At 41.8% G+C, this 72089-nt stretch overlaps 3 protein-coding genes across 3 annotated transcripts in view; all 3 read right to left on the bottom strand.

The window, feature by feature from the left end:
• The window catches only part of LOC308370435 (olfactory receptor 6E1-like), a gene marked incomplete at both ends in the record, with an annotated part of 13317 nt that extends 4754 nt beyond the window's left edge, over positions 1 to 8563 (bottom strand). Inside the window, one exon of the mRNA XM_080845085.1 lies at positions 7940 to 8563. Within this exon, the coding sequence (XP_080701211.1) occupies positions 7940 to 8563 (624 nt within the window). The remainder of the gene's footprint in view (positions 1 to 7939) is intronic.
• A 41922-nt stretch (positions 8564 to 50485) lies between these two features.
• LOC308370434 (olfactory receptor 11A1-like) lies at positions 50486 to 51251 on the bottom strand (the record flags this gene model as incomplete). The annotated part of the gene is made up of 2 exons (XM_080845084.1): positions 50486 to 50503; positions 50628 to 51251. The coding sequence occupies 2 exons, from the start codon at positions 51249 to 51251 to the stop codon at positions 50486 to 50488; spliced, it is 642 nt and encodes a 213-aa protein (XP_080701210.1).
• A 15057-nt stretch (positions 51252 to 66308) lies between these two features.
• On the bottom strand, positions 66309 to 71889 carry LOC308370433 (olfactory receptor 10J5-like; the record flags this gene model as incomplete). The annotated part of the gene is made up of 2 exons (XM_080845083.1): positions 66309 to 66397; positions 70992 to 71889. 2 exons carry the CDS (start codon positions 71887 to 71889, stop codon positions 66309 to 66311), a joined length of 987 nt encoding a protein of 328 aa, XP_080701209.1.
• Between the last annotated feature and the right edge of the window lie 200 nt (positions 71890 to 72089).

The following is a 72089-nucleotide window of genomic DNA, read 5'->3' as shown; positions in this document are numbered from 1 at the left end:
AATCTTCACGTTAGCTATACATTGCTAAACTACCAGCTTTATCTTACCACTACGTAAAATAAATAATCAAGCTACAATCGTGTTATTTTGATGCTATTGCTGTATGTCAACATGTATTTTGCTAGATAACAGTATACAATCATGTCAGTAACCGCATACGATATGCAAAAGTCATAGACATTAACTTAGCATAGCAAGAACTCTGCATAACTCGACCTGTTTCTCCAAATTTGAAGGCGAATTTTTGAAGGCAACAACTCCTATTTTAAGGTAAACAGGAAACGCACTGAAACCTCCACGAGTTATTCTTGGGGCCTCTGAACTTGAACATGTCCTCAGATGAGGCTGACTCTGAATCCATGCTGAAAAGTTGTTTGTTAGTCAGGCTGTTTGTCGAATGTTTAAACAAAACTGGCAAGGCTACCGTATTGCTGCTGCCAAATACACACTCGGCTGTCATTGGAGCAGATAGAGCCACCTGATTGGTTGAAACGTCCTAAAGCAACGCAATCCATATTTTTGTGTAGGCAACATTTTGGCGAAACTGTGTTTATAAAATGTAACAAAAAACGACACATATTGTAGAAATGTAGCGGAGTAAAAGTACAAATAATAGCTGCAAAATGTAACGAAGTAAAAGTAAAAAGTATGCACTATTATTTTTACTTAAGTAAAGTACAGATACCTAAAAATGTAACGAAGTACAGTAACGAAGTAAAAATACTTCGTTACATTCCACCATTGGAGTGAGTTCCGGGGTGTGCTTTAATCAGAGATATAGTAACTGTACGACCTGTTTACATTTACCTGAGCGTTCCATATCAGTGCGCTCTCAAAAAAAAAATCGAACCAAGATGGCGGCGTGTTGGGAACCTGTTAGTTAGTTGTTTATGTGCTACACGAATGTTGCAGAGTATTGTATGTCTTAACTTAAGCTCTCCAAAATTAATTGTAGGTTGATGCTAATGCTTAGACCAAAAATCAATTGAAATATATAGTAGCTAGCTAGCCTCGCTGCTAAGTATAACGTTGCTCTCACACGCGTCCCTCAGGCAGAGTTAAACAAATATTAACAAAGTTGACAGTGTCCCATTGTCGTTTTTGTTATTTTAATGGCAAATTTATAAAATGAGCAATGTGAATGAATAAAATGGTGCGAGATCAATGTCGATCTCCTAGCTAATCATCAACAAACTGTTGGTTCTAGGCTAACAGACGTGAAGTTCCCAATGCTGTTTGTCTGTTGCATAGCAACAGCCACACAAAGGGGGACTATTTTCTCTAGGCTACTGAAATGCGATACACAATGTTTGGTGGCTACAACTTTTTTGTGCTGAAAGGCAGCTTTCTATTTATAATTAAATTGTACTTAATATTTATAATGTCGCTGGCAACCGTGTTATAAAAGCAATAAGGTACTCGAGTCAGTACTGTATCGTCAATAATGTACTTGTTCGAGGGTTTGCTAACAACACCCTCGAACAAGTACATTATTGACGATACAGTACTGCCTCTCAAACCTTATTGCTTAAATACAGCTCCTGAGAATGTTGCAAAAAGTTCCATTGATTTGAATAGGCCACCCCAACGTTTACCGCTGCCATTGGCAATGGGTTTTGTGCTTCTAATTGACATCTTTCATATCATTCTGCAAGTAGTCCAGTCATTTAACGTAATGGAAGTTTAATTGAAGTCTGCAAGTAATGGATTACATTTACATTTAGTCAAATGTTTCCAGTGTTGTCCAAAGCAACGTACAAGGGAGAGAACAGTCAAGCTAAGAGCAATGAAACCTGGTGTAACAATAAATACTGCTTTTTTTTCTCAAGAAATAGAAAACGAGAAAGAAAAAGAAGTGCGGGACTGTCACTGTTTAAGTGCAAATGAAGCCAATGTGCCAGTTAGGAAGGGAGGTGCTCTCTGAAGAGTTGGTTGAAGAGTTGCTCTGGTAGTGCTAGGCAGGTCGTTCCACCAACGTGGAACTACAACTGAAAATAGTCTGGATTGCCGTGCTTGCACAGGCGGCAGTGCCAGACGATGCTTACTGGATGAGCGCAGCGTCCTGGGTGTAACATTTGCCCTTACAAGAGCATTTAGGTAGGTGGGAGAAGAACCAGTAAGCACTTTGTAGGCAAGCATAAGTGACTTGAACTTAATGCAAGCAGATCTGGTTGGACACCAGACGCGCTGCCGCGTTCTGGATCATATGTAGTGGTTTCACCACGCAAGCCGGCAGGCCCGTTAGGAGGGCGTTGCAGTAGTCGAGGCGGGAACTCACCAAGGTTTGCACCAGCAGCTGGGTTGCTACACAACACCTGAAACTTTAAAGTCGTATTTCTTGTGAGGAAAAGGTTTTTCTTAGCAGAAGTCACGAAATGAAAACTAAATTATTAAAAAGAGGTATTTTGGAGGAATGTCTTCTATCGTTTTGACAAGTAACTGAATAGTAAGCGGAGAATAGTCTGGCTGACATTATCGGAAAATAAGTCTAACTGGGTGCCAAAGGCAAAAGTTTTAGTGCGTATTCTGTGGCTCTGGACGATAGCACTGACATAAATGGTAATGCTCAGCTCGCAACTTTTGTGTTAACAACCAGTTTGAAGTGACAGCATAATTATTTTGTGTTGACAATGCAAGTTTGTACCACAGCTAAGGATGTATTTGAGCAACTGTGTGACGCAATTGAGCATGCTGGTCTGTCATGGAAGTCGCTTTGAGTTTGAGACCCCTGCTCTAATAAAATCAACAAAGTGCAATAACTAAATTCCAAGAGTCCTTTAAAGGAGGTGATGCTAAAGGAGACTATAATGATTGATACCTCTTTACTAATACATGGGATCAAATGAACTGTGAGATTTGTCAATCAAAGGAAGCCTGCATGAAAGTAAACATTAATCAGCAATCAAAGAGATATTTTCACGGTTTGTATTACACAGATATTATGTTATAGCAGTCAGACAAAAAGGAGGACTGGACAGGGATAGACAAGAGAACCAGATCAAGATAATGGAACAAAATTGAATAATTCCCTGCACCCAGTGACTATTTGCTTTACAAACTAAGCTTGGGATTTTCTCCATACAGAACCGAATATGTAACTGGACATGGTTAGATTATTAGTTTATTTCATAGAAGAATATAGGAACATAATTCAGGGATAGTTATAATTTATTATAGCACACAGACAATGTAAGTATATATTGTATAGCTGTACGAATAATAAACTAGAAGAGATATCTATTTCTGCCAATATTTTTGTTATATTCCAATATATTTGCAGACAAATAGAACACATGACAAGCATAAACCACCATGAACACATCAATATATAATACATCTTTATCCAGTTGGCATAGTTATGCAGAAGCCATGACAAAGGGCTGCCTGAAATCTGCATAGCTTGACTAACATAATACCCAACAGATTTGCAAACACAGCACACACATCTCATGCAAAAAAGCCTCATATTTCACAATGACTCCCTGGCACACTAAGGGCCTGATTTATTAATATGCGACCGCTGCTTAATCTGCGTTAATCTGTGCAATCATTATTTAGCGCACTGTTAAAAGACTGGAGAACTTGCCAGCAAGTTACTGCCACCATGGAGATTCGAGGAAGAAAAAACTAAGGTTCAGCGAATAGATATAGCGAGATAGATATATTGGTCCACGTTCCCTCAATCACTGAACCTGATTCAATGGGTTATATTGTTGTTTTGCCCGCCATCACCTACAGCGAGATGTTTAAAAGAACACGATTATAAATAATATGCTATTGGTGGCATTAATGCATAAACTGTCTATTATAACAATATAGATGTGTACATGGCGAGATTAATACGTTCTACAAGGGACATGGGTTCACTACAATATATCCCCACTGAAACAAATACATTTACCAAGTAGCCAAAATCACTGTTGCTCAATCATGGATGGATGGCACTATTCCGGAAGATAAAACTGTCATGGACAGACCACTACCACATAAGTAATGGTCATGTTGGCATCACATATGACCTGGACATTCATTGAATATGTTTGCTTTCTGTTTCGGTAAACGTGTTCGTGGATTGAAGGTGGGACTGTTTGCATGTGGGTGCGATCAATTTCTCCAATTACGTTCGGAAAGTTTAATTTCATATATATGAATATATGAATTATACGAGTTGAAAAAAATATTTCTGTTCGCTGTCTCTGTCTCTGTCGTCGCATTGCTGCTGCCATATCAACGTTTTCAGACTCAGTGGAAATCCGCTTCCTGGTTAAGACGTGCTTTTATGAGGCGGAGAATTACCCTGCAAATCAGAGATGTGCGCTCGCCAGGCAGTTTAGTAAATACGACGCAATACATCATTAGGCGCACTCCTCCCATTAAATAGCGCTACACGCCTACGTTACCACCCACGTTTCGGAACCATCCCACCTGTTTGCAGGTACACACCTTCAAAGCGTTAATATGTGCTCTACTCAAATGCGCCCCCTTAGTAAATACCGTTTTATGTTTACGACCGCTATTTTACGCCAGAAATGGGCGCAATCCTGTTAGTAAATCAGGCCCTAAGTATTGTAAGTGAATGTCCCACCATAGACTCCATTACCCCCAATTCCCTTATCACATTTCATTCCTTATCTACATTTCAGTGACCCAGCATTGGTCACAGCAAAGTCATACAAAGGGTGACGCAGTTTGCCTTTTAAAACCGCGATAAACCCAAAAATCTCTCTCTCTGGCGGTGGGTTTACAACAAGTGAACTTCATTCAATTAAGAGATACCCTCTCTGCAGAACAAAGGACAACCCACAACAGTCGTATTTGAACTTTTGGCCGAAGTTAAGAAAATACTTTGACTTGTTTAGTTGCAATCTAAGTTTACCGGTAGAATTATACTGCAGCCCAGCAGTGTTCTGAGTAGGATGAGGCGACCGGCTTCCCTTATTCGTTTCTCTACGTTGACACAGAATTTCTACATCCTTCTAAACCGATCGGACCTCCAACAAGACCTCCGCGAGTTCACCTGACGAGGTGCATGAAAGAAAGGATACCCGGACATCTCACTCAGATCTGCGTGCCGCGCTGTCCTTGGAATTCCGTAAAACATCGTTGAATGTTAAGCAAGAGCGTTCTTCAAGTAAGGCTGACATCTGGGCAGAGATTAGTCTTAAATGTGTGTTATATACAGTATGTGTGAAAGTATTGTTGTTTTATTTCATTTATGATTTAAATGCTTACTTTTGCTATTCACAGTTCAAGGTCTGTAACCGTGACATATCTTGTTTTGTTCTTTTACTTTACTAATTTGTTAGAACGTGCATGCACCGTCTCCCTCAATCACCATCTGAACATATACACACACATCGTGATTTCAGTGTTGTTGAATATCTTGTTTTGAATTAAGGCAGCTTAAGACAAGAACCCTTTGTTCAGGCATTCTTTACTCTGCGCCCCTTCCCCCAACCAGGTTGGCGCCTAAGAAACAAACAAGCTCAGTCTCGGACCCACAGCCGACTATATCCTAAATCTAGTCTGGGCCTGCGCACTCTTCACTTCACGCTCACAGCCTTTACGCCCGACTCACATTGTTGCGTTGGAAGGCGTTGATGCGTTAGGGTTAACGCATCCCCATTCACTTTGCATGTCGTCATCCTTTGCCGAACTGAATTGTGGCTCCGTTTGGTTCGCGTGCGTTGCGTTTCATGCTTTGCTTGCGGCAAGAGTTGAAGAAGGTTGAACTTTTCGAGAGGCAATGCATGCGTCAGCCAATCATATTGCCTTTCATGCATAACGGACAGCACAGGCGCTAGCCAATCATATCCCGTATATGCTCACGTCTACAGAGCGGCAAACTCAAAAAAAAAAGATGGCTGCCAAACTCCGTAGATGGTCGTATTTGTACCTACAAGTTGGTTGTTTGACTTTTTTTTGGTTAGATTTGTTAAAAGTTACCGAGAAATAGACACTGTACAATGTAAAAACCCCTTTATTGTAACTGAAAAATACGTATCATAGGATTTGCGAGGTCTCTGAGCACCCTGTCTAATGATAGCATGCAACTACTCAAAGGGGATAGGCTTGATGTCAATCTCACTATAACGTCTCCGGTATCAACAGAACCCCATGCGCCAGACTCCTCCTCTGCCTTCCGTTGGATCAACGCATCAATGTGAGTCGGGCGTTATCACCTATGTGCTTGCACATAGCTCCTCTCCCACTTCCCCTCTCTCCACTTAGCGCGTTACCGCGCATACCTGCGCACCCACACACACACACGCAAACACACACAGACGAGCAGGCTCTCATGCCCCCTCCTCTGTAATCCCAACTCCACCTTGTCCCTTGTTTCAGTGTTATACTCAGTTGTTAGTATTAGCTATTAATTACTGTCTGTTACTTTTAATAAATTGTTTATTTAAACTTAAACAATTTTCTTGTCTGTTGTTGTTCCAATATTCCACTGAAAGCCATTTTCCGCCAATCAAGAACTCCAAATGCCTTCACATCTCTGGTTGTCCTATGTAGTGTTATAGACTTTGTAGTTATATTGTAGTATGATAGTATTGTGATACCATACTCAGACTGGAACATAGTGGTACAACTAGAGCTTTCCATTATTTTAGTAATGGAATTATAAAATATTAAAAACTAAATGTAATGATTATTACATTTTATGAGACTGATTTAATTAAACTAATGTACAACCCCGGTTTCACCTACAGTTTACATGTGCTTATTGTCAGTAAATAAACAATAACTACTTTCTATATGGAATATCAACCATTTATTTTATATCAAGTATTTATGTTAATCTTTTATCTTTTATTTATGTTAATTCTTTGCAAATTATTCTTACATTAGTCGTACACAATTGGTCATGAAGTGTACTGAACCAGCAGGCCCACACTGAATAATTAAGATTTGATTTTAGTCATATAATTTCATGTTTCTGTCAGAAAACAGCCAATGGCATTGGAATGACTTTAAATTGAGGTTAAATTTAGATAGAAAGATACTTTATTTATCCCAAGGGAAATGTAAGACGTCCAGTAGCTTACAACTCACAAAACGTGACAAAACATAAATACACACAAATAGTTATGAGACACACTAAACAATAATTTAAAAAATAAGTTGCAAAAGCCAGACAAAAATTAGATATTAAGTCAGTGCAATGGGCTAATATAACAAGTACATGTATGGTCAGTGGGATGGCAAACTGAGGTAGACTCATGCAGAGAAGTCCATCTCCCCATCCCCTTCTGTGTGGAGTTGTACAGCTGAATGGTCCTGGGGACAAAGGACCTCCTCAGCCTGTCCGTTGTGCATGACAGTGACAGGAGTCTGTAACTGAATATGCTCATCTGTCTGCTGAAGGTACTGTGAGAAGATGGTGGTCATCTAGTGCAAATCTTTAATTTGATGAGTCAGTTGGAATGTTACTCATACTGCCTTTTGCAATAAAGGACTGGTTCATAAAAGACAATCAGGATTCTGACTGGTAAGGTTACCATAGAAATTGCCAAAACAAGAATAAAGTTTCAACACTGAACTGACTCATGATGACATTACTTTACCATTATAAGATACATGTAGAGCTAGTAAAAAAATGAGTCTGTTTCCCTAGTTCTGAATTTTTAAATAACTAATTTCTTGGCCAGACTTTTCTACAAGCATCTCTGATTTTAGTCATCTTTAGTCCATACATGATTGGATTGACTAGTGGTGGGATCATTAAAAAATATACTGAAATAATTATGCTCAAAGTGGCTGGCATACTTGTCTTGGCTAGTCGGCTTTGAATCATTGCAAAAGAGCTACCTATGGAATAATTTAGCAGTGAAACAATATGAGGAACACATGTATTCAAGGATTTCTTTTTTGTGTCAATACTGGCCCTAAAAGTAATTTTGATGATCCGAATGTAAGAGTATAACATGAGTACCGTTGGAGGACAAATAACTAAAACAGTCATGCAAAGGCCATATATGTTATTTAAAGTTGGGTTTGAACAGGATAGTCGGACCAGCAAATAGTTGTCACACCACACTTTCTCCATGACATTACCACACAACTGTAAACGCACATTCATGGAGAAGGTAACAGTAAATATGCAAAAGGAAAGCAACCATGCCATCAGAATTAAGAGACAGACTCTCTTTGGTGTCATAATGGTGTGGTACTGTAAAGGATAACAGATTGACATGTACCTGTCATAAGACATGACTGCTATATTACTAAATTCCGTTACTCCATAAGTATACAAACAGTAAATTTGTATGTAGCAATATGTAAGAGAAATTTCATGGGTGTCTGAGATTAAATTTACAAAAAGACAAGGAAATAGACCTGTGCTGCCATATAGTTCATTCACACACATACTGCACAAAAACAGGTACATGGGCTCATGCAGAGCCCTATCCAGGTAAATAACACTGATTACAAGCACATTGGCAAAAATTATGCAAACATATAATGCCAACAAAATAGTGAAGTAAAGGTATTTAACATGTCCAACATCAGTGTATGCAGTCAGGATAATAAATGAAATCTTAGTTAAGTTCTGCATGGTTAAGCCTAGGGATGCACCGATACCGATACCAGTATCGGGTATCGGGTCGATACTTCGTTAAAATACTTGTACTCGTACTCGTTTTAAATTACCGATACCAAAAACCGATACCCAGTGTTGCGTCTTAAAGGCCCCCAGTGCAACTTTATGTAAACATTCAATGAAAAATAAACATTCAATTTCTAGTCTTTTTTACACGTAGTAAGTTTCAATAACTCCATACCATTACATATCGACATTCAAGGAGCAAAGATGAGACGTCGTTGTGTGGTGAGAACTGATAGAAAATCGTAAACAACAACAATCGCTGGTGGGGAGAAGCCATTTTTCCATTGACTGGAAGCCTGCTTTATTTATTGTAGGTTACAAAAAATAAAGAAAATGGCGGCGATTGTTGTTTTTATCGATTTTCTATCAGTTCTCACCACACAACGACGTCTCATCTTTGCTGCTTGAATGTCGGTATGTAATGGTATGGAGTTATTGAAACTTACTATGTGTAAAAAAGACTAGAAATTGAATGTTTATTTTTAAGCCTCGAAAGTTGCACTGGGTGCCTTTAACGCGTGTGTTTTCTTCTCTACTGTCTATGCCTGCCAGGTGTGAGAGCGGCGAGTTGCATAGAGGCCGAGAGCGGTATTGCAGACAGATAAGTTGAGGTTGAACTTGCAGTTTAAATACATTCAATAACAGCTTGGATACGATGTGTGGAGGTGGCTTGCGTAAGCTAACGGTTTCGCTAGAGATTTTAAACTTAACACGTACGACCTCCAGTAAAGGTAAGTGCTATCTTCGGTTATTTTATGTTTTGCAGTTAACTTAGAACTGCTGTTACATAGGCAAAGTGTAGGGGCTAGCCTACTGTCTTTAGCGACGCTGCGCCTATAACATATTATTGCCATTTGCTACGGTTGATTGACGGGGACGGGAATGTATTTGTTTTCCCCTCTTTTACCCGGACGCATTTAGGTCTCGAAAGGAGGACATGTGAGTGTAAAAGAGGACGTCTGTCTTGTTTTGTGTTTCAGGAATGTTGTTGAGTTGCTAGTTTGTCATAAACACCCGCTAGCAAGTAGCCGCTAGCAAGACATCCCGTTAGCGATGTTAGCAAGGTTGTTTTAACACTCTTGGACATTGATGCTAGTATTACGTTTTTCCGCCTGATGCTAATATTAAGTGCTTTTGCGTTTACTTCTTTGCAATGTTATTGTGATAGCTATGTTGGCTAGGTTGCAAACAACTTCCCTAACACAGTCAAACTTCAGGCAAGTGTCAATTTGGCTGCAAGAACGTAGCCCAGTTCATTGTCAACATTAAACTCTAGTAAGAAATCGCTATACCGTTGTGCTGCCTTAACGGCGATTTGGACTCATTTTAAGATAAATGATGACAGGAGCAAGGCACAGTGTAAGATCTGCACTGTTACAGTGTCGAGGGGCGGAAAGGAAAGTACTTCGTTTGACACAAGCAATTTGATTAAACATCTGAAGACGCACCATAGTGCTAAGCACACAAAGTCCACTCATGCCAGTGTCTTAAGAGACCAAGCAACCAATCTTTACTGACGTCTTTCAAAAGAAAAAAACGCGCACGCACACAGACAGAGAGAGAGAGAGAGAGAGAAGGGGAGGAAGAGAGTTGTTGATCCTTTTGTAACTGAACTGTGCTCATGTTCTTATCATCCAGGATAGTTCTGCTCACTTTTTGTTAAGCAGACTGTGTTGTTAACTATGCAGCAAATTAAATTGCCATCTGTCTATATTTTATATCTTTATTTTTGTTTAAACCAGAAAGCTCTGTTTATTTTTGGCTTGGGATAGCCTTCTGTTAATGTTGTACTATAGGCTTGACATAACCTGCAGAGGATAAAATAAAATCTTTCATGGAAACCAAATCTGGGAAGTATCGGTATCGGTACTCGGTATCGGCAAGTACACAAATAAAAATACTCGTACTCGTATCGGTTTGTAAAAAAGTGGTATCGGTGCATCCCTAGTTAAGCCCATAGAAATGATACAACAATAATACAAATAATGTTTTAAGTACCTTTTTTGTAGTTTCTGTTTCCACTTTTCCTTTTTATTTTATTTATTTATTTTTCAGTTTAGCAGCATTTGTTCATTTGTTATTAGCATGAGTAAATTATAGCCTGGTGACACCAGCCTACGTATTTCCGCCTGAATTGATTTCAAGCTCATACTCAGTCTGGCCCAACCCCATTGACAATCGTCTCCAGGACTCAAAATTTTGCAGGACCAATCAGCGAACAGTTCAGAGCTGTGACGCAAAACTCGCCTTGGAGGAAAAGACACGAAAAGCTATCGGAAAAGTTGTCTCGACTCTCGAGAACATCAGAAAATTAAAAGGAGAACAAGAGTATTTTCTTGTAAGTTTTATGATTGGAAAGGACGTCGTAGCTCTTCTCCCAACTGGCTTTGGGAAGAGTTTAATCTACCGAATGCTTACTAAACGTTGCTGATTGGTTAAGGGAACTCCAATGATTTTAAACCTCAAGATAAGCACCCGCCGATCTCGGAAACCAAAATGCATTGGGTTGGCCCAGACTGAAAGACGGAATGAAATGGAGTCACAGGCTGGTAATGGCCAGGCTAAGTAAATTAGGCTTTAGGTTAAAAACCTTTAAAGACAAACAGAAAAATAGAACACACATTATTCATCAATACACAGACACTAACATATGCAAAATGCTTCAAATAATTAACTGTTGAGTTTGAAATAAATTACTGTAGAAAAATACACTTCGAAATGTAGTTAAAAGTTTAGTTTCAGCTTAAATGTAAATAAAAAGTGCAAATTTGTGCAACATCCTCTCACAATGCTCAGTATAAAAAATAGTCAAATTTGGCATTTACAAACAAACTAACAATAGCATGCCCACTTGCAAACAGAACCAGTAGCAGATGGTTGCTGCAGTTCCAGACTATTTTTTAGCACAAACAACTACGCAGGAGCGGCAGCAGACTTTGATGAAAGTCAGAATTCAAGTATAATTTAAAGTTAATTATCTTACCTGCTGCTTCTCCAGACTTCGTAGACGTTATCAGGTTTGCACAACACTCCACAAACACAGCACGGGCAAGTTCTTCCCAGCGTTTGCTGTGGCGTTTAAACTACTCTCTCGTACTTGCTTGGAGCTTAATTAGGCAACTGTTATTCTCATAACTGCGCTGCATGTATGACGTCGATTGAAATTGAAATTGAAATTGTCACCTCCCTTTTTTCTGTTTTTCCCCGTGAGGTTAACTCAACTGGGACAATTACCAAGAGCAAATGAGGATGTTTTTCAGAGGTTTAATCCTTTCCATTCTAAGGTCTTTTTCTGAGTGTATCCTGCGTTGTGTTTGCTTGCAATGGAATGACTGGGACACTGAGGATGGATGAAGATGTTTATTTTTTTTACTGCACAATCGGTCATCGAATATACAACTAATTAGTATGGGCATGTATCTGCAGTTATCTTCTCTTCTGCTCTGGCGTATAATAAGTGTAATAATTATCAGATTTTATTTGCACAAACGACACACTGCAACACACACGTGCATATAAAGTGGCGACACATGACACACACACACACACACACACACACACACACACACACACACACACGTAGGCCTGAGGTCGCTGTGAATCTCTGCATTTCTCAGCATTTTTCCTATCCTGCATGGTCCTTCCTCCAGATTCCTGAGGAGCAGTGGGCAGCCTTCAGGCGCCCGGGGACCAAGTCAAATGATCCGTCTTGGTCAGGGACGTACAGTTCAGTTCTTCTGCATGTTTTTCTGTTGGGGTTCTTAGTGGAGGAAACCCCTAGTGAACATGGTGTGAACATGCAAACTTCACACAAAAAGGCCCAGGAGATAGCCCACATGAGCACTAGAGGCCTGGGGAGAAACTACCCCCCAGGACCAACAGCGCCCCATGCGAGAATCAACCCAGGACCTTCTTGCTGTGAGGCGGCAGTGCAAGCACCTGAGCCACCGTGCCACATTATTCTATTAACCCTCCTAATATGTTTGGGGTCAATTTGACCCCATTCAATGTTTAACGTCTCTAAATAAATCATTGATATCATTTTATGTTGCTTCATATTTAATAACTTTTCCTCATGTAATGGGGACACCTGGGTAAACACAAAAATAACATGATGATATGTTTTAAATGTCCTGTACACATGTTGTAGGCATAGGTGTTGTTTGGGGTCAATTTGACCCCCGGCTTTTTTAAATGTATAAAATATAGAATAAATATAAACTTTTTTCATCACATTGTTACTATTCCTGATAACAGAAATTGTTTGTATACTAAACGTTATAGATAACAACAATATGTACGTAGAAATAATATGAAGCCATAAAACACCAGAAGGATATGTCTTTCCAATTTTAGGTCAATCAGTGAGATTTTGTGAGATGTATAAGGGGGGTGGGTGGGGGTATTGTTTTATTTAAGAGGCTATTTAGGTAGAACAAACCTAAAGTACCTGACACATACATTTGGGAAAAAATATTATAATAATGTTTTGGAGGTTTAAATAGCTGGGGTCAAATTGACCTGAGGATAAAAGATGTTAATATATTTCAAGGTAATAGGAGGGTTAATGCAGGAAGTTACCTAGCCAGACTCAGAAGCATCCATTTTGGAGTCTTTTGTCACGTTTACTTCCTCGAAATGGGTCTGGATATCGCAGCTTACAGTCAAAAGGCCAAGAAGGATGTACAATTTGAACCCATGCATCCATTCGGAGACCAGAAATCCCTCAACTGAGCAAGGTACACCACCTTGAGTCTGGCACCTTAGACCGCTAGGCCATCCTGACTTGAACGGAAGGGAGCAAACAGCTCCAACCTTGTTGGTCGAAAGATATGGGTATGCTCTATTTTTGAACTACATGCTGTATTTCACAGTTAAGTTGCAAACGATGGAGAAACCGAACCTGATGGCTTCCCTCGAAAAGCAGAGCAAGTGGCATTTATTACACTCTTTCTGCGTGAAACAACACATCCAGTTGCATTAGTTTCTGAGGGGGCATCAGGATTTGAACCTAGGACCTCTTGATCTGCAGTCACATGCTCTACCACTGAGATATACCCCTCTTAGTCACCTTACTGTGGCCCAAGGGACACATGTTTTTGTCTAAAACTGGACATGTGTTTTTGTCTGAAACTGGATCGCAAATGCTGCAGAGCTTTTTGAAGAGAGCCCTTTCTCTGTAGACAACCCCCATGGCAGTGCATTTTGGGAATGTAGCTCAGTGGTAGAGCGCATGCTTTGCATGTATGAGGTCCCAGGATCGTTCCCCGGCATCTCCAAAAGCGCTTGAAGACATGGTCTTTTGTAAACTCCAACGGAACTATCCTCAGCTCAGAAGCATTTAGAGAAGTGACATCCATTTTGGTGGTCCCTTAAGTGGTCGCTCGAGTGAACAGGGCAGAATGCTTACTTGATTTTTCAAACTTTTAATCAACCCAGCAGCTCTTCTTTGGAGGCCTTGTCAACCTTAATGCAGGAAGGTACCTAGCCAGACTCAGTTGCATCCATTTTGGAGTCTTTTGTCACATTTACTTCCTCGAAATGGGTTTAGATATTGCAGCTTGAAGTCAAAAGGCCATGGCAGAAGTGGAGTTTTTTGCAGACAGCCCTTTCTCACGGGACACCCCCCTTGGGCAGTACAGCTTGGGGATGTATCTCAGTGGTAGAGAGCATGCTTTGCATGTATGAGGTCCCGGGATCATTCCCCGTCATCTCCAAAAGAGCAAGAAGACGTGGTCTTTTGTAAACTCCAAGGGAACTCTCCCCAGCTCAGCAGCATTTAAAAGTGACAGGCATTTTGGTGGCCGCTAAAGTGGTCAGTCGAGTGAACAGAAAAGAGAGCTTACTTGATTTTTCAAACATTTGAATAAACACAGCAGCTTTTCTTTGGAGGACTTGTCAACCTTAATGCAGGAAGGTACCTAGCCAGACTCAAGAGCATCCATTGTGGAGTCTTTTTGTCATGTTTACTTCCTTGGAATGGGTTTGAATATAACAGCTGGAAGTCAAAAGGCCATGTCAGAAGTGAGATTTGAACCCACGCCTCCATTCGGAGACCATTCACAATGCTAGGTTACGGGGGCGCTGGCGAGTCTAACGCCGCTCTGTCTAGCCCAGTTTTTGTCAGATTTTAAGGTAATCTTAATTTATTCTAAATGTCAGTTCTTCTGTTGTACATAATAGCGTAGTTAAGTTAAATCGCTGTATATAGCCATTGATTTTTTTTGTACTTTTGATCAATTTAAAAATGTTATAAGGGTCTTCGTTAGTTCAGCTACCAAATCATCATTCCGGGGACTTGTTTTTATTTAATTTTTTATTGAGGCGAGGACGCTGACATTTTTGAAAGACTCTTAACATTGTCCGTCCCACCTGGAAAAGGGCTCTAAGGGAAAGGGCTCAGGGATCCAACCATCTTACTCATCATACCCATCATACTCGCCTGGACGGACAACTTTCCTCCATCTCACCTCAGTGTAGCTAGCGAGGCTAGGCAGCATCCCTAATCGGTCACCATGGTGTTCAACTATACCAGCTCGCAACTCTGCCGACTTCACCCCGCAACCACTCCGGGACTAAACAACCCCATCCTCAAGGAACTTGGACTCCTTCGCCGCCCTCGCTACATCCACAGAGGCTCCGGAAGAAAATTCATCTTCCATCAGCCAAGCTGCTCGGAGACGAACATCCCATCTGTCTGGTCACCTGTCGCGCGTCTGACGCGCCATCACAGCGCCGTAGCCTCAGCCAACAACAACACAGGAAACATCGTGAGATCTCTGCACTCCAACGTGGGAAACACCGCGAGATCCTCGCACTCGCTGCTGAATGAATTTCGTGGAGTGGATTCTAGTCACTGTGCCAACACTACCACTCACGGATTTAGAAAAAATCTCTGCTCTCTCAGAAAACACGCACCCTCCCCCCAAAAACAGAAGGCTCTCAAATTTGCCTCCCTTAACATCCAGTCCCTCACAAACAAATCACTAATATTGAATGAATTTGTATCTGACCATGACATTGACATTTTATGTCTTGGTGAAACCTGGCATCACAGTGGTGACTACCTCTCCTTAAATGAAGCGGCTCCTGCAGGCTATAAATACATCGAAAAAGCACGCAGCTCTGGTCTTGGTGGGGGGCTAGCAGTGTTTTATCGGGACACTCTCGGCCTTGTTGAACTGCAAGTCCCTGTTTCCCCATCTTTTGAATGCTTAGCTACCAGAAGCCTCACCCCTCAACCTCTGATAATTGTTTCTATTTATAGACCACCCGGAGCTAACCCTACTTTTATATCAGACTTCTCAAATCTCCTCACAACCCTGTACCCCACCTTTTCCAGGATGGTGGTACTTGGTGATTTCAATATCCATGTAGATGCCCCCAAGTGCCCGCTGGCCGTTGACTTCCTCAACCTCCTTGATTGCCTTCCGCTCACTCAGCATGTACAAGGACCTACCCATAAACACGGCCACACCCTTGATCTTGCCATCACTGCTGATGTCTCAGTTTCCAACACCCATGTCCTGGAGCTAGGCATATCTGACCACAGTGTGGTACTACTGGACACTATTGCTACACCACCTGCCACCAAGCGCTCCATCACCTTCCGTAAGATCAAGGACATTGACCATGCCCTGCTATCAAATGCTCTCTCTTCTGCCCTGACTGAGCCTGATCCTGCACTCTCACTTGAAGAGAATGTACACTGCTACAACCACACTCTTCAAGATGGCCTAGACAGGTTTGCCCCTGAAAGAACGCGGCTGGTGTCCTTCCAGCGCTCAGCCCCCTGGTTCACTGACCATCTCAGAGCCCTTAAGTCGGAGGGTCGAAAAATTGAGCGCAGATTTAGGCGAACTGGCTTAACTGTCCACAAGCTGTACGTCAGAGAACATCAGAAAATGTATTCCTCTGCTCTAAGAGCTACCAGGGCATCATTCTACTCCACTCTCATTGACTCTGGCCATAATAACCCAAGGCACCTGTTCTCCACTATAAATCAGATGCTCAAACCTTGCAGCTCCTCCACCAATACTCCCTCCTCTGATGACTGCAACCGCTTCATGGACTTTTTCAAAACAAAGGTCGATAACATCAGGCGCAACATCAACCCGGACCAACCTGATCCTCCCTTGGATCTTGCCCCCCGTGATGGCCCAGCCCTTGATCATTTTGCTGAGGTCACCCAAGCTGAGCTGTCCAGCATCTATCTATAAATCCAGAAATCTCTGTGTGTCCGTCTAGGGCGTATCTCCCTGACGGTAGTTACGTTAGTTATGAGATTTCGCATGTATCTTACGCATGTCATGAACCTGTGCATCCTTGATTTTGAAGATTTTTGAATTCATAGTTTGCGAGATATTTGTATTTTATCGTTTACCGTAGGCACTATGGGTTATCGTTTCCCGTATCAAGTCCCACTGACCGATTTTGCACCGAAATTACGTCACAATCAAAAAAGCTACGTCACGCTCAGAACCTATAAAATCGGATGGTCAAACTCGATTGTCAGTTTTTGCAACAAGACAATTAAGTGGCTTATTATTTACACATACTGGAACAAGAAATCACAGACTTCATACGGCAGTGAAACAAGGTGAGTTTCCTATAGATCAAACATGGTCTGAATGGAAACCATATGGGACCATCATACCTTTCAGAGTATAATGAATGGTAAACTGTTATTGGTTACCAAGGGTCTTACATTAAAGTGTTCTCAGAGATTCTAGCCCCGGATCTCAATATAATGATATTTAAAAAGTGCCCCGTCTTCAAATCCAGAAATCTGTGTGTGTCTGTCTGTCTGTGACAGGCGTATCTCCCTGACGGTAGTTACGTTAGTTATGAGATTCGCATGTAGCTTACGCATGTCATGAACCTGTGCATCCTTGATTTTGAAGATTTCTGAATTCATAGTTACCGTTTGCCGTACGGTGCAAACCCATGTCACCGTTATGAGCGACGCAATTTCTAAACCCAATGCATTTCAACGGGAGACAATCCATTGTGACGTAGACCAGCGATTTGGGCGATTAGTGTAGGCTATTCATGAGGAACACACACTTCGATGAACACACACTTCGACGTCTGGAGTAGGCCTGCTCATCTGTAAGTTAATTTAACCTGTTTACGTTAATTGCTGTGAAATTAGCTAGCCTATTGACGTGCATCGAACTTATTCATTTTGAAAGTTGCATAGGGACGTATTCTTTGAAAGTTAGGGACCTATGTTTTATGGAATGTCAACAGGCAGGGGATACGAGAGAGATTCTAGAAGTAAACTGCTTAAAATGGTTATAGTTGTTATCATTCGCATGTCCGTTTGATAGCATGTCAACAGGCAGGGGCGCCTGCAGAAAAAAGTAGGCAACGCACACAAAAAAAAACACCTGCAAGCACATTCACACAAACACGCGTAAAGAATGGGTTCTGATTGCAGTTTGACAGGCGTATCTCCCTGACGGTAGTTACGTTACGTTACTCAAATTAACCTACATTTGAGTCCAACTGCATGACCATTCTTACCCTACACTTACCCTTACAATAAAGAAGTGATCCTATTTCAACCATAACTTCATTTAAAATGATTTCTTTCTTTATGACATTTAGTTTATAGTTTAGACAGCAACTTTGACATCTATATTCAACTGCATCCATACATAATCTCAAACTTTATTTGTTGGTGTATCTCCAAAAAGGCTATACAACATTAAAATATTTCTTAATGAAAAGGAAACATGCATCACAATAATACTTCAGTGTAACCTGTACCTATGTGGAGTGCAAATATGTCTTGCTATTACACTACCCAACAGCTACACCGACGTCTGCTAACACCACAGAATGCATAATTCCTACGGGCACTGCACTATTTGTTTTAAAAATGAACTCCTCCACCAGTTCTTTGGATCCCATCCCTACATCTCTATTGAAAGCTTGCCTCACAGCCATTGTCCCCACTGCAACCCACATAATAAACAGGTCCCTATCTACTGGTGAAGTTGCCCCCTCCCTCAAACTGGCAGCCATCAAACCTGTGCTTAAAAAGCACAATCTGGACCCTGAGGACCTCTCAAACTACCGTCCCATCTCAAACCTCCCCTTCCTAGCAAAGGTCCTGGAAAAGGTTGTCTCCCTCCAGTTGCATAACCATCTCCACTACCACCAGCTTTATGAATCCTTCCAGTCTAGTTTCAGACCTTCCCATAACACCGAAACTGCTCTGGTGAGGGTGGTAAATGACCTCCTAATGTCATCAGACTAGTCCTGCTGGATCTAAGCGCCGCTTTTGATACAGTGGACCATAATATCCTGTTTCGGCGCCTCCAGGAGATGGGAATAACAGGCACTGCCCTCCCGGGACTTCTTTTATTCCTATCTCACAGGACGGCAGGAATATGTTGCCCTTGGCAATATCACCTCCAGCATTAGGTGCGTTACCTCCGGTGTCCCCCAGGGGTCAGTCCTGGGGCCCCTGCTTTTCTTAATTTACATGCTACCCCTGGGAAACATACTTCGAGGTCATGACATCCCATATCACTCCTATGCAGATGACACACAAATCTACATCCGAACTTCACCCGACAAACAACAGGCACTATCACAGACTACCAAATGCCTGGATGACATCCAGCACTGGATGAGCAACAACTCACTACAGCTAAATGGTGGCAAGTCTGAAGCCATTCTTATTGGCACGCCCCACCAAATGAAAAAGGCCGGTATCACCATAAATGGCCACCCCACCCCTCTCTCCTCACTCGTCAAAAACCTTGGTGTCAAGCTGGACTCTTCATTGTCCTTTAATGCACATATCAAATCCATCTGCCTAACTTCATTCTACCACCTAAGAAACATCTCAAGGCTGAGACCCTCTCTTCCCAAACATGCTGCAGAAAAGCTGGTGCACGCATTCATCAGCTCCCGTCTGGACTACTGCAACTCTCTGCTGGCAGGTCTTCCAGCAAAAACCATCCAGAGGCTGCAGTATGTTCAAAACAGTGCTGCCCGGGTTCTCACCAAGACAAGGAGATCCGAACACATCACCCCAGTCCTCCAATCCCTCCACTGGCTTCCAATCAACCAGAGAATAAACTTCAAAGTCCTACTTCTAGTTCACAAGGCCATAAACACCACCGGTCCGGCCTATCTCCAGGATCTCCTAACCCCTCATCTCACACCAAGGACTCTTAGGTCTGGACAAAAGTCAAAGTCAAAGTCAAAGTAGCTTTATTTGTCAATTACTTCAAATGTCAAGACATGCAAAGTATTCGAAAAAACGTTTCCCACTCTCCTACGGTGAAACATATAAGTGCACAGGCACAACAGAGAGGACATACAAACATACAGACAAGACATTACATAATACAAGTAGAACATACAGATAAACATATAGCAGCATAAGTTACATAAAGTGAGGTTATGTAGTGCAAAAAAAGGGCAATTTGGTACAGTGAGTGGTGTTACCATAAGTGATAAAAGTGCAGAAGCAGATTGTTACAGAGTCCTGAGTGATTTTAGGGGGGGGTGGGGGAATTTGGATATGGCTGGGAGGAGTGAGGGGAGAGAGTTTAGTGTCCTGACAGCTTGGTGAATGAAGCTGTTGCTGAGTCTGGTGGTGCGGCAACGGAGGGTCCTGTATCTTCTTCCAGAGGGTAGAATGCTAAACAGGCTGTGTGCGGGGTGGCTGGTGTCACTCGCAATTGAGGTGGCTTTTCGTGTGAGCCGGGTGGTGTATGTGTCCTGCAGGGAAGGGAGTGAGGCACCAATGATCTTAGCAGCTGTGTTCATTATGCGTTGCAGTGCTTTTCTGCTGTGTACAGTGCAGCTGCTGCCCCACACAGTGATGCAGCTGGACAGGATGCTCTCAATGGTGCCCTGGTAGAAAGTTCTCAGGATTGGTGTCGGTGCTTTCGCTCTCTTGAGCTTGCGGAGGAAGTAGAGGCGCCGATGGGCTTTCTTCGCCAGTGATGCAGAGTTGGTGGCCCAAGAGAGGTCCTCACTGATGTGCACCCCCAGGAATTTGGTGCTGCTCACTCGCTCCATAGCAGCACCATCGATGGTCAGTGGTGGGTGTTCAGTGTGGCTTCTCCTGAAGTCAACCACAATCTCCTTTGTTTTGCTGACATTCAGCAGGAGGTTGGTGTCTTTGCACCACGTGGTCAAGAGGTTGACCTCCTTCCTGTAGTAAGCAAGCAAACAAGCAAACCTTCTTGCAGTTCCCGGGACAAATATGTCCAGAATGGGAGATCGTGCCTCCTCCTCGCTGGGGCCACGACTCTGGAACAAGCTCCCGGAGAACATTAGGGCTTTGGACTCCATCACTACTTTTAAATCCCACCTCAAAACCCATCTTTTTATATCTGCCTTCTCCTAAAGTCCTGGTTTCTGTTTTTCTTTTATTTATTTTCTGTATTGTTTTGAATGCACTGTTTTAAATTGCTATTGTGACCCTTTTAAGCACCTTGAGACATCTTTGTATGTGAAAGTGTGCTATACAAATAAAATGCATTATTATTATTATTAGAAATCCCTCAACTGAGGAAGGTACACCACCTTGAGTCTAGCGCCTTAGACCGCTCGGCCATCCTGACTTGAACGGAAGGGAACAAACAGCTCCAACCTTGTTGGTAGAAAGATTTGGGTATGCTCTATTTTTGAACTACATGCTGTATTTCACAGTTAAGTTGCAAATGATGGAGAAACCGAACCTGATGGCTTCCCTCGAAAAGCAGTGGCATTTATTACACTCTTTCTGCGTAAAACGACACATCCAGTTGCCATAGTTTCTGAGTGGGAACCAGGATTTGAACCTAAGACCTCATGATCAGCAGTCAAATGCTCTACCACTGAGCTTTACCCCCTTTAGTCACTAGCTTGTGACCCAAGGGACATGTGTTTTTGTCTAAAACTGGATCGCAAATGCTGCAGAGCTTTTAGATGAAAGCCCTTTCTCTCTGGACAACCCCCATGGCAGTGCATTTAAGGACCTCTTGATCTGCAGTCAAATGCTCTACCACTGAGCTATACCCCCTTAAGTCACTATCTTGTGACCCAAGGGACACTGTTTTTGTCTAAAACTGGATCGCAAATGCTGCAGAGCTTTTTGATGATCTCTCTGGATAACCCCCATGGCAGTGCATTCTTGGTCCTCTTGATCTGCAGTCAAATACTCTACCACTGAGGTATACCCCCTTAAGTCACTATCTTGTGACCCAAGGGACATGTGTTTTTGTCTGAAACTGGATGGCAAATGCTGCAGAGCTTTTTGAAGAAAGCCCTTTCTCAGTGGACAACCCCCATGGCAGTACAGCTTGGGGATGTAGCTCAGTGGTAGAGCGCATGCTTCGCATGTATGAGGTCCCAGGATCGTTCCCCGGCATCTCCAAAAGTGCTTGAAGACATGGTCTTTTGTAAACTCCAAGGGAACTATCCTCAGCTCAGCAGCATTGAGAGAAGTGAGCCATTTTGGTGGTCCCTTTAGTGGTCGGTCGAGTGAACAGGGCAGAGAACTTACTTGATTTTTCAAACTTTTAATCAACCCGGCAGCACTTCTTTGGAGGCCTTGTCAACCTTAATGCAGGAAGGTACCTAGCCAGACTCAGTTGCATCCATTTTGGAGTCTTTTGTCACATTTACTTCCTCAAAATGGGTTTAGATATTGCAGCTTGAAGTCAAAAGGCCATGGCAGAAGTGGAGTTTTTTTGCAGAAAGCCCTTTCTGACGGGACACCACCCTTGGGCAGTGCAGCTTGGGGATGTAGCTCAGTGGTAGAGCGCATGCTTTGCATGTATGAGGTCCCGGCATCTCCAAAAGAGCAAGAAGACAAGGTTTTTTGTAAACTCCAAGGGAACTCTCCCCAGCTCAGCAGCGTTTACAAAAGTGACAGGCATTTTGGTGGCCGCTAAAGTGGTCAGTCGAGAGAACAGGATAGAGAGCTTACTTGATTTTTCAAACATTTTAATAAACACAGCAGTTTTTCTTTGTAGGACTTGTCAACCTTAATGCAGGAAAGTACCTAGCCAGACTCAGGAGCATCCATTGTGGAGTCTTTTTGTCATGTTTACTTCCTTGGAATGGGTTTGGATATTACAGCTGGAAGTCAAAACGCCATGGCAGAAGTGGGATTTGAACCCACGCCTCCATTCGGAGACCAGAAATCCCTCAAATGAGTAAGGTACACCACCTTGAGTCTGGCACCTTAGACCGCTCGGCAATCCTGACTTGAACAGAGCAAACAGCTCCAACCTTGTTGGTCAAAAGATATGGGTATGCTCTATTTTTTAACTACATACATGTATTTCACAGTTAAGTTGCAAACGATGGAGAAACCGAACCTGATGGCTTCCCTCGAAAAGCAGAGCAAGTGGCATTTATTAAGGCGCTCACATGCTTGTCCGATCGTGCTCTCCGATCCGACGAGGCACGCCCTAAAACTCCCTCCTTGAATTGGGACCACACCTTTGAGCACCTGGGACAGCCTTCCGATCGTGTCGGATGGCCTCTGAAGCACCGCTCGAATTTTCTCACTGTCCGATCCGAGCTGTCCGGCTGTGATTGGACGCGACAAATGCATAATTTTCGGAATCACGTTTCCTGTTTCCTGTCCCTATATGACAGCACCGCCGTTTTTAAAACCCAAACAGATCTTGGAAGAAGAAGAATATGGTCAGCATCGCAGAAGAAAGACTGTCCGAAGAGGTGAGGCTATATGACCACTTGTACAACCCTTCGCTGAAGACGCACAAAGACGCGCAGATGACTGCAAACTCTTGGCGAGAGATCGCTGGGCACCTGGGGATGGAGATCCAGGAGTGCAAAAATAATTGGAGGAAGATAAGGGACAAGTTCGATAAAATGAAGAGAACTATGCACGGCACCAGCGGCGATGCCGGAGGAAAGAGACACCTCCCTTCTTCATTGCTCTATCGTGGCTCTCGCCGCATATAAAGCATAGGGAGACGTCGTCTAATTACGGCAATAAGGTAAACATTTCTTGGTTTTCGAACAGCCTCTTTGTGTTTGAGCTAGCAGATCATGCAGTGTAAATGATTAAATTGTAAAATAACCTGAATTGTTGACGTATAAAAGCAGAACTGTTTGTGTGGTATAATAATAGAAAATATTCGGCAATAACCGCCAGCTGGGTCATTGTCGTTGGTAATTCATTTCACAACAACAGCCTCTGATCATTAATGGAAAATACACGGGATAAAGACAAACGATTTCTTATTTTATAGTTGTACTGTTGTTTATGATGATGTAATGGCCTTGTAACATCAAAGAAGCTGATGGTAATTAACACTGTTATTTTATTATCATGAACAGGAGACAGAGGTTACTGCAGAAGTCCATCCACCACCCCAGGCATCCACCCTGGCACCTGCACCTGAGGTCTCCCCACAGTCTTCATCAGCCTCAGCGGAGGATGACTCCTTACGCCCGACTCACATTGTTGCGTTTGAAGGCATTGATGCAACGGACGGTGGAGGAGGAGTCTGGCGCATGCGGTTCTGTTGATAACGGAGACGTTATAGTGAGATTGACAGGTCAACAAACCAATCAGGTCACTAGTAGGCTTTTACCCTGTGAGTAGTAGCATGCTAACAAAACCCATCATTAGACAGTGTGCTCAGACACCTCGCAAATCCTATGATACGTATTTCTCAGTTACAGTAAAGGGGTTTTTACATTGTACAGTGTCTATTTCTCGGTAACTTTTAAAAAATCTAACCAAAAAAAAGTCAAACAACCAACTTGTAAATACAAATACGACCATCTACGGAGTTTGGCAGCCATGTTTTTTTTTTTGAGTTTGCCGCTCTGTAGACGTGAGCATATACGGGATATGATTGGCTAGTGCCTGTGCTGTCAGTTATGCATGAAAGGCAATATGATTGGCTGACGCATGCATTGCCTGTTGAAAAGTTAAACCTTCTTCAACTCTTGTCGCGAGCAAAGCATGAAACGCAACGCACGCGAACCAAACAGAGCCACAATTCAGTTCGGCAAAGGATGATGTCACCCCATGCAAAGTGAATGGGGATGCGTTAACCCTGACGCATCAACGCCTTCCAACGCAGCAATGTGAGTCGGGCGTTATCACCGCTGCCATCCACTTCAGGCAGCTGTCCATCTCCCAGACTCCAGGCTCCAGTCACGCCTCAATCCTGTCCCCGGGCCGGGCCATCCCCACGGTGGCAGAAGAGGAAAAGGAGGACGGAGGCCGAGGAATGTGATTCGGTGGATTGTGTCCTGGCCAGGATCGAAGAGCGCAGGCTGGAGCTGACGAATACCATGCTCGCCAGACGTGACGTGATTTCTACGTTTTGCATGAGTATTGATGCTCAAATGAGGACAATGCCGGACGATATGACAGGCCAAGTGATGGCAAGAGTCCAGCAACTTATAACGGAACTGAAGACGGAAGCCTCCAGAAGCCCCCAGTACTACTCGTTGTAGTTTGTATCTTGTGTAATTTTTACTTTTTGGCACCTATTTTTGTGTCTCCATTTTAGCACCTTTGCACTATTACTTATTTTTATTTACTTATTTACTTATTTGTTTGAATTTTAAATTTCACTTATTTACTTATTTAATTATTGACCTGTTTGTACATAGTTCTTTGCCTGTTTCTTTGACTTTGACTTGGTTTCTTTTACATATATATACATATAACATATATGTTGTGTTGCATGCTCTTTTTCTTGTACTTACTTTGCTTGTTGTTTCTTGTTTGTCTTAATCAGTGGTGGACAGTAACGAAGTAAATGTAATTCGTTCCTGTACTTAAGTAACATATCTATGTATCTGTACTTTACTCAAGTATTTCTATTTGGTGCGACTTTATACTTTCACTCCACTACATTTCAAAGTGAAAATTCGTACTTTTTACTCCATTACATTTAGTAAAGCCTCTCGTTCCTTTTTCCCAAAGCGAATCAAATAATGAAAGGTCAGTGTGAGTTCACAATCACACCAATCAGGGATTAGCGCTATTTGCTCTGAAGTTCTTTCGGTTTTGTCAATTTGGTTCGTTCGTTGAGCGTGAGCTACGTTGAATTCTGCTGCAATTTGAGGCTGTTTTATGCTCAAGCTTAGCCTACGTAACGCTAAATGATGGAAGAAACCATCAACGGAGTTTCTGCTCAGGCTCACATTTAAAAATGCTTGCCTTTTATAAGGGCACAAGATGTCGCAAACTTTTATCATGCAGTTCTTGACAAACTCCCTCGGTAAAGGTATCACTACATACTTCTTTACAGTCTTCGGTGCAGACCGGTATGCTCTGTAATTTTGTGCAATTTCTGCAAAAACTAGTTCCTGTAATGACATTTCTTTTCTTCACGTTTGATCTGAGGTCAAGTGTTTTGTATTTGTACCTAGGGTTGTGTAGGGAGTATCACTGCTAACACTAGTCTTCAGCACAAACTAGCATAACTAGTTCAAGTGTTGTTGTTTTTGTACCTAGGGTTGTGTAGGGAATATCACTGCTAACACTAGTCTCCATCACAAACTATTACAACACCACATTCTCTGATTTTGTGGAACTAGTTCCTGTAATGGTATTTATCATACTTTGAAAATGAGTTTAAGGGTAACACAGACCGACAGATGTGATATAGTAAAGGAGTTTATGTTTAACTTCACATTTTTGTATAATTAAATGTGCAACTAAGTTACAAATAAATGTAAAATAAAATAATTGTTCTCTTGTATTTCATAACCACTTTGTCTTACCTAATGGCAAAAGATAGCTTTCAATGTGTTGTGCTTATACACTTTTAAATAGACAGTAGTATTTTTATCTTATATCAGTTGATTGAGCCCGAGCTTTGATGTGAAAATGATAAAAGGCCATTAGAACCATAATTCATTAAGGTACTTTTACTTTTAATACTTAAGTATATTTGAAGGCAAATACTTTTATACTTCTACTTAAGTGGAAATTCAAAGTGCATACTTCTACTTTTACTGGAGTAATATTTTACACCAGGTATCTATACTTTCACTTAAGTACATAGTTAGTGTACTTCGTCCACCACTGGTCTTAATACTTATTGTGCTTGTTGTTTATATTATGTTACTATTAATAATAAAAAACACCAAGCTTAACCCTAAACTGTTGATCTTTTTTATTACAAGGCTATAAGCTGGCATTAATACATGCTCAGATGCAGAATACAGAAACAGAACAGATACAGAACCTAGTAGTTGGAATAGTTGCTACCTACAATGTAGACCACACAAAACACCAAATAGCTTAGGAAACAGTTGTCAGCATCAGGTATGAAAGAATATGAAATGAAACCCAAATTAAAGAATGTGCTCAGGTATCATCAGGTCAATATCAGGTCAGGGTCAGGTGCAACGGGGCTGCTGTTGCCTCTGTGGCCAGAAATAATTGCATAATTTAATTGTAATTACAATGGCTTTAAGCCAGCATTTAACAGGTCATCAGGTATGTTCAGGTCCAACAGTCTTGCATGTCTGGAGACAAAGACCAGCAATTTGCTTCTAAATAGAGACACACAAAAGACAGGAGGAGATGTCTGATGACTCTCAGCATAGACAAAGGGCCAGGAACCAAGTCCACATGTGATATTCATGTCAATGTAACAGGTATCATCAGGTCGTTAACAGGTGAACCATCATTGTCATCAGGTATGAAAGACTATGCTATGGCCAGGGCTATATGGATCATCTCGCGTGACTGGAGACAAAGCCCAGTAATTTGATTCTAATAGCTCTATCTCAGAGACACACAAAAGACAGGATGAGATGTCTGATGACTCTCAGCATAGAGGGGCAACATACAGGGTTGTTGCCTCTGGCCAGAAAATTTGCATTGCATCTTTTAATTCTAATTACAACCAGTATTATCATCAGGTATGTACAGTTCCACAGCCTGTTTTATAAACAACAAGGTTGTTCATATACAGTAATGTTTGCATTGTTTGTGCTTTGCACCTTGTTTATGTGCAGAGTAAAATAAAACCAAAAAAGAGAGGAAGTATTGGGTGTTTTTATGTGCACAATTTTAAAAGCATGTTTTATAAACAACAAGGTTGTTCATATACAGTAATGTTTTCATTGTTTGGGCTTTGCACATTGTTTTTGTGCAGAGTAAAATAAAACCAAAAAAGAGAGAGAGTATTGGGTGTTTTTATGTACAATTCTAAAAGCCTGCTTTATAAACAACAAGGCTATTCATATAGCCTACAGTATTGTTTTTATAGCTTGTGTTTTGCATCTTGCTTTTTATGTACAGTAATAAAACAACAAGTAGGGTTTGAGAAGGTAGGGATTTTTTATTTACAATTCTGCATATCAGGTAATGTACTGTCATGGCCTGGGGTCAAGTGTGCCACGAGACACTGCATCATTTTGCCATGGAACCTCACCCTCAGGTGTGACAAAGAACTCCATCAAGTCATTCCTCACACCCTGAGCAACTCTGCTGGCATGGGCTCTTGTCATCTGTGGTGTCTGTGATAGATTGGCATCGCCAGCCACCACTGCGCGCCACTCACCCGCCTGTACCGTTCCCCCTGTGTCTGTGTCAGAGAACCGTGGGGGAATGTAGCGGCTGTCAGGTGTAGACGTCTCATCTGTTTAGGCCAGGTAGTTGTGCAGAACTACACAGGCCTTGACCACATCCACTGCCTTGTTTGGTCCAAACTCAATCGACCTCCCCAGAATTCTCCACCGTGCCGCCATGATGCCAAATGCATTCTCAATGACACTCCTGGCTCTAGAGAGGCGGTAATTGAATATCTGCTTCTCCCTGCTCAGATGTATCCCTGTTCACAGCGAAAAACAAAACATGCAGAGTGTTTTAGAACATGGCTACACCACTGTCTACAAGAGTCTACATGCTGTCACGTACCTATGCAACGTTTATTATTATTGTTACTAGTTATTATTGCAGTTCATTATTATGGTTTGTGACATACCTGGAAATGGACGCATAATGTTCCTATGCAGGGGAAAGGCAGCATCGGCTACAATGACGTGCGTGGCATCGGTCCTGGTCCCGGGAAGGTGTGCTGATGGGGGCAGGTTCAGCTTATTGTTCAGAAGTTGCGACCCAAAATTGCTACGCTGGAAAACGCCACCGTCGCTCTCCCGTCCATAATCTCCAACGTCCACCATCGTAAAACGATATCTGGCATCACACGTTGCCATCAACACAATGGAGTGAACACCTTTGTAGTTGAAATAGTCACTACCGGCGCGAGGAGGTGCCCTGATGTTCACATGCTTCCCATCAACGCTTCCAACGCAATTCGGAAAATTCCACAGCCGCCAGAAAGCGATCGCTGTCCACTGGCCTGTCGAGGGACATGGCAGGTAGTCCGGCTGAAGAACTGTCCATAATGCCTTGCAGACCTCTGACACAATGGCAGACACCGTTGAAGTTCCCAGCTTGTAGCTCGCCGCTACAGCCTCTTGGATCCCACCAGAGGCTAAAAGCCGTAGCGTCACAGCGAGTCTCTGGCTGGCTTCAACCGGCATGTTGTGAGTGCCCTGGTGCCGTATATGTGGTTCCAACCGGCGAAGAAGGTCGTTAAATTTGAAAGACGACATACGGAAATACTTGAAATGCCTTTCTTCGTCAATGGCCCTCAGTGGTTGTACAAGCGTTGAATACTCTCCCGTCCCCGACCTCGATTGATTTAGTGGACGGACTGCCCACTGCCCACCTCCTCCGCCTCCGTCTCTTCCTTTCTTGCTCTCGTTTCCACATTTTCACTATAATCAGATCCTCTTCCAGCGCAAGCAGCTCCAATTCCATCAACTCCATGTCAGTTGCCATTGTTAACGTTCAAGTGAAGTGACAGTACTGGAGGCATAGACATTGGGAGGCAGTATATAAACAATCAACGACGACGCTCAAAGAGGCTCTATGATCGTCTTCGACACAAACGTTGCTCCACCTACTGCTCTGGCGGAGAATTGCTGTCCAATCTCCACGACCCCTCGTAGAACCGTGAAACCAAAAGGTGAGTCGTACAATCATCCGATTAGAAAGGGCGTGCCTCTCGTGAAGTCGTACGAGGTGAGTCGGATAAGCATGCAAATGCCTTTACACTCTTTCTGCGTAAAACAACACATCCAGTTGCGATAGTTTCTGAGGGGGCTCAAGGTTTTGAACCAAAGACCTCTTGATCTGCAGTGAAATGCTCTACCACTGAGCTATACCCCCTTTAGTCACTATCGTGTGACCCAAGGGACATCTGTTTTTGTCTAAAACTGGATCGCAAATGCTGCAGAGCTTTTTGATGCAAGCCCTTTCTCTCTGGACAACCCCCATGGCAGTGCATTTTAGGACCTCTTGATCTGTAGTCAAATGCTCTCCCACTGAGCTGTACCCCCTTATGTCACTATCTTGTGACCAAAGGGTCATCTGTTTTTGTCTAAAACTGGATCGCAAATGCTGCAGAGCTTTTTGCTGCAAGCCCTTTCTCTCTGGACAACCCCCATGGCAGTGCATTCTTGGACCTCTTGATCTCCAGTCAAATGCTCTACCACTGAGGTATACCCCCTTTAGTCACTATCTTGTGACCCAAGGGACATGTGTTTTTGTCTGAAACTGGATGGCAAATGCTGCAGAGCTTTTTGATGCAAGCCCTTTCTGTGTGGACAACCCCCATGGCAGTGCAGCTTGGGGATGTAGCTCAGTGGTAGAGGGCATGCTTCGCATGTATGAGGTCCCGGGATCGTTCCCCGGCGTCTCCAAAAGTGCTTGAAGACATGGTCTTTTGTAAACTCCAAGGGAACTATCCTCAGCTCAGCAGCATTGAGAGAAGTGAGCCATTTTGGTGGTCCCTTCAGTGGTCGGTCGAGTGAACAGGGCAGAGAACTTACTTGATTTTTAAAACTTTTAAACAACCCGGCAGCTCTTCTTTTCAGGCCTTCTCAACCTTAATGCAGAAAGTTACCTAGCCAGACTCAGATGCATCCATTTTGGAGTCTTTTATCACATTTACTTCCTTGGAATGGGTTTGGATATTGCAGCTGCAGTCAAAAGGCCATGGCAGAAGTGGAGTTTTTTGCAGAAAGCCTTTTTTCATGGGACAACCCCCTTGAGCAGTGCAGCTTAGGGATGTAGCTCAGTGGTAGAGCCCTTGCTTTGCATGTACGAGGTCCCGGGATCGTTCCCTGGCATCTCCAAAAGAGCAAGACGCTGTCTTTTGTAAACTCCAAGGGAACTATCCCCAGCTCAGCAGCATTTACAAAAGTGACAGGCATTTTGGTGGCCGCTAAAGTGGTCAGTCGAATGAACAGGATAGAGAGCTTACTTGATTTTTCAAACATTTTAATAAACACTGTTGAGCGAGTCATCTCTCTAAAGTTTCTGGGTCTGACACTGACGGAGGAGTTTTCCTGGGTCAAAACACAGCTTCTGTTTTGGGGAAGGCCCATCCACGCCTCTTTTACCTCCGGAAGTTGAGTAAAGAACACCTTCCTCAGAGGCTGCTGTTTAACTTCTACCGCTGCGCTATAGAGAGTGTACTTACATTGTAAAGGTTGCCTAAAATTCACCTTGTTACATGGCACATAATATGAGATTATTATTTATTGTAATCTGTTTTCTCATGTGTATCCCGCCATGTATGAGAGTTTGTAGTCAGCTGACCTGAGGAACGATGGTTTCGTGGTCATGGGGCTCTTATTGCACTTTCTTTAAAGGGCAAGAGGGACGTGACGCTAGGGGAGAACTGTCGCTGTTTACCTGAGTATAGGTGGAGAGTGGAGGCGAATGCGCTCAGAGGACCCAATTGTTTGGAATTTACCCTGCCTTTCCGGCACTGGATTACCCGCGACACGGATTACTTCCAGCATTGCAGCAAGCAGTGGATTTCCCCAAATTGTGGATTATTATCTGATCGTCGTTAGGGGTGAGATTGCGCTTCCGAGGCGGTGTGGAGCGGCCTCTCATCACGTTGTAAGCCATTGAACACTAGTTTTTTCCACTAAACGATCGTGCTTATTTTGAACTACTTTTGAGTGGACTTTATATGATTTAATCTCGAGACTTGGGACTATTGGGGGGTTTAATGTGGGGTGGGGTTTGGGGTGTTTGTTTGGTAAATTGTTTGGCGATGTTTGTTAATGGTCGGCTTGTTTCCGACGTGTGTAGTCATGGTGCGCCAGAGTGCGCTTAAGATCATTGCATTTTCAATACATTGTCAGACGCACTTATTTGCCCTGTGTTTGTGTCGTGTTGTTGGAGAAACCTCGGGTTGTCTCTCTATTGGTTTGTTCTTCAATAGTTGTGCCTGCAGCAGTGTTAGAAAGCGCAAAATAGGATCGGCCAGTGACCTTAATCGCGTTTAGTAACTGTTTACTCTCCATGAGAAGGGGCGAATTGTTACAACATACTGCCTGAATGTATGGTTCTATAGCTGCACAAAGGCGGAGTAGGCAGCCATCCAGAGGCTGATTAAAGCAGCAGGAAGGATCATTGGAGCATAGCTGCCCAACACTTTTCCATCTCCTCCTCCCGTTGCCTGCAGCGCTCTAAACGCTTCCTCACAAACCCTACCCATCCTGCCCATCACCTGTTCCTGTTACTCCCGTCAGGGAAAAGGTTCAGATCAACTAAAGGCACGCACCTCCAGGATGGCACAGAGCTTCTATCCCCGTGCAATAAGCCTCCTCAGCTCACCCACCCCAACCCCCCCCCCCCCCTTAATCTCCCCCTGGCCCAGCCCACCCCGCCTCCCATGGACTACACTCTAGCACTTGATGCACCTTCATATGTAGATATATTGTTTTTTTTTTAAATTTATGATATTTATCAATCTATTTATGAATTGTTATTTATTATTATTTAGCTGTGGAAGAAGTCTGTTGCTGCCTCTACTGTCTCGTTGTCTTTGTGGCAATGAAAATAAAGTACTTTGACCTTGAACTTTGAACCCCCTTGTGCAGTGCAGCTTGGGGATGTAGCTCTGTGGTAGAGCGCATGCTTTGCATGTATGAGGTCCCGGGATCGTTCCCTGGCACCTCCAAAAAAGCAAGAAGACGCTGTCTTTTGTAAGCTCCAAGGGAACTATCCCCAGCTCAGCAGCATTTACAAAAGTGACAGGCATTTTGGTGGCCGCTAAAGTGGTCAGTCGAATGAACAGGATAGAGAGCTTACTTGATTTTTCAAACATTTTAATAAACACGGCAGCTTTTCTTTGGAGGACTTGTCGACCTTAACCTTTCAGAACGTAGGTTTTTTTTTTTACCAACCTACCGCAGTGATTGAGTTTTTTTTCTGGCTGATTCACGAAGGTTCTACAGAATGTTCTACGGTCATTGTTAAGGCTTCAAAGAAATTATTATGCAGAGTTTTCCTGATCTGATATGCTATCTAGACGTTTTTATCAGTAGTGTATTCATTAAAAATATGCTTTTTTGTCAACCGTGTGACATCATCGTAATACCATAGGCCGACAGGTGCCTGCACGTTTGTAGCGATGATAACGTCGTGGCAGTAGTTACCAGCCAGTCTCACGTGAATTTGTCATCACCTCGCCCAACAGTTGATGATTGTCAACGACTATTTCCTTTCCTCACATGGATTCAACAAAGGGTAAGTGAACTTATAATTTCTTTCTTTATGATATCCAGAAAACATCAGAGTTGTAAATTAGGCTATAAAATTCGATGTCAAACCGTTTGTAGGTCAATAGAGCTAGTTAGTTAGCACGTGTAAATGCAATGCAATCGCCTGAACGCAAAACAATACAAATGTGAATACAGTCGATGTCGAACTGGAGGCCAATAGAGCTAGCAAAATGTGAAAATAACATGGAAATATACTCCAGAAAGTGAACGTCTAATTCAGTCGATTCAACAACAATAGCCAATTATTTTTTACGCAAATCCAGAGCTAGTCAGATGAGGCGAACGAGAAGTTGAGGTGAAATTACCTTATTTTTTTTTTAAGTGCACAGATACCACATATCAGTGTTTTACTTTGCGAAGTTAATGTAGTCAATATCAAATAGAAGGCAGTTTAGTGTAGATTTTGGGAACATGTTAAATGTCGAACAGTGATTTTGAGTAAAAGTTAGGCTAAATGACAAAAAGTGTGTACAACTCTATAGCAAACTATTTGAATATTTCAATAAACCCACTCATGAATAGGTTTCATTTGATGACTGTGTTGAGACATCAACTTATCTATGCTTAGCGATGAACAGTGTTTGTACCGTAGGTTTATGCATGTGTCTTTACATTTTGGCCATTACACTAACAGACTGGTATTTCTGTGTGTTTCAGCTGCTGCCCCTGGCCTGGAGACAGACGCTGCTTTTAGAGCAGCAGTAGCAGCAGTAGTGGGTTGGGCCGGGCTCTGTTCAGGAGTTTTGGGGGCAAGCTTATGGGCGCTGGTATTCAAGGAATGGTACTTAATGGACACCGAGTTCCTGGAGTACTCCAGTTCCTGTCACAAGAAGGTCACAGGGCATCTTGGAAATTACCTTATTTTTTTTTTAAGTGCACAGATACCACATATCAGTGTTTTACTTTGCGAAGTTAATGTAGTCAATATCAAATAGAAGGCAGTTTAGTGTAGATTTTGGGAACATGTTAAATGTCGAACAGTGATTTTGAGTAAAAGTTAGGCTAAATGACAAAAAGTGTGTACAACTCTATAGCAAACTATTTGAATATTTCAAGAAACCCACTCATGAATAGGTTTCATTTGATGACTGTGTTGAGACATCAACTTATCTATGCTTAGCGATGAACAGTGTTTGTACCGTAGGTTTATGCATGTATGTGTCTTTACATTTTGGCCATTACACTAACAGACTAACAGAGTATTTCTGTGTGTTTCAGCTGCTGCCTCTGGCCTGGAGACAGACGCTGCTTTTAGAGCAGCAGTAGTGGGTTGGGCCGGGCTCTGTTCAGGAGTTTTGGGGGCAAGCTTATGGGCGCTGGTATTCAAGGAATGGTACTTAATGGACACCGAGTTCCTGGAGTACTCCAGTTCCTGTCACAAGAAAGTCACAGGGCATCTTGGCATTGGCCAATATTGGTCCATTATTAAAATGCTCCAGGTCACCCATGGACATCTTTTCCCTGAACTTTGGCATCCCTTTCCTGTTTTATCTAACCAGTCACTGAGGCACCAGTTTTTTGTGGCAGTAAATTATGAAAAAGGGTGGGACTGCTGTACCAGTGGTCCACATACAAAACATGACCCTTGCCAAGGAAAGGCTACATTAAAGTGGTCACGACTCCCCAGGTCTGTGACCATTGTAATGGCGGTTGACTTGCAAGTATACACAATTATGTCTTGGACAAACCCTGTTATTTAGTTTGCATAGTTGAAGGGGAACATAAGTATATATTAGCTTTTTTGTATGCAAAGTTTCACTTAAAACTATTGTTGATGTAAACATTTTAACAGAGTTGTCCAGAAATATGTTGTGTAATTGTATTTGAGGTAGTTGTAATGGAGCAAAATAGGAATTGAAAAGCAGAAGATTTCTGTCTGGTTTAGCATGATTCACATTTCCCAGCTTGATGCCAAAACTTCAAGGGGATAAAGTGTTTGAAGGACAGCCTTCCTTTCCAATTAATCATGGACTAGTCAATGTGATGTCAATGGGGTAAAACATCTGATTAAAAGAGTTAATTATTGGGGTGGAAAAGGAGGGGATCAGTTGAGGTGGTGTTTGAGGGGGAGGGAGTCTGTCCTCCAGCTCAATTCCCTCATCCACTTCATACAAGGCGGCCAAATTATCTGGCAGCTCCTTGTAAAACGAGTTGTCAGATTCAGGCTCGTAATTTTAGTCAGTATCAACATTAGCATCTTCAAGATCGACGGTGAAGATGTCCCGAATTTTATCATCAGTGAGCTGTTGCCTCCTTTCAAAATTTCTTGTTATGTTTATTTAGTTTTGTGAGTTTACGTTTACGCTACTTGTTTTTCTGTAATAAATGAATGAATGCGATGCAGGTATCGGTGTGTCGTTATTTTTTTCAAACTGTTGCATGTTGTGGATGCGCTGATATTGAGCAAATATGATTTGTCAGTGACAAGCAAGGCTTTGAACCGGTTCACGGAACGAAAACGAAAACCAGAAACGTTTGATGTTTTGCTAGGAACAGAAACGAAACCAGAAACTTTAAAACAAATTATGCTCCGGATCAGAATCGTTTACCTAAAATAATGGTAACCGGTTAATAACGTTATTTTTTCGTTCTTTCACAAGATTCCCAAATGCAGTATGATTGGTGATTCACTTAGATAGAGAACCTTGCTGCACACCGCCAGCTAGTAGCCTTATCGGATCAAATCTATGCACAAGCTGTAGCCACCAGTCTCTCGAACTCAATCTTAATCAAGTGATTGGATACTGAGGCAGACCGACGCAGTGCTTCAGTGCTCAGTTTAGTTGGCTAATGCGAAAAGTACATCGGTTTCAATGCTTATTATGCTAGTTGTTTCAATTGGTAAGACTAAATATAATTACATTAACCAACTCAAATAAACTAGTTTACACCAACTTGATAATTCCAGTTTTTGATACAATTACAATGCCATTTTCAAGACGGAACTTTCAAGAAAAACTCGATATCGTGAGAATCCGGTAAGTTTAATGAAACTGCTTTGCAGGTGGGACAATGCGATGGTTAGTGGACAAACTTGTTAAAGCTCACATAGGCTACTTTCGGTGGACTTAATAAAACTTTGTAGACTAATCTCTGAAAATCGCCTTTTATTTTTAAGTTGTGACAGTAATAGCCAAGCGATCATATAACTGAGAGTTTACTACTCTTAATATATTGTTAATACGGGTGTATTGATTTTAAATGCTCCGGAAATATTAATACAGTCTGTTGTAATCGACTATGTTAAGGTGATGCAATGCTCACTTATCTCCCTCTGGAATGAAATACTGTTTTCTGATTGGCTAATGGGGTGTACATTAAGTTCGTATAGATGGACACCTTGGACGTAGTCCCAGTAGAAACGTTAAATCGCCGTTCCATATCAATGCTCTTGAATGGTTACCATTGACAACCAACGTAACGTTTATTTTTTGACAGCTAGGATAATTTGAACCAAGATGGCGGCGTGTTGGGACAAGTTAGTGGGCAATGTTTTATGTCAATTAAGCTATCTACACGACTTTTTATATGTCTAAATTTACTCGGTCAGTTGTTTATGTTCTACACGAATGTTGCAGAGTATAGGAATTCTTAACTGAAAGTCTCGAATATTATTTGTAGGCGGCTGTTAGCGCTTAGAAAAAAAAACCATTGTAACAGATGGTAGCTCACACGGCTAACTAGCCTTCGACCAAAATTACTAAACTTGACCTCCCTGTTGCTCTGTCCAACTTCACCATCAACGGAAACGTGGAGTTCAACTGTAAATAGTAAAACCTTATGGACAATACCTGTGTCCGTGTGTCCGTTTACTTTACAGAGGTGAGCTCATGAGTGTCACTTTGCAGCAACGCCTGGGGAAACTAAAGGTCCGGTTCCACGCACTACTTTCTCTAACGGGAGCACTAGGCTTCAAATCAAGAATTCATCAGGTTATTATGCATATTAAATTTCCTAAAGATAAAGGAAATTCTAAATAATAATAATAATATAAACATTTTTGGATGTTGTAAACGGGAGATAAGCGGGATAACGGCCTCCGAGCTGTCCAGTTATACGAATTTAATGGACTTCTGCGGAGCAACACCACTCCACTCCGCGTCATGGTGTTCTTTGCCCCGCAGCGTCCATTAAATTCGTATAACTGGACAGCTCGTCGGCCGTTATCCCTTACATAACATATAACATATAACATTAACATTCAACAATTAAGAGTACAGTAGAAGGGCTAGCAGCAGTTTAAGTGTGAATTGAGGCATGCTAAGAATAAGTTAAAAAGTTTTTAAAATTGTGCAAATATATCTAGGAAGTGAATTGTATGAGTGGGGGAGCAGGGAGCAGGTGGAGGTGGCGACTGTTCAGTGGGTCAGTGTTTCTGATTCAGAAGCCTTACAGCCAGGGGGAAAAAGCTGTTTGTGAGTCTGGTAGTCCGTGTTCGGATGCTCCGGTAGCGTCTACCAGACGGCAGCAATGAAAATAGTCCATAGCCTGGGTGGCTGTTGTCCTTTAAAATCTTTTGTGCTTTCCTCAGGCATCTAGTGTTATAGATGCCTTGCACGGAGGGGAGATGGCTGCCGGTGATACGCTCTGCTGTCTTCACCACCCTCTGCAGGGCCTTGCGGTCGGCAGCGGAGCAGCTACCATACCAGGCAGTGATGCAGCCTGAGAGGATGCTCTCAATGGTGCATCTGTAAAAGTTTGTTAGTGTTTAAGAAGACATGCCAAACTTCTTGAGTCTCCTCAAGAAGTATAGCCGCTTCTGTGCAGTTTTGACTGCTGAGCCTGCCTGCATGGACCAGGTTAGGTCATCCTTGATGTACACACCGAGGAATTTGAAGTTGGACACTCTCTCCACTTCAGCTCCCTCGATGTGTATGGTGTCCTGACCCCCCCTCTGCAGCTTCCTGAAATCCATGAAACGACCTGGCTCCAAACTACCTCAAGGAATTAATCGTCCCCTATTGCCCTTCAAAGCTGCTCCGTTCCCAGAGTGCAGGCCTCCTGGTAATTCCAAGAATTTCAAAAACCACAAAAGGAGGCAGAGCCTTCAGCTACCGAGCACCCCTCCTCTGGAACAACCTCCCTGCCTCCATCCGAGATGCAGACACTGTCCCTATATTCAAATCAAAGCTTAAGACATTCCTCTTTAGTGCATCTTATAGCCAAAAGTGATTGCGTCAACAAACCCATCACCTGCTGCGCTAGCCAAAAGTGTGTCCTGTTTACTGAGTGGATGCATGTAAGGCCCCGGCATAACAGTTCATACTTCAATGTAACGAATTATACAGCCAAAAGTAACTGCGTCAACAAACCCATCACCTGCTGCGCTAGCTAAAAGTGTATCCTGTTTGCTGAGTGGATGCATGTACGGCCCCGGCATAACAGCTTATACTTCAATGTAACGAACAATACAGCCAAGACATTCCTCTTTAGTGCATCTTATAGCCAAAAGTAATTGCGTCAACAAACCCATCACCTGCTGCGCTAGCCCTGCTCCCCATCCTGGGCCCTCAACACAGTCATCATCCCCTCGACGACTTCTCCCGCTGGATGTGACAACCACCACTCTGGTCATCGGCAGCTCCATGGTCCGAGATGTCCACATCCCCCCTTCAACAAGCGGCCCCTGCAAGGTCCACTGCCTCCCCGGAGCCAGGCGTGTTCCAATCGCTGATGGAACTGGAACTATCGCTCCTCACCCCAACCACTCCGCATCTACGCACATGGACAGCTAACATTTTTGTGTGTGTTGTGTACATCCCGCCAAGCGGCAACGCTGGCAGAGCAGCTAATGCAATCACGGACTGTGTGCACCGCCATCTACAAGCTAAACCGGACGCCCCCATGTTTATACTGGGAGATTTTAACCACTGCAGCCTTAACAAATCATTACCTGGCTTTCACCAATATGTTAAGTGTAGCACCAGAAACAACAACATTCTTGATAAATGCTATGGCAATATCAAAGACGCCTACACAGCCAGAGCTAGACCCCCCCTGAGTAACTCTGACCACAATGCCATTCAGCTGCTCCCTACATATAGGTCAGTCTTTAAGTCCAGCAAACCAGTGACTCAGTCAGTGAAGGTATGGTCCACTGACAAAGTGGATGAGCTGAAGGGATGTTTTCTCTGTACAGACTGGGATCTCTTTTTCAGGGATACAGACATTGACAATATCACGGAGCTTATCACTGCCTACATATGTTTTTGTATAGATTCTGTCATACCCCAGAAAATTGTTAAACGATATCCTAACAACAAACCATACATCACAAAAGACATTAAGGATTGCATCAACAGAAAAAGAGCAGCCTTTAAATCTGGGGATAAAGCAGGAGTCCGGGCCGCTCAAAAAGAACTCAATGCTCTAATAAAGGCAGCAACACAGGGAGAGGGCAGAACAAAATCTATCAGAAGCCAACACAAAGAAACTTTGGGACTCCATCAGACAAATGACAAACATGGACACAAAGAAGAAACCTCTTTTTGCCCAGAACGAGGCGGCAAGGGCCAATGAACTGAATGAATTTTATATGCGTTTTAACTCTGATAACGGCAGTGAGTGTGCAGCAGTTTTGGACAATGTCAATTGTGATGTGAACCGGGATAGAATTGTGCTAGAGCCACATTCTGTAACTAAAATATTTAAAGGCATACAGACTAACAAAGCGACAGGTCCGGACAATCTGTCGGCTTTCTTTCTCAAACATTTTGCAGATGAACTCTCTCCAGTATGGCACAAATTATTTCAGCTCTCCATAGACACATTCACAGTACCCAATTTATGGAAAAAATCAATCATAATCCCGGTACCCAAGAAAGTATGCCCTCAAGAGGACAATGACTATCGGCCGGTGGCCATTACCTCCAATGTTTTTAAATCTCTAGAGAGGCTTATGATTGAAGTACTACATTCAGAAGTAGAACCCATGCTTGACACAAACCAATTTGCTTACACCAAAAACCGGAGCACGAGCGATGCCATATTAACAATTATGCACCTCATTCTTAAGCACCTAGAGAGTCCTAATGCGTATGCCAGATTGCTTTTTGTTGATTTTAGCTCCGCTTTTAACTTAATCCAGCCAGACATCCTCCTCAAGAAACTGGTAGAGCTTAAAGTCAACCCTTTTCTAATCCGGTGGTACCACTCATTCCTGTCAAACAGGCCTCAACAGGTGAAATTTAATGGGTCTTTGTCTGATTCTGCAGTCTGTAGCACCGGCGCCCCCCAAGGCTGCGTCAGCTCTCCGTTCTTATTTACATTATACACTAATGACTGCGTCAGTACTGCACCTAACCAACACATAGTAAAGTTTTCTGATGACACTGTCATTCTCAGTCTTCTCACTAAAAACACAGACATCAGTGTTCACAAAGCTGCTGTGGACACGTTTGTTAATTGGTGTGACTCACACCAACTTCATATCAACACAAAAAAGACATTAGAAATGTTGGTGGATCCCAGATCAGTTGGTGACAAAAGCACTGTGACCATACATGGTTCTGGCATTGCACAGGTGTCCTCCTTCAAGTACCTAGGGGTACATATCGACTGTGACTTGAGCTGGCGCACACATGTGGCAGATGTGTGTGCCAGAACTCACCAACGCCTCCACTTCATGCGCAGACTTAGGGTTTTTGGGGTCAGTAAAAATATCATGATCATATTCTACAGGGCAACAATTGAGTCCATTCTCCGATACGGTATTACCAGCTGGTTTGGGAACCTAACTGTCAAGTCAAAAACACAGATTTTCAACCTAGTTAAGACAGTAGGCAAAATCATTGGAACACCAGTACCTCTCAACCCACAGGAGCTCTTTGACCAAACCACAATAAGACAGGCTCAGACTATCCTATCTGACAGCTCCCATCCTCTGCACTCTGAATATACACTGTTAAACTCAGGTAGGAGGTACAGGGTTTCTCTGTGCAAACACAACAGGTACAAACACTCATTCATCCCTCTCTCAGTCAAGCTCATCAATGTAAAACGGTAAAAATGAATGTATGACAACATGTGAGAAGCTATGTCTTCTTGACAGTTGAATGTATGTTATGAGATGGAGTAATGTATAGGTAGCTAGGACTATATGGGGAGTGGGGGGAGGGATAACTGTATGCACAGGGAACAAGATCTGGTAGATGAGTATGCAAGGATGGATGAATGAGACCAGAATTAATGTTGATCGTATGCCTGGTTGGATTGCTATTGCTATTGTTGCACAGGTATGGATGTATGAATGGAGGAGCAGTTTTTGGTCAGGATGAATGCTGAGTGTTTGGTGTGATTGCTATTTGCACAGGAGTGTGGGAATTTACAGATTGCTATTTTTTGCACATGAATGCTTGTTTGCACAATACTATGTACAACAGTTTTTGAGCCTGTTTGTCCAATAGTTTTTACTGATCGTTTTCGTATCTGTGATTTGCCAATACTATGTACAACAATTTTGCACTTGCCCATGTGATGAACTGATTGTGTGTTGTATGTTGTATGTTGTTTCGTACTGATGTGATGCAGCTATTGCCCAGATCCAAACAAATTTCTCCCCTGGGAGACAAAATAAATTGACTTTGACTTTGACTTTGACTTTTGACTTTGACTTTGACTTTGACTTTGAACCCTCGGCCAATCGCACCCACCGCCGCTGCATTGCCGTACATCTACTCTACCCAATACCCTATGCCAGCATTTATATACAATATACATTATTGCCACCACTGAAATGTTTCTTCGTCCCTACATCCCCTACCCCTCTAACAGTAAGCCTATTGGCACAGTAATCTGGTCTTGCCTGTATCATGTATTTACCACCAGATATCTGTATACTTATTATATCTAGTGACTAAATGCTGGCTGTGTATAACCCCTGTTGCTTCCTTTCCCCTTCTGCCACACAACCCTTCCCCTTCCCCCTTTCCCCCCGTCCCACCTTCCTGTCTCCACCCGGCCGACCTCAAGCAGATGGGTCCCCCCTTATGCGCCGTGGTTCTGCTTAAGGTTTCTTCCTGCCAAACAGGGAGTTTTTCCTTGCCCCTGTTGCCGTTGTGCATGCACTAAGGGGGTTTAGGCTCTGGGCTCTGTTAAGCGCCTAGAGGCAATTGTATTGTTATGGCGCTATACAAATAAAATTGAATTTAATTTAATTGAATCATCTCCTTGGTTTTGCAGACGTTGAGAGACAGGTTATTGTCTTGGCACCATTCTGCCAAGCCCCTTACCTCATCTCTATAGGCGGTCTCATCGTTGTTAGAGATGAGACCCAGGATGGTACTGTCGTCTGCAAACTTCAGGATGATGTTGGAACTGTGTGTTGCCACACAGTCATGCGTGTACAGGGAGTACAGGAGGGGACTGAGTACGCAGCCCTGGGGGCCCCCGGTACTCAGGGTCAGTGAGGAGGAGGTGTGGTTGCCCATTCTCACCACCTGGGGTCTGCTCGTCAGGAAGTCCAGGATCCAGTTGCACAGGGGTGTTTTAAGACCCAGGCACCTGAGCTTCGGGACGAGCTTGGCAGGCACAATAGTGTTGAATGCTGAGCTGTAATCCACAAACAGCATCCTCACATATTACTTGATTTTTCAAACTTTTAATCAACCCGGCAGCTCTTCTTTGGAGGCCTTGTCAATCTTAATGCAGGAAGGTACCTAGCCAGACTCAGTTGCATCCATTTTGGAGTCTTTTGTCACATTTAGTTCCTCGAAATGGGTTTAGATATTGCAGCTTGAAGTCAAAAGTGGAGTTTTTTGCAGAAAGCCTTTTCTCATCGGACAACCCCCTTGGGCAGAGCAGCTTGGGGATGTAGCTCAGTGGCAGAGCGCATGCTTTGCATGTATGAGGTCCCGGGATCGTTCACCGGCATCTTCAAAGGAGCAAGAAGACGTTGTCTTTTGTAAACTCCAAGGGAACTATCCCCAGCTCAGCAGCATTTACAAATGTGCAGGAATTTTTGTGGGCGCTAAAGTGGTCAGTCGATTGACAGGACAGAGAGCTTACTTGATTTTTAACACGGCAGCTTTTCTTTGGAGGACTTGTCAACCTTAATGCAGGAAGGTACCTAGCCAGACTCAGGAGCATCCATTGTGGAGTCTTTTTGTCACGTTTACGTCCTTGGAATTGGTTTGGATATAATAGTCAAAAGGCCATGACAGAAGTGGGATTTGAACGCACGTCTCCTTTCGGAGACCAGAAATCCCTCAACTGAGGAAGGTACACCACCTTTAGTTTGACACCTTAGACCGCTCTGCCATAAAATCGAAAGATAGGGGAAAGCTCTTGGGGTTCTTTGATTTCTGGTTAAACTATATGCTGTATTCCACAGTTTAGTTGCAAATGATGGAGAAACCAGACCTGATGGCTTCCCTCGAAAAGCAGAGCAGGTGGCATTTATCACACTCTTTCTACACATCCAGTTTACCTCAGACCGCTCAGCCATCCTGATTTGAACAGATGGGCACAAACAGCCTGTTGGTCAAATATCGCTTCTTTGTCAATGGGAGCTGCCATTTTTTTCCGGGGGAGTGGCAAGCTTATCCGGCTCACTTAAGCTGTTAGCCTGTGCTGGAGCAGGTTCAAGTTTATTGACATGCTGCTATGGTGATTTAGCCAAAGTTGCTTAGAGCAACCGAAAAGGCAGACTTATGTTATCTTATCCTGAAAATTAGGTCTGTAACTCGCTAAACGAGGTACGAGGAATAGGGCCCAGGATATCATCTACACTCAAAAAAGTAAATCAAGAGGGTTGTTCAAATTACAAGATTATTATCGACTCCATCTACAACTACCCATCAACACATGAGCAAGAGAAGCAATATTTCATCTTTTGACATCCTTCACTGGAGACGTGAGTAAAATTTATACAACTGCTTATTAGTAAGCTGAACGCCAGATGAACAATACTAATGTTGTATTTTTAATTTTTTTCCCGTATATACCAGTAGTTACTGATACCTGTCATGTAACTTAGACTAGCTGCTAGGTAGCAAATTACCTCAGCTACATCACTAAAAGTGAGGTGATATCTGTACTTGTTCTTAATTTAAGGTAAAATGTGCTCCACCGTACTAATTAATCTAACGTCAAATTAAAACAAATTAAAATTAAGGCCGGCACTCTGGTCTGCCTGCCAGTTTGGCTTCTCCCAACACTCTGAAGTTGAGGTGCACGCCATATGCGCCAAACTGCTTTCCCAAATAGCTCTTAGCTGCATGTGGTACACATGAAATTCAAATCAAGGCTAGAGTTCTGCGTTTTGTATCTGATTAATTTATATCAGCCAGTTAAATCAAGATCCCCACAATACCAGAGGCTAATTGGCACTTGTTTCGAGTTCTATTTTAACTTATTAGCAGCTAGCTAGCTACCATGTGTTCTCAATGGATGTTCTGTTAAAGTGTAAGCAGCAAGCTAACAATAATGGTCCATAGCTTCAGTTAAGACCTTCAATATTCTGTTTGCCCTGACAGTGTTAGTGTAGTATATAAACAATAAACCGAGTCGATGTAGACATTTAAAAGTCATGTAAACACCCGTATTCATCTTTATTCACATAAAATATTTGCCAGTTACAGATTCCCAAGACTCCGCCATCTTTTCTTTTTGATTACTCAAAAAAAAAAAAAACAAGATGGTGGAGTCTGTTACTGATAGCTTACTAAATGTGCACATTATTCTTACTAATTTGAGCACCACTAACCATAGTATGACGATTCATTTTCCATTCTACTATCATTGTCACTGGCTTCTGTCTGTGGATTGCCCAGTGTTTGCTTCAGTGTCCTGTTTGTTATACATATGATCAAAGTCAGTTGGTAACTTTCTAATTTTAATGCTTTTAATTTATACATATTTAATGACTTTATATTTGTATTTTTATCTTTTCTAGACTGACACATTTGGATGATGGCTGCACCAGTAAAACTGCGGATTATCCTTGGTTCCAACGATGCTGAAAAACTCATCAGAATCAGGAATGCCAAAGTCTGTTGAGGATATTTCAAATGAGATCAAACGTGAAGGTGAAAGATTGGCGTTGTTATCTGAGGTCAAGAAGAGACTAGGGCTGGGCGATATGACGATATATATCGTGAGGACGATAGAAACGTGTCTATCGTGACCTTTCTCCTCTATCGTTTCTATCGTGATAAACTTTTTTTCATTATACAGTCAGCTGGCAGCTTCAGTGGCTGCTAGCAACGTTTAGCTATCGCTGCTAGTTGAGATTCAACGGTGTGTCGCTGGTTTCCCTGGTAACGGACAGACGGTTAGCAGCTAGCCCTGGGTCTACTCTACCTTCTGATTGACGCTCTTTGCCCTGCCATCCACGGACAACTCAGTTTGACCCATCTCTCTGGACCATCGAGGTACTGGGTTCCAGTTTTATTGAGGTATTATCCTGACATTACACACACATACATAACAAGGAGCTCCTTCCCGAACTGAACGGCATTATACAAACATTCGTATCGCTCACACACACCGCCAGCACAGCCGCTTGCCGGAGCGGCACAGCACTCTGTGGATTGACAAATACGTCATCGTACGTATTCTGAGCTGTGACCATCGACTTTTGAACTCTGAACTCATACATCTATTCGGAACACAAAGAACTGTAAAATACATCGGGATTGTATTGCCATATTGTTATATTGTTATTGCATTAGTTAAGTTGTTTATTGATTGTATATTTATAGCAAGCGTGAACGAGAGAGTGATTGGGCATTAGGCCACTGATATTGAATGGGTATGAAAATAGTTATTAAAGCAAATATTTAGAGTAGGTTCATTGAATGTATCTATTTATAATAATTCATATTAGTACATGTCTTATTTAATACTGAATGGCTTTTATCTCTTCATTATATTTAATATTAGTCAATATTACAGGGGAGTGAGATCTTAGTTAGACTCACTCTATACACATCATTTTAGTAGCGGATTAATGCTCCCGCTAAATTTTTTCCATTATTATATCATTATCGTGATATATATCGCTATCGTGATATAAAATAATCCATATCGTGATATATGTTTTTTTCCATATCGCCCAGCCCTAGAAGAGACATAATAATAAAGTTGTCAAAGAAAAGATGGCCAAGACCTTCGCTTACAGAAGACAGGAGGTCGTCAGAGACAAGCCCATGGTCGCAGACTTCAAGATTAGATGGCCAGGATTGTTCACTGTGGCAGAGGTATGAAATGCTTCTTCAACAATTTTTTTTTTTTTCTCATTTGTTTGGCAATTCTGCTATATTGGATAGTGACAGTGTATAGAGACAGGAAGGGCAGGGGAGAGCGCTGGGATGATATGCATCAAAGGGCCTGAGGTTGGATTTGAACCCCAGCTATAGTCAATATTTGTTGTCGTTTGATACAATGTAACATGGGAATGTTAATCATTTTGTGTAAAATGTAACCATGGCACAGGAAATAATGTTGAGCACAGCCTGTTTTTTGTACATTCTTGTGAGTATTTCTGGTTAAATGTTTAAATAGGTACCAATAATATGTTGTTTGTGGACATTATGTTTTCAGGTGGAAGCAGAATTTGTGAGGATCACTACTGGTCCCCTTGTCTCAAAGTTCCATGCACAGCTTGACCAACACACTGCCCAGCTCATCAAAGTGTTTAAGAAGAAAGGAGGCTCTGCAGGGACTAAAATCAGCGGAACTTTGGCCTCAATCACACAGGTATGTTTTGCTATCGGTAGAGAACAGTATGGAATTATAAGTTGACTAGTCAGTTTTGACAGGTATAGTGACAAGTTAACAGTCAAAAACCTTATTTCTGTATTATTTTCTCTCTTTAGAATGAAACTGTTGAAAAGAGGAGGGAGTGCATCCTCAGGGCACCTTGTATATATCTAAATGAAGACCCGAACATCCTCTTCAAAGAATACTTGGTTGGTCATTTTAATAGTTTAGTTTCTACCTGTAATGAATCAAATCTTGAATAACTTAATCTTGTTGAATCTGATCAACTGCACTTGGTTAAATGTCTTGAAGACGTTTCGCCTCTTATCCAAGGGGCTTCATCTTATTTGTACACAAATAGCACTTTTTGAAGTATCATGTGTGAAGGTATTATTGGTGAAAAAGGTTTGAGCGTCTGTAACAGTAGAATTTGTAGTTGTGTACAGTGATTTGTATCTGTGCAAGTAACTCATACTAGGGAAACCTAAAAGGCAAAAGTTAATCTTTGGAATTCTTCTAAATCTGTGATTTCATAGATTGGTTGTGTCCTTTCTTTCTCCCCTATGGAAAGGATGCTGATGGTTCTGCTGCACAGAGGGACCTTGAGCTACTTACCCTTGGCATCTACAGTGTCAAAGTCGAGGGAGGTGATGCCCTCCTCCAGCTGATGTTGGAATAGTGATCGAGGGTGTTGAAGTTCTACATGACCTGGGAGACATCGCCTCTGCATGTGCACTCTTAATGGGTGTAATATATGCACTGAACCTCAGTTATCATAAGGAACTGAAAGCCTTCTTTGAAGTACTTCAGAAGCTCTTCCTTCAACTGGATGCTAGCAGCCTCTCAACCAAGCTACAGATGCTCAAGAACAAACTGTATGAGTGACGTGCACAGCTTCATAAAAGCGATTGACGATTGAGCGGGAGGAGACTGCACTGGGATTACCTTCCAATTGAGAGACACTCGTCTCTTTCGTCACATTTACAAGCCTTCTCCCGCAGTGTAATGTTCTGAATCGTTTTCTTATCTTATTGTCGAGAGTTATGGAAACATGAAGTAGCCGCACAACTGGAAGTGTAAATTTTACCTAGTTGGATTTCTTTGAGTTTTGGAGGGCTCTGGGTTTAACGAAATATGAAGATGCCTCTGTGTTCTTATCACTTTGGCTGTTTTCTTTGGGGAGTAACTAACTCTGTGTGGAGTTTTAAGATAGCTCAACATTCTTGGACTGCATTAAGGCAGTTTAGTTGTAGGGTTGTATTTTGGACCCAGTGACAACGAAATGTTAGATGAATATTGGTGAATAAAGGAAATACCTAAGTATGTTGGGTGTACTAAATTCATTTGTGTGGAACCTGTTGACAAACTAGAATTAGGTCACACTAATTAGTATAAAATAAATTGGATGAACTTAAATGTATTATTTTACTTCTAATAAGATTCATGTTTAAAGGACAAATGTAAAATATGTAGCCTGTAAATGTATTATTTATGTCCATGTAACATAACTGAATTAGATTGGATAAGCTTAAATATCTCTTGTTGATCATAAGTTATTTTATCTAGTTGGATCAATTCAATACAAGTGTGTTAATGTAATACAAGTACATTAAGTTAGATGAACTTAACATTTTTGCTTTTAACTAACATGATTCACTTAAGTGGAACCTGTTGACATAATCATTTTAATTAAAGTCAAAGTTTCATTTTTTTGAGTGTATGTAATAAATCACGGAGGGGGTGTTAGCTCATCCATATGGCATTGTGCAGTACTCATGGTGACCACTGGGGGTGGGGATCACGGGATTGGAGTCCATTGTCAAACAAGGCCAGAAACAAAGTGAGTGGTTTAAATGTGGACGTGACCTCTTCTGGCCATTAGTACTCAGGTGATTGTTGAAGTTGTGCAGCTGAGCGGGTTGAAGTCGGTGTGGCAGGTGCAGGATCTTGCTTTGGCTTGCTGTACCTTGTACACCTTTATCCAAAGAGCATCTTGCATTGCCCAGGAACCATTGTCCCACTGATCACACATGGTACATTTGCCAACCACTAAAGTGGTATCTACAGTATTGTGACAGGCAAGCCAACAGATCAAAAATTCTGGCCCTCTACTGAACAGACTGGATGCAAATCGGCCCCCAGGCCCCCTGCTCTAATCAAATCAACAAAATGCTAATTCCCAAAAATCCTTAAAAGGAGGTGATGCTAAAGGAGACTATAATGATTGATACCTCTTTACTGATACATGGGATCAAATGAACTGTGTAACTTTGTCAATCAAAGGAAGCCTGCATGAAAGTAAACATTAATCAGCAATCAAAGAGATATTGTCACGGTTTGTATTACACAGATATTATGTTATAGCAGTCAGACAAAAAGGAGGACTGGACATGGATAGACAAGAGAACCGGATCAAGATAATGGAACCAAATTGAATAATTCCCTGCACTGAGTGATTATTTTCTATACAAACTCAGCTTGGGATTTTCTCCATACAGAACCCAATATGCAACTGGACATGGTTAGATAGTTTATTTCATAGAAGAATATAGCAACATAATTCAGGGATAGTTGTAATATATTATAGCACACAGACAATTAAGTATATTGTATAGCTGTACAAATAATAAACTAGAAGAGACATCTATTTCTGCCAATATTTTTGTTGTGAAAATATTCCAATATATTTGCAGACAAATAGAACACATGACAAGCATAGACTAGCATGACCACATATCAACATATAATACATCTGTATCCAGTTGGCATAGTTATGCAGAAGCAATAACAAAGGCTGTCTGAAATCTGCATAGCTTGACTAACATAATATCCAACACATCACCCACAGGCAACGAAAGCCTCATATTTTACAAAGGCTCCCTGGCACACTAAGTATACATGTGCTTATTGCCACCAAATAAACAATGACTACTTTCTATATGGAATATCAACCAATTATTTTACATCAAGTATTTATGTTAATCTTTCTTTGCAAATGATTCTCACATTAGTCGTACGCAATTTGGCATGAAGTGGACTGAACCAGAAGGCCCATGAATGTTTTATTTTAGTCATATTATTTCATGTTACTGCCAGAAAACAGCCAATGGCATTGGAATGACATTACATTGAGACTAAATCTAGGGTAAATCTTTAATTTGATGAGACAGTAGGAATCTTACTGCCTCATACTGCCTTTTGTAATAAATGGCAGGGTCATAAGAGACAATCAGGATTCTAACTGGTTTTTACCTGGGTTACCATAGAAATTGCCAAAAGTTTCAACACTGAACTGAATCATGATGACATTGCATTTCCATTATGAGATACATGCAGAGCTAGAAAAATGGGTCTGTATCCCTTGTTCTGTATTTTAAAATAATTACTTTCTTGGACAGACAACTTTTCTACAAGCATCTCTGATTTTAGTCATCTTTAGTCCAAACATGATTGGATTGACAAGTGGTGGGATCATTAAAAAATATACTGAAATAATTATGCTCAAAGTGGGTGGCATACTTGTCGTGGCTAGTCGGCTTTGAATCATTGCAAAAGAGCCACCTATGGAATAATTGAGCAGTGAAACAATATGAGGAACACATGTATTCAAGGATTTCTTTTTTGTGTCATTACTGGACCTGAAAGTAATTTTGATAATCCTTATGTAAGAGTATAACATGAGTACCGTTGGAGGACCAATAACTAAAACAGTCATGCAAAGGCCATATATGTTATTTAAAGTTGGGTTTGAACAGGATAGTCGGACCAGCAAATAATTGTCACACCACACTTTCTCCATGACATTACCACACAACTGTAAACGCACATTCATGGAGAAGGTAACAGTAAATATGCAAAAGGAAAGCAACCATGCCAGCAGAATTAAGAGACAGACTCTCTTTGGTGTCATGATGGTGTGGTACTGTAAAGGATAACAGATTGACATGTACCTGTCATAAGACATGACTGCTAAATGACTAAATTCTGCTACTCCATAAGTATACAAACAGTAAATTTGTATGTAGCAATATGTAAGAGACATTTCATGGGTGTCTGAGATCAAATTTACCAAAAGACAAGGAAATAGACCTGTGCTGCCATATAGTTCATTCACACACAGACTGCACAAAAACATGTACATGGGCTCATGCAGAGCCCTATCCATGTAAATAACTCTGATTACAAGCACATTGGCAAAAATTATGCAAACATATAATGCCATCAAAATAGTGAAGTAAAGGTATTTAACAAGACCAACATCAGTGTATGCAGTCAGGATAATAAATGAAATCTTAGTTAAGTTCTGCATGGGTAAGACCATATATTACAATAATACAAAAAATGTTTTAAGTATACCGTCATGATTATAAACCACATTTGAGTTAAAATATTTTATAATTGTATATTTGGAGACAAGTGTAAGTGTATATATAAAGGAAGGTTGATTCAAGTTGAGGTTAACTCAACTGGGACATTTACAAGAGCCAATGAAGATGTTTTTCAGAGGTTAAACCCTTTCCATTCCACCCTTTCCATGTTGTTTGTCAGAAAAGGGGCAGACATTGAGTATTTCATCATCTAACACTGCTGGTTCTAATTGGTATACACCCTGAATCAAACCTGTAATATTATGTTATGTTTACTGATCTCCTAAGCCTAACATCAATTTAAAAATAAATTATTCTTATGCACAGCTCCCTCTTAGCCTGTCACTGATACTTTACAAGAAATGTAGTGAAAAAGCAACCTTGTGACAGACTCTGTCAAATGGTAATGAAAAACTGCACATTAAGAGATTTGGATCACATACTCTAGTAACTGCCCTTTCTTCAGCAAAACAGCCCATTATGAATAATCAGTGAGAAAAAAACAGAGGTCTTTGGACTATTAAACCATCCATCTTATTATTTTCATCTCTAAAATTGTTGCAGTTCATCAACAGTTGTTCAATAACAATTATAACCGTGCTCTTTGAGTACTCTGGGCCCACCACAAACCAATGCGCGTGTGAATTTGTGAGTTCTGTCTCCCAACAGAAAGTCACATCCAGTGGCGCACCTGAAAAAATTCTCAGGGGGGGCACATTTTTTGATAATGATTAAGGCGACCCATTCAGTAGGTACATTAAGTTAGCCAATTTACTCATACAGCAATTCCTTTTTGTCCACTATTGGCAACCAACAGTAATATTTCCCCTCTTTCTACATAGCTAGAGTAGAAAGTTACAGGTGGAACGCTATGGAAGAAAGTTACATTCAGGAGCCTTCATAAGCAAACATTATGTGGTTCCACATTAAATGATCCCACCTATTCATTATCCACCTGTCTCAAATGTTGTTTCATGTAACATAGCTGAACAGGACACATGATATGTCAACTAACAACATAAAGAAGGGGGCAACATGTCAGGAATGAAGTTAATGGACAACTCAAAAACATATAAACAGAGGGTACTCAAGCTCAAAGCCCTGAAAATAACTATAACTAAAGTTACACACTTCTGCTAAACTAGACAGACTAGGCGCAGCGGATTGGAATTCTGGGAGTCAAACTCTGGAGAACTAAGTGCAGGGCTGCGGAACAGAAAGCTAAAAGTCACAACTCTGGAAAACAAAAGTGCAGGGGTGCAGAACAGGGTATGGGGAATATTCAGTACAATACCAACAGGAACTGAGGATCTTGGTGTGAGTCCCGAGGAGAGCTGGGAACCGTCAAGTGTTTGTTATCGCAGGATTGTTAGTCCGTTGTCCAACGAAGACAGACACTATGTGAAGGGAGTGAGAGGTTTAATTGTGGACATGACAGGTGCTGGCAATAGTACTCAGGTGATTGGTGAAGTGGTGCAGCTGAGCGAGTTGAAGTCAGGGGGGGCATGGCAGGTGCAGGTCCTCACTCTGGAGTGACAGTCCAGTTTAAACCAGAACAGTCTATATTTTACAGCGCCAAGTTTACATATCTGGCTGGTTATCAAAGATTTTCCCAAACCATTTAAACATTGAAATTGAATATTGAGAAATAAGATAAGATAAACTTTTATTAATCCCGTTAGGGAAATTCAGGTGTCTTTCATTAATCTTTTATAATAATAATAATAATAATAATAATAATAATAATTAAATGTTATTTATATAGCACCTTTCATGCACAATAATGTAGCTCAAAGTGCTTTACAGCAAATACTTAAAAATAGACATCAAATAAAGATAAAAACTAGAATGTAGTTCAAAACAAATAAATAGAACATAATAATAATTATAATTAAAATGACATAAAAACAGTGATAGAGTGCATAAAGATGAGGAACAAAAATGAATACATTAAATGCATAGCATAAGATAGAAAATAAAACTCTGCAGAGATATATTTCATCTTACCCCTCAATATCGCGAAGAAGATCAAGGTAAGACACAATATATATATATATATATATATATATATATATTTATAATTAAATGTAATTAAAAGTGCAAAGTTGAGCTAGTTAAAGGCTAATGTGAAGAGGTAAATTTTTAGTTTTCTTTTAAAGATGTTAAGCGAGCTGGCTTCCCTGATGTCTATAGGCAGTATGTTCCTTAACTTTTGGGCGTAATTGACAAAGGCTGCGTCCCCGATTTCCTTACGGCTGTTGCTGGGAACCTCCAATGAACCAGCATTTGATGATCGCAGTGTTCTTGAGGGCAAGTATTTGACTAGGGAGTTTGCAGTGTAACTTGGTCACAGACCATTAAGGGCTTAAAGTCAATTATAAAGGTTACTGGAAGCCAGTGCAGAGCAGCTAAAACTATACTAATGTGCAATCTCCTCTTGGTTCTGGTTAATAGCCGAGCTGCCGATTTCTGAATGAGCTGAAGTCTCTCAGTTGTTTTTTTTCGGGAGGCCAGTAAGAATTGCATTACAATCATCAAACCGTCTTGAAATAAAGGCATGAATCAGTTTTTCAGCATCTTTTTGATTTATAAATGGCAGGATTTTAGCTATGATTTTAAGGTGAGAAAATTATGTTTTCGTCACCTTGTTAATGTGAGACTTGAAGCTTAAATCTGAATCTAAAATAAAACCAAGACTTGAACCTCAGATTTAATCCAGGGAGTTAATTTCACCAGATTATTAAATAGCATTTCTCTTTTTGTTTTAGGGCCGACTAGTAGGATCTCAGTTTTGTCCTCGTTTAACTTTAACTTTAAGAAATTATTGTTCATCCACTTTTTAAGAAATTATTGTTCATCCACTTATTTATCTCCAAAAGACAGTTAGTAATGGAGTTTATAGCTGAAGCATCATTTGGTTCAGCAGAGATGTCCAGTTGCATCAGCATTTGCATCAACATAACTATGGAAACATATTTTGTGTTCTCTAATGATGTCCTCCAAGTGCCAGCATGTATAGTGAGAATAATAATGGACCAAGGCAGCTCCCTTGTGCAAACCCAAAGCAGATGTCATGTTTCTTAGACACATGATCTCCAAGCCTGACGTTAAACTTTCTCCCATTGAAGTATGTTCTGAACCAGTTTAATACAGAGTCAGAAAGCCCAACGGACTTTTCAAGAGGATCAATCAGGATGTCATGATCAACAGTATTAAATACTGCACTTAGGTCTAATAGGACAAGGATTGAGACCTTATTTGCATCCAAATTTAGTCTGAGGTCGCTGATTACTTCAGTAAGAGCAGTTTCAGTGCTGTGGCATGTTCTAAAGCCTGAGATATGCTGTTGAAGACTCTAATTACATGTCTTCTGAGAACACTAGCTGTCATAGTGGAGACTTACAATAAGAGGGATTACGATATTTTTGAAGGACAGAAAACAACAGCACCATATGCATGTCTTACATTAGGTACGCAGGAGTAAGAAAATAGGCCTAAACGTAGACCATATTCATCAACAAATCTTGAATTGCCCAGTAACTAAATAATTACATAAATAAATATATTCCTTGATAGTATGTGATAGCACAGGCTGAAGGGGGCCTTACTCTGCATTCATCCCCTCTGGTTACACTGTCAACTTATTTATTAATAATTATAATTATGTGTGCCTAACAGTCTGATGTTGAAAATATATCAAATTTGCCTGAAATATCCTGATGTTGAAGACAAATTCAAATGCATTAGCCTACAGGTTAGGTGAACTGGAGGCAGCCAAAGACTGGCAGATGCTGGTGGATGTGGACCAACGACTCACAGTTCCACCAGAGATCGTCATCACCAACCTGAGGCCTGACCGAGTCCTGTGGTCCAACTCACAGCGCAAAGTGTACTTTGTGGAGCTTACAGTACCTTGGGAGGATGCGGTCCAGGAAGCCTTTGAAAGGAAGAAACTGCGATACTCTGATCTTGCAGCAGAGGCAGAACAGCGGGGCTGGAGAGCAAAGGTCTGCCCAGCAGAAGTTGGATGTCGGGGCTTTGTGGCAACATCAACTGTGCGGCTGATGAAGGACCTGGGCATCAGTGGACACATCTTACGCCAGGCCATCAAGGAGCTGTCCAGGCTGGCAGAGCGGAGTAGCCAGTGGCTTTGGCTGAAAAGGAAAGACCCTCGCTGGTCTTCGAAATAAGTAGGCTGGGCAGATGCAGAGGGGGGGGCTTCTGGGACGCCAGAATGCACTGCTGAGCCTACTGGAGACGTCGTGGGGTTAAATCAGCGAAATGTTGGTGAAAGTAGGACCCCGCTTGACAACTCCTGTGAAGTGTCTGTCCAGCTGTCTCAACATCACGGTGCGCAAGTCTTCCAATGCTAAGGTATGCGGTCAAGTGCAAGCCTGGCTCAGGGAGTAGGACGCCCCTGCCTTGCAGAGTCCCAAGGCACCTGTGTTTTCGAAATCACTGGAAACAGCAAAATCCTGCGACACATTCCTGTGACCCACAGATAAAACACACTCCAATCATATCTTCTACTTTCTATTCATGCCAGAGCAGCCTTTTCGGTACTAGATATAGATATAGAAGTCAGCTTCCTCATGGATATATAAAATTAATATTATGGTGGTCTATTCCTTGTCTTAGTACTCCCAAAGAGGACTAAGTATATGCATGTCTTAGAATAGGCAGAGTGATCAGCTCCAAATCTGGTGCACAGAAGTTAGAAAATAGGCCTAGATGTGGAATGACCAAAGTAGTGTATAGCTCTGTCCGAGTCTCTTAAATTGCCTTTTACAGAGCCAGGACTATATGAACACAAAAAGGGTATTGGATTAGAATCTCGGGCTGTACCTTTAGCCAAATGTTTGTTATTTTCCAATGATTTTGTTACACTCTAGAACATTTGCTTTAAAGGCACCCAGTGCAACTTTCGAGGCTTAAAAATAAACATTCAATTTCTAGTCTTTTTTTACACGTAGTAAGTTTCAATAACTCCATACCATTACATACCGACATTCAAGCAGCAAAGATGAGACGTCTGTACCCTAATGTAGATAATGAAATTAGGAATATTTGTTTATATTATACCCTCATCTTCAAACAGCATCGAAATAGCCTATATTTAGTGCTATATAATAATAATAATAATAATAATAGTAATAATAATAATAGGCCTAGGACGTTGCAGACATCTTGCGACTTTGGGTACTTGAAAAGCGCACTATAAAATAAAGGTATTATTATTATTATTATTAGACATCAAATAGCTTGCCTATTCAACTTCAATGAAATGCTGCGCCACAAACAGTCTAAGTTGTCTCCTTATTCTACTTTGCCCTGTTTCTACAATTTGCATTATATCTGTCCATAAGCACAGCTTAACTATCATAAAATGAATAACTGATGAATGACGAGAAGTGCAATAAAAAGTTTATTCAACAGTTGATTTAGTCAGTGTGTGGGGACTCAAGTGCGGACGGCACGGCACGGCACGTCTTCTCGTGGCCCGATCCCCAGCCAGATTGAACCACCTTATAATGTGTCGCGTGACCTCAGCGTCCGTAGCGGACCGTGTCAGAGCGTTTTTTCTGACTGCACCTGTAATCAAACAGACAGATTGTATGTTTATGAAAAGACGACTTACACATAAAACATTCCAAAATCAACACTACACTAAATAACTCACATGGTCATTTACAACACATTAGGCGGGTCCTGTCCCCAGTGTAACCGGTGGCTTGTTCACTCTGCGTTGTGTTGTGCTGGCAAGCGGACACACGACTCCGTTTTGAATATTTATTGTTCTGGAAGACAGCAGTTGACAAGGCACTGAGAATCCTACCCTCTTCCTCAGAATTAAGAGACAGGGCATACAACCACACAAGCCACGAACAGCAAATACAAACTTAACAGTCTGCCCTCAAAAAGTCCTTCACGAAAACTCGCGAACTTCCGTTACACAAGGCTAGGGGAGTAGCCTAGCCCAACACCAAAACCATACCATAAATGCTAGCGAAACCTAGCATGACAAGCTAATTAAACAAAATGAGTGTACAAACAAATCGGAATATAAACGAAACAATGACACACCTGGGTACTATTCGGCGACGCTCGCTAAGCGGTTTAGCGAGCTAAATTCCAGGCTAAAAAAAGACAACACCGCTTTAGAGAGTTCGCCGTAGCAACTTTTGCTCAATAACCATGGTAATTAATCGCTTAGCCCTAGCCTGCTCCAGGACAGGCTAAGCAAAGTTTAGCTGGCTAAACTTGCCACACCCACGCCAAAAGGAGGGATCCCATTGACAAGGTTAATAGTTTGATTAGCGTAGGAAGAGTTCTTTGCGATCGCCAAGAAGATCCATTTTTCCATCATGATGAGTTCTTGTATGACTGCTACCGATCCACCCGACAAGGAATAATTAATTTAAAAGACCTTCTCGAGTCATTTATTGCATACACCACCGTCGAACATTGAATGTCTTCTATTTTTGTAATGTCGGCGATGCAGAGAACAAAGCACTCATAATTATATGACATTGTTGATAAACCAGAAATAACTTTCATGCTCAGCCTGAGACGTGATTTTTAGTTTGCACATGAATACTAACGTTTTCTTTGATCCCAGGAAATTTGAGCACATAACCCATCACTATTACGGAGATATTGGCTAAAGTTGTTTTACCTACTTTAACTTACATCATTGCAAACGTTTAGTTTTGCAAACTTGTCTAGTTTTTGTGCAGTGGTGGATGTGGATGGTAAGGTGGTTGCATGATAAGAAGAAAGAAAGAAACACAATTTATTTGCATTGCTTCAATTTATTGAATTTCTTATTAATACATTTTCATTTAGTCATTTAGCAGACGGTTTTATTCAAAGCGATTTAAAACTACAATTCTTACGAAGGTGAAGGGAGTCGAACCGGTGATTAACTGCATGTAAGCCCTACGCTCTGCCCGCTGCACCAAAGTCACATGTTCGGATCAAGAAAAGATATCACTACTTAGACAGCCTATGGACATTTTCTTTAATGCTGTTGCAGTCGCGACATTGATGAATTTTGACATGATTATGGGTCCGTGTATCTTCTGGCCAACCGATTTTCGTTTTAAAACCAGGAAATGGAAAACGGACAACGAGCCGTCTCCCGTCTACCGTCTCGGAGTCGGAAAATGGGAAACGAGGAACGAACGGTCCGTGTATCTTCTGGCCAACCGATTTTCGTTTTAAAACCAGGAAAGGGAAAACGGACAACGAGCCGTCTCCCGTCTACCGTCTCGGAGTCGGAAAATGGGAAACGAGGAACGAACCTATTTCCCATTTCCCATTTATTTTCCAAACGGGGAACGGGTCGTTTTCTGTGGTTCGTGTGCGTGGTTATGAATGGAAATTCCGGTAAATAAAAACAGGGGCAATTTTCCATCACTGATTTTACATTAATATGACCCGGAACTTGATGTCTTTTGTCAGTGTCTGTTAATCATGGCTACCGTTGATGAAGTTGTCAGCAACAAGTGTCCGAGAATAGTACACCATCAGCGGACTGGCCCCGAGCTGCTAGACCCCTGTCTCCATCCTCCACAGGCACCAGGATGTGAGCAACAAGTGTCCGAGAATAGTACACCATCAGCGGACTGGCCCCGAGCTGCTAGACCCCTGTCTCCATCCTCCACTGGCACCAGGATGTGAAGATAATGTGTCCGAGGACAGTGCACCATCAGCGGACTGGCCCGAGCTTCTAGGCCCTTGTTTTCATCCTCCACAGGCACCGGGATGTCAAAAATATGTGTCCGAGGGCAGAGCACCATCCACGGACTCTCTATGAGCTTCCAGGCCCTTGTTTTCAACCTCCACAGGCACCGGGATGTCAGAAATATGTGTCCGCCAAAGATGCACCATCAACTGACTCTCTACGAGCTTCTAGGCCCTTGTCTCAGAACCAGTCCCGGGTCATATTAATGCAAAATCGGTGATGGAAAATTGCCCCTGTTTTTATTTACCCGAATTTCCATTCATAACCACGCACACGAACCACAGAAAACGTTTGAAACGTTTTGAAATCGGAAATCGGAAATAGGAAATAGGTTCGTTCCTCGTTTCCCATTTTCCGACTCCGAGACGGGAGACGGGAGACGGCTCGTTATCCGTTTTCCATTTCCTGGTTTTAAAACGAAAATCGATTGGCCAGAAGATCCACGGACCACGAACCTATCTCCCATTTCCCATTTATTTTCCAAACGGGGAACGGGTCGTTTTCTGTGGTTCGTGTGCGTGGTTATGAATGGAAATTCGGGTAAATAAAAACAGGGGCAATTTTCCATCACTGATTTTGCATTAGAATTTACTCCGCCGCCCGGAGGCGGACCTGATCCTCTTGGCGGTGCCAAAACGGTCCTCTTGATGCACGTCAAAGGCGCGTCCGGCCCCCGGATCAGATGTGGGTCCGCTCAGGAGCTGCTGTTTGATAGTAGCATTTACTGCGCCGGCCGGAGGCGGCGCTGATCCGTCCTACGGCATCAAAACGAATGTGACAGTCACCAAGTTTGGCGATTTGAATGCGGATCCGTGTTTGAGTCTCCTGCTGTGTGGGTAAAAGCACGTCTTAACCAGGAAGCGCATTTCCATTGAGTCTGAAAACGTTGATATGGCAGCAGTGATAAGGTCAATACATTTCCCCACTGCCACAGCTGAAATTAGAGACATCAAACAGGACTTTTTTTTAAATCGCAAACTTTCCGAACGTAATATGAACCATTGATTGCACCCACGTCCATATATATTGTAGTGAACCCGTCCCTTGTAGAAATTATTAATCTCGCCATGTACACATCTATATTGTTATAATAGACAGTTTATGCATTAATGCCACCAATAGCATATTCTTTATAATCGTGTTCTTTTAACCTTTAAGAACGTACGGACACAATGGTGTGACGGCCGCTGATTTTCCGTAAAAGCGTACGGTCACACCAGTGTGTTTAGAATGTAGCTACACGAGTGTTCCAATGGGTGCGCAACAATGACACAATGACTGTGTGTGGGCTAGCACTATGGGTCAGTGGCGGAGTGGCCATCGGGAGCACCGTGACTTTTCGGAATTACTCGTTAATCGTAATGGTCCAACCAATATTTAAACCACTTTTTGTCTCTCTATATTTCACTCATGGTGGGTGTTAATCTCACTCTCATTAATCTAGCCTACTGTTTTTGTTTAGCCTCCTATATTGATGTAATTCTTTTTATTCAGACGCTACATTACTTTCATGACCACAAATATAAATTGGCAGCGTTTTAATTCGTTTTTTTTGCTCATAAATTTACGTACAATGGTCGGAGCAAGGGCTCATGGGAAATTTGAGCCAATACGGGACGCGATTTGTTCCGTATTTCCATAAATGTACATATACAAATACACATGTCTGTCACCCACACATCAACACTAAATCTAACAATAATTGTTTGTGAAGTTGATATATGGGAGGTGGAGGGGATGGGTTGGGCACTTTGTGGGCCGGTGCAGTCAGAATAGTCCTGGTGGATTTTTGTGTCCCACTCCGCCCCTGCTATGGGTCAATTGCTAACACGAGCTAACATTGACTGAAGGAGAACAATCTCTCCACATTAGCTTGTTATCATTTTGTTTACTCGGTGTAACTTTTGTAATGATTACAAAAGTTACACCGAGTAAACAAATAAATGCTTGTGTGATACTCGACTATGCATGGCAAGTGCTTTACCTCGAGGGAGTTCGCTGGTTTCATAGCCAGTGTCTTACCACAGTACTGGTAGTCCGTCATCGCCAAGCACAATAAAACAGTGAAACGACTGATTTGTGTTACATTACTTAGCATCAAGGGAAATCTCACGTCCAACGAGGGTTCGTAGGATTAAACATTTCAGCCAAATGTGGTACGTAGAATAGCTGCTAAGTACGCCCTAAGATGAGCTCTGAATTTTGCGTGCTCTGAATCAGATATGTGCTAAATCCACAAGCTACCTCACTCTGAGCGGCTCCCCAACTGACAGCTCAGTAAACTTTACTCCCTACATCCTCCGTATCATTCATGCACAATAACTACGCAGACACCTTCAACTTGTCCCATTATAATTGCAACTTTATTTGCGCAATATGAGCGCATCCACAGTTTGAAGCACAGCGACTGTCACAACACCCGGCATCTCATTCATTCATCAGAATAAACACGAACACAGAAGCTACGCAAACATTATCTAAAGTAATTAATAAAACAACATAGATTAAATTATAGAAAGTGGACATGTCCGGAAGACCAAAAAGATGCCAGCTCACGGACGAGGAAATCAGGGAGATCTTTTTAGACGTGGGTGAAGATGCTGCTGATGAGCCAGCGCTAAATGAAGCGGACGTGCAGTCATCGGATGAGGAGGATCTGCCGGAGAACCTGACGGCCCTTGATGAAGCCCCAGAGCCAGAGGACAGCGAGGTATTTTCTTGGAGGAAGGGGGACTTCAGGCCAAAAGCCATCCAGTTTTCAGGGCAGTTGTCAGGATTGAGGAGGCAGCCAGTAAATACCACCGAGGTAGAATGTTTTAAAATGTTTGTCTCCCCCTCAACTATACAATCTATAGTGACTGAAACCAACGGCTATGCCCAGTCACTAAGGGAACAGTTCAATAATGCTGGGAAGCTAGCGAAATGGGTGGATACATCTGTGGCAGAGATGTACGCCTTCTTCTCTGTTCTGTTCCTCATGGTTCTGGTGAAAAAGCAAAATGTCAGAGATTATTTTACTACCAACCCAATGCTCCTGACTCCATTCTTTGGCACCATTTTTTCCCAGGACCGCTTCCTCCTCCTAATGAGAGCCCTTCATTGTACACCAACAACGTCTCCTGACCCCCTACAGAAAATTTGTTCGGTTTTGACCCCAATTATTCAAAATTTGAATCAGAATTTTTACCCCACCAAAATTTGTGTATTGATGAGTCAATGGTAAAGTGGAAGGGAAGGCTTTCTTTTAAACAATGTATTCCCTCCAAACGTCATCGCTTTGGAATAAAACTATTTGTGTTATGTGATGTAAAAACAGGGTATGTTCAGGACCTCATCATATACACCGGTAAATCAACTGATTTCACAACCATCAGGGGTCTGGGAATGTCGGGGTCAGTCGTCCATGCACTGATGAAGCCTTTTTATGGCAAGGGCCATATTTTGTACATAGACAACTGGTATTCCAGTCCTTCCCTTTTTTCCCATCTTTTACACCATGGAACGGGTGCCTGTGGTACAGTGAGGTCCAACAGGAAAGGGATGCCAAAATGTATGGACAGAATGCAGAGGGGTGAGGTTGAGTCCTTCCACAACGGGGATATTCTCGCTACAAAATGGCATGACAAGCGAGATGTGCATACTCTGTCCACAGTACACTGCGAGGGCATGGTGCCGACTGGCAAAGTCAACTATGCCACAGGGGAAACCATCACCAAACCCCTCTGTGTGCGGGACTATAATAAAAATATGGGTGCTGTGGACAACTACGACAGGCGCAACACTTTTGTAGAGTGTGCCAGGAAAACATTTAAGTGGTACAAGAAGCAATTTTTTTATGTGCTGGATGTGTCTGTGTTTAATAGCTATGTGGTCCACCGTGAGCTAACAGGGCAGGAGATGCCGTACGCTCGCTTCAGAGAGAATTTGGCACAACAGCTCCTTGAGCAATTCCACTCTGCCAGAAGGCCTTCCAATGGTGGACGTCCACCGATGGACAACCCTGTCCGTCTATCATCCACAGCGGCGACAGGCCACAAAATATATGTGTGTCCCCTGTGACGTACCACTGTGCGTGACACCTTGTTTTGAAGAGTACCACTCCCTGAAGCACTTTTGACTGTACTGTTCCTGTTCCTGTAAAAGATTAAATCAAATCAAATGTTCTATTGTTACTGTTCCAGTATGTCTGTGTAGGTGTGCATGAGCAAGTGTGTGTGTGTGTGTGTGTGTGTGTGTGTGTGTGTGTGTGTGAGTGAATGAGTGTGTGTGTGTGTGTGTGTGTCCATTAATTAAATATTTTGCTGTTGGAAATACTATGCTGAAACTGTCATTCATCATTATCAATAACAGCGCAATTATCATGTTGTTATGCTTAGTTCACATTCAATGATTTGGGGGAAAACAATTCAAACTCACAGTTTCAGACATTACTTTTTAGCCATTTACCTTTTTTCCCAAAATCTAAACTGAGTCTATCTGAGATTAGACAACACACGGTAGAAGTAACACAAAGTAAAATTCAGGTTTATGTTTAGGAGTGAGTTTTCCAACAAGCTCTGAAATAGATAGTAGCCTACTAACTACTTTACAGATATCAATTTGTCAACAAAAAACTGGTGTCAACCTAACGCGCTATGCAAAGTCTGTAGGCATTGATTTGCATAAATGACAAGTCTGACGTTTTCTACTATTTTGTATATACAGCCGCGGAAAAAATTAAGAGACCACTTCAAAATTATCAGTTTCTCTGGTTTTACTTTTTATTGGTATGTGTTGAAGTAAAATGTACATTTTTGTTTTATTCTATAACCTACTGGTAACATTCCTACCAAATTTCAAATAAAAATATTGTCATTTAGATAATTTATTTGCAGAAAAATGACAATTGGTCAAAATAGCAAAAAAGATGCAGTGTCTTCAGATCTCGAATAATGCAAAGAAAACAAGCTCATATTCATTTTTAAGCTACACAATACTAATGCTTTAACTTAGGAAGAGTTCAGAAATCAAAATTTGGTGGAATAACCTTGATTTAAAATCACAACTTTCATGTGTCTTGGCATGCTCTCCACCAGTCTTTCACATGGCCGTTGGGTGACTTTATGCTTCTCCTGGCGCAAGAATTCAAGCAGCTCGGCTTCTTTTCATGGCTTGTGACCATCCATCTTCCTCTTGATCACATTTCAGAGTTTTTTTTATGGGATTCAGGTCTCGAAATTGGGCTGGCCATGACAGGGTCCTGATCTGGTGATACTCCATCCACACCTTTACTGGCCTGGCTGCAGGGGCGGAGTGGCCATCGGGAGCACCGGGATTTTTCCCGGTCGGCCGGTAGGCCAATAATCTCTCGAGAACCAGCCTGCAGGCCGGCCTTCGCCGTCGCATCAAATTCATGAGCGGCCCATTTGAATATACGTGAAATCCTGGTCCCGGGAAAATCTCTAAATTCTCCGAGAGCTACAGGATTAAGCAGTCCAACCACTATTTATAGCACTATTTGTCTCTGTACATCACACCTATGGTGTGTGTCAAACTCACTCCCATCAATCCAACCTTCTGATTTTTGTTTAGCCTCATATATTGATGTAATTCTTTTTATTCAGACGCTCCATTACTTTCATGACCACAAATATAAATTGGCCAGCGATTTAATTCGTTTTTTTTTTTGTTGAATGTAGAATAGTCGGTGCAAAGCATCATGGGAAATGCGTATCGTTCTGCCTTTATCAAGTGAACCTAGGGAGATAAATTAGCGGCTATCAGGGAGAGATAGCAGGTGAAGCGGGCCTGATGGAGGGACATAAGAGAAAGGAGAAAGGAGGGGGCAAAAAGGCCAGACTGAAAAAGAGGCGGATGCTGGAGGAAAGTGCATCAAAATGTACAAGAATTACGGATTTATTTAACCAGCCGTCAACTAGGTGCGAGTGAGTTGACATGACACATTGTTGCGAATTAGCATAACATTTGAGCCAATACGGGACGCGATTTGTTCCGTATTTCCATAAGTATATACAAATACACTGTCACTGTCATGTCTGTCACCCACACATCAACTATAAATCTAACAATAATGATCAAAAGCCGCCCGTTTGTTTCTGTAGTTGATATATGGGAGGTGGAGGGGATGCGGGTTGGGCCAGTTGTGGGCACGTTGTGGGCAGGTTATGGGCCGGTGGTGGGCCGGTGCAGTCAGAATTGTCCCGGTGGATTTTTGTGTCCCACTCCGCCCCTGCCTGGCTGTGTGGCATGGAGCATTGCCCTGCTGGAAAAAACACTTCTCAGAGTTGGGGAACATTGTCAGAGCAAAAGGAAGCAAGTTTTACTTCCGGGACAACGTTGTGCTTTGCCTGGCTGAGGTTTGTAAAAGACCATAAGGATTGAACCAAAGCGGACTGGAGGGTCTCCTAGTTCGTCTTCTCTGATGAGTCCAATTTTCAGCTTTGCCCAACACATGGTCGTCTGATGGTTAGACGGAGACCTGGAGAGGCCTACAAGCCACAGAGTCTTGCACCTACTGTGAAATTGGACTCATCAGAGAAGACGAACTAGGAGACCCTCCAGTCCGGTTTGGTTCAATCCTTATGTGGATGGAGTATCACCAGATCAGGACCCTGTCATGGCCAGCCCAATTTCGAGACCTGAATCCCATAAAAAAAACTCTGAAATGAGATCAAGAGGAAGATGGATGGTCACAAGCCATGAAAAGAAGCCGAGCTGCTTGAATTCTTGCGCCAGGAGTAGCATAAAGTCACCCAACGGCAATGTGAAAGACTGGTGGAGAGCATGCCAAGACACATGAAAGTTGTGATTTTAAATCAAGGTTATTCCACCAAATATTGATTTCTGAACTCTTCCTAAGTTAAAGCATTAGTATTGTGTAGTTTAAAAATGAATATGAGCTTGTTTTTTTTGCATTATTCGAGATCTGAAGACACTGCATCTTTTTTGCTATTTTGACCAATTGTCATTTTTCTGCAAATAAATGATCTAAATGACAATATTTTATTTGAAATTTGGTAGGAATGTTACCAGTAGGTTATAGAATAAAACAAAAATGTACATTTTACTTTAACACATACCAATAAATAGTAAAACCAGAGAAACTGATAATTTTGAAGTGGTCTCTTTATTTTTTCCGCGGCTGTATGTCCACTTACCATTTGTAAAATCCATGGTTGGATGAGGGTGGAGCTGCAGCCACAACTCCTGAACAGAGCCCAGTCTACCTACTCCTGCTGCTCTGAAGGTAACATCAGGGGGGGGGTTCAGGGATGAGGTGTAGTGGGGGGTGCAGGGATGAGGTGTAGGGGCAAAAGGCCACCAGGAAAGAAAAAGGGATGTCTGGAAAAGACAACAAAAAACCCACAGAGAAGTTAATGTCTCAATACGTATTGAATCAAATGATAATCGTCATTGCTCACGCGTGTGTGCATGCACACGTGTTTGTGCGACACGAGCACGTGTAATTAGCCTCTTCTGACAATTAGGGTTACTTGTTTCATGAATCAAAAAGTGCTCTTGAAAAAGAATTACCTAAATAATAACCTTTCCTCAAAATTCAGTATACATTTACAAAATCACATTTACTGTTCGACACGTACCATCTCCCCAAAATCAACCTCCTTCTATTTGGGATTGATTACATTAGCTTCACAAAGTAATACTCCGATATGTGCACTAAAATCACCTCGTGAATCACCTTCTCCTCGTTCGCCTCATCTGACTAGCTGTGGATTTGCGCTAAATAGGATGGGCTAGTTTGTTGAACGGATGTAATAAGACGTTTATTTTCTGGACCACATTTTCTTTCACATCTAGCTAGCTCTATTGGCCTTCAATCTGTTCGACATCGATTGTATTCACGTTTGTATTGTTTTTCATTCACACATGTCATACGCTAGCTAGCTCTATTGGCATACAGCCTAAATTACAACTCTGAGGTTTTCTGGATAAATAAATCAGTCATAAGATCACTTACCCTTTGTTGAAGCCATGCGAGGAGAGGAATGGAAAGGAAATGGTTTGTGCCAAGCGAGGTAACGACAAATCCACGTGTGTGGCTGGCTGGAGACGTTGTCATCGTTTCAAACGTGCACCTACCAGTTGGCCTACGTTGTTACGATGACGTCACACGATTGAGAAAGAATTACTTGTTGAGTTAGTCTGATATTAGTAAAATATTTTAGCGAATGCATTGCTGATAAAAACGTGAAGGTAGCACATCAGATCAGGCAAACATTTATAATTTCCTTGCAGCCTTGACAATGACTGTAGAATGTTCCTGTAGGACATTCTGTAGAACATTCGTGAAGGAGCCAAAAAAAAACCTCACCCAGCTGAGTACGTTGGAAACATTTAAAACCCACGTTCTTAAAGGTTAAACATCTCGCTGTAGGTGATGGCGGGCAGAACAACAATATAGCAGCGCACACATTGAATCAGGTTCAGTGATTGAGCGAATGTGAACCAATATATCTATCTCCACTTTGCTGAAGCTTCATTTTCTCTTCCTAAATAAATACCACGGAAAATGCGCAAAAACACTGTGCATTAATGTGCGAACGCAGTTTAAGCAGCGGTCGCAATGTTAGTAAATCAGGCCCTATATAGGGCGGAGTAAACACAGTTTTCCCAGCGCAGATCTGGTTTGATAAATACCACGGAAAATGCGGAAAAACACAGTGCGTTAATGTGCGAACGCAGATTAAGCAGTGGTCGCATGTTAATAAATCAGGCCCTCAGGGCCTAACATTGCGACCGCAGCTTAAGCTGCGCCTTTGCCAAAGCACAAAATACTGCACGATGTTTTGCATACTATTTATCAAACAAGAACGTCGTCTTGTCATTAGCGCTTAAACCCGCCCATTAGTGTTAATAGCGCCCGCTAAAATAGGGTAGACATAGCCTGCGTTTTCCTGCCACCATAGATGATGAGTTAAAATTAGGATTAGAGCTTTTGGTTGACGAAGTTACAGCAAACTTACCCGGGTAAATATAAAATCTCATAAATATTTTTCCGTTTAGCCCTCCCGTCCACATTAAAAGTTGTGATCACTTTAAGTTCATGACTGTCCTTTGGTGAGCTGATTTTGGGAAATTAAACTTTTCAATGAACATTGAGTTTCTGGGTTGCTATGGCTACCCGTCAGTGTGCCTGTGCAGCTTCATATTAACAAGTTTATGTTCACAAGTTCATATTTACACATATTAACATGAGTTTATCAGACACAGGCCACTGCAAACTGTTCAGATGGTTCCTTAGGCTAGAGATAGCTAGGGTAGTTAATAGCCAGGTTAACTGCCCATAGCATCCCGTTTGATAGTCTGGTAGGAATACACAACACCCCTTACGGTGCAGATCCATACAAGCGATCTGGGCGACGCGATCTGGGCGACCCCATGCATTTCAACGGGAGCCAGCTCCATTGTGACGTAGACCAGCGATCTGAGCGACGCGCCTGATGAAAATTCGAACATGCTCAAACGTATGCAAATGAGGAGCGATTTTTCTCGTCTTTGACGGTTTGAAAAATCACTAGTCCAGTCTATTTCCACACGCTACACCACGCCCACTCAAAGCAATGGAATTTGATCGCGTCGCTCAGATCGCTTGAATGGATCTGCACCGTTACTGTGGAAAACTCCATTCTGGACTCCGAGCCTACGTCCCTGTTAGGGCTGAGGCGTTGCGCACGCGCACAAACTTTCAGTTTCCTTTTCGCGCCCGCTGCTAAAAGGAGTTGACGTGCTCTGAAATACCATGTTAGCATAACGTTATTGTGTTGCCGTGTGTGTTGCTGCCAACGTAAGTTTGTAACTTCATGTTCCTGTTGGCCTTGCTTTCTCGTGTTGATGTTTGATAGCACTGGCCGTTGTAATTAGTAATTTTCTGCAACAAACAGTTTTGGTCGGGCTTCGACACTGATCTAGATATCTAGTTGTTTCTGTGTTGCGGTTAGCTTGGAGTTTAGACTGCCAGGCAACTTGTGGTCTTGGAGTGCCATCTTGTGGTGAAGTTAGGTACAGCATTGTAATTACGGTACTGCTGATACACTGGGCGCTGGTACTTATATATTACAATCATAGCAATTCTGTTTATTGTATTATAGTGAACTCTAACCATTTATGATTATTATTGTGTATATTGTTCAGATATGCATACATTTATGTTCATTGCTACAGATTGCTATTTATGTATATTTATTATGTTACATTCTGTATTTCTCTACTCACAGAAAACCACACGAACACTTTTCTTTTAATGTATGATTATTTCACCGCAAGCACCAACTGCACTTGACCACCTGCTCAACTCAAATAAATCTGTTCTTACTGCACCTGGGGGTTGTGGCTGCTTTCTGATCGGAGTGCATAGCCAGATAGGGGCAAACCAGTTGGCAACGCATACGTACTTCACAGTTACTTTAAAACAGTGTATTCCAACACTGAAAACTATGCTTTTCAAAAACGCTGCCCTCGGCGGATACATTTGTAGTGTGGACAGGGCTGGGGAAACTGAAGTTCAGACGTTCAGGTTGCCTTGGCACTTATTTTGGTTTTAACGTGAAAATAAACATGGAAGATGAAATGAGGATGCTGCTCGGGCTTTACAATTTGGAAATTGGAAAAGTGTTAATCCTGTTGAAAAAGTTCTTTCTGCACGTTGTCTTTGTCTGTGTCTTCGCCTTGCTCTAATAACTGCTGCCATATCGAAGTTTTCAGACTCAATCGAAACGCGATTCCTGGTTAAGACGTGCTTTTATGAGGCGCATAATTATCCCGCAAATTTGTAAACGGGCGCAATCCTGTTAGTAAATCAGGCCCTCAGTCTTAACTTTACTCTGGTTGTCCAAATGATAATCTACAGATATTTACTGGTAATGCATGTGAAAATCAACTTCATTACATTTATGTTGTTAAAATGTTGGGGGAAAGTTTAAGGTTTATGAATGCATTACATAAGCCAAATTGAATATAAGTATATTCATTTTTGAACATGTCTTAAATGAGAAACTTTTATTTCCACTATTTCTTTGAGAATATTTAGCAACGTTCACATGAAAGAAGGGGAGAAGGTGTTGAAACATGCAGTTAAAATCTCATTAATGATCAACATCAATATAAGAAAAAATGTATACACATGGTAAAACATTTGTTGAACATTTGTCTATGTATTGTTGGAGATATAATGTTGAACCTTCGTTGAGCATTAAAATGTTCAACAAAGATGAAGTAAATCTTTTACTATATTTGTGCACTGTTGAGCATTTGTATAGTATTGATCGAGTGAGTCATTCAAATCATTGTGAGAATATGTAGGAATGTATATCAAGTATCACATATAATCTATAAATTATCTGTTCAGAACAAGGCAAAACAGTGAATTTCTGAATGTCAACTAATGAAATGATACTCTTTATACACTCTGTAGGCGGACAATCCAAGTGTTTCCCAGTTCTCTCCTGTAGGAACCTATAGATTATTTTGTGGTAAGGGATTATATTAGCTAAACTATTTAGTGGCAATTTAACATGCTTTGGTTGACTGTCTTGACTATGTTGTTATTTAAGATGTACAGAAGAAATAACAGTAAATGCAACTTGACAGTAAGAGCACCTACATATGTAGTGTGAAAATAGACATCCATTGTATTGCTTAAATAAATGCCAATATAACTAAAATGCCAATATAAATAAAAACACTAGTAAAATCAAATATGTAACACCACACACTTTCCTTGTTGTCATACCAAACTGAAAGATATCATATCAAATGTATGCCTCTTTTAGTGTAAAAGTAGGAATTACAGCCCTCCATACCTTCACAAAGCACTATACAGAAATTAAGGAAAATTATTTGTTTGTAACAAAACATAGCATCACCCTGTCTGCTGCATTTTAAAAGAATGATTTTCTTGGACAGACAACTTTTTTACATGCTTTTCTAATTTTAGCCATCTTTAGTCCATACATAATTGGATTTACAAGTGGTGGGATCATTAAAAAATATATTGAAATAATGATGCGCAAAGTGCTTGGGATATTTGCCTTCGGTAGTCTGCTCTGAATGATTTCAAAAGAGCAACCTATGGAATAATTGAGCAGTGAAACAATATGAGGAGCACATGTACTTAAGGACTTCTTTTTTGCATTTTTACTGGACCTGAAAGTAATTTTGATGATCCTGATATAAGAGTATAACATGAGTACAAGTGGAGCACAAATAGTTAGGACAGTTGCATAAAGTCCATATATGTTATTTACAGTTGTATCTGAACAGGAAAGTCGGACCAGCAAATAGTTGTCACACCACACTTTCTCCATGACATTACCACACAAATGTAAACGCAAATTCAAGGAGAGGGTAACAGTAAATTGGCAAAAGGAGTATGACCATGCCAGCAGAATTAAAAAACACACTCTCCTCTGTGTCATGATGCGGTTATACTGTAAAGGACGACAGATTGACATGTACCTGTCATAAGACATGACAGACAAATTACAATACTCCACTGTTGCATAAGTATACAAACAGTACATCTGCAAGTAGCAATATGAAAAAGAAATTTCATGGGTGTCTGAGATCAAATTTACCAAAAGACAAGGAAATAGACCTGTGCTGCCATATAGTTCATTCACACACAGACTGCACAAAAACAGGTACATGGGCTCATGCAGAGCCTTATCCATGCATATAACTATGATAACAAGCACATTGGCAAAAATAATGCAAACATACAATGCTAACAAAATAGTGAAGTAAAGGTATTTAACATGTCCAACATCAGTGTATGCAGCCAGGATAATAAATGAAATCTTAGTTACGTTTTTCATCGTAACCATATAAAATACAATGAAAAAGTATTTCAAATATGTTAACTCATTATGGTTTTACGGTACACTAAGACCCCGTTTACACGGTTAGAAAACGCAGATATTTTCATGCGGTTTGGCTTTTCATTTACACAAAAACGGCGTTATTTTTGAAAACGGAGGGGCAGAAATATTCGTTTCTGAAAATACCCGGCTATGTG

Source organism: Sprattus sprattus (assembly GCF_963457725.1).
Source record: "Sprattus sprattus genome assembly, chromosome: 9".
NCBI lineage: Eukaryota > Metazoa > Chordata > Actinopteri > Clupeiformes > Clupeidae > Sprattus > Sprattus sprattus.
This window is presented reverse-complemented; position numbering and strand designations above follow the sequence as displayed.